This window comes from Lepus europaeus, chromosome 2 (assembly GCF_033115175.1).
Source record: "Lepus europaeus isolate LE1 chromosome 2, mLepTim1.pri, whole genome shotgun sequence".
NCBI lineage: Eukaryota > Metazoa > Chordata > Mammalia > Lagomorpha > Leporidae > Lepus > Lepus europaeus.
Genome location: NC_084828.1, coordinates 56652424 through 56724512, shown reverse-complemented (window position 1 = coordinate 56724512; position 72089 = coordinate 56652424).

The window sequence follows — 72089 nt, the reverse complement described above, 5'->3', positions numbered from 1 at the left end:
AAGGAAACATAACAACGGATTCCACAGATAAAAAGAACCATCAGAAATTACTACAAAGAGCAGTATGCCAACAAATTGAAAAACACAGAAGAAATGGATGCATACTTGGGCACCACAATCTACCAAAATCGAGCTATGAAGACACAGAAAACCTAAACAGACCAATAACCAAGACAGAACTCAAACCAGTAATAAAGACCCTCCCAAAAAAAAAGAAGCCCAGGACTGGACAGCTTCACTACCAAATTCTACCAGACATTTAAAGAACTAATTCCAGTTCTTCTCAAGCTATTCAAAACAATTGAAATGAAAGGAATCTTCTAAAACTCCTTCCATGAAGCCAGTATCACCCTAATCCCTAGACCTGAAAAAGAAACCACAGAGAAAGATAATTACAACCAATTTCCCTGATGAACATAGATGCAAAATCCTCAACAAAATACTAGCCAATAAAATCTAATAACACATCAAAAAGATCATTCATTTGGACCAAATAGGATTTAGCTCTGATATGCAGGGATGGTTTAACATTCCCAAGTCAGTGTGATATATCACATTAACAAACTGAAGAACAAAAACCATATGTTTATCTCAATAGATGCAGAGAAAGCATGTGATAAAATACAACATCCTTGGGGCCGGCGCCGTGGCTCATTTGGTTAATCCTCCGCCTACGGTGCCCACATCCCATATGGGTGCCAGGTTCTAGTCCCAGTGGCTCCTTTTCCAGTCCAGTTCTCTGCTGTGGCCCAGGAGGGCAGTGGAGGATGGCCCAAGTGCTTGGGCCCTGAACCCGCATGGGAGACCAGGAGAAGCACCTGGCTCCTGGCTTTGGATCGGCCTAGCTCCAGCTGTAGCAGCCATTTAGGGAGTGAACCAACAGAAGGAAGACCTTTCTCTCTGTCTCTCTCTCTCACTGTCTAACTCTATCTGTCAAATAAATAAATAAATATTTAAAAATAAAATAAAAGAAAATACAACATCATTACATGATGAAAACCTTAAGCAAATTGGGTATAAAAGGGACATTCCTCAACATAATCAAGACAATTTATGACAAACCCACAGTCAGCATCTTACTGAATGGTTAAACATTGGAGGCCTCCCCACTAAGATCCAGAACCAGACAAGGATGCCCACTCTCACCATCACTATTCAACATACTTCAAAGTTTTAGCCAGAGCCATTAGGCAAGAAAAGGAAATCAAAGGGATACAAATTGGGAAGGAAAAAATCAGATTATACCTATTTGCAGATGACATAATTTTATATACAGGGTTTTCAAAATACTCCATTGAGAGACTATTGGAACTCATAAAACAATTTGGTAAAGTGGGTAACTCTGCAAGACATTGGCATAGGCAAAGACTTCTTGGGAAAAACCCCAGAAGCACAGGCAATGAAAGTCACAACAAATGAGATTACATAAAACTGAGATGCTTCTGCACTGCAAAAGAAATAGCAAAATGAAGAGGCAGCCAACAGAATGGGAGAAAATATTTGCAAACTATGCAACTCATAAAACATTAATATCCAGAATATATAGAGCTCAAGAAATTCAACAACAGCAAATCAAACAATCCAGTTAAGAAATGGGCAAAGGACTCCAACAGGCATTTTTCAAGAGAGGAAATTCAAATGGCCAACAGACACCTGAGAAATGATCGGGATCACTAGTAGTCAGGAAAATGGTAAGATTTCATCTCTCCCCCGTTAGAATGGCTTTGATACAGAAATCAACAAACAACAAATGTTGGTGAGGATGTGGGAAAAGGTACATTAATCCACTGTTACATGTGGCAATGTAAACTGGTACAGCCACTATCAAAGACAGTATGGAGTTATCTCAGAAATCTAAATATAGACCTATAATATGATCCACCCATCCCATTCCTGGGAATTTCCCACAGGAAATGAAATCAGGATATGACAGAGTTATCCATACCCCCATGTTCACTGCAGCTCAATTCACAATATCTAAGATATGGAATCAACCCAGATGTCCATCAACTGAAGACCAGATAAAGAAATTATCATATATATACACGATGGAATACTATACAGTGGTCAAAACAAATGAAGTCCTGTCATTTGCAATAAAATTGATGCAACTTGAAAACATTATACTTAGTGAAATAAGCAGCTCCAATGTTCTCCCTGATCTGTGATAACTAACAGAGTACCTAAAAGGTAAACTATAGAAGTGAAATTGACACTTTGAGATGTGAAGATTTTCAATTGTCCTTGTCTCAACTGTTGAGAACAGGTTTTTTTCCATACCATTTGTTGAACTCTTTACTTAGTATAGAGTTAATCTTATGTGTATAAAGTTAATTGAAAGTAGGTCTCAGGACAAAATAAGAATGAGAATAGGAGAGGGAGGAAAAAGAAGGGTGGGAGGGTGGATATGGTAGAAAGGATCACTATGTTCCTGAAGTTGTATTTATGAAATGTATGAAGTTTGTACATCTTAAATAAGAGGTTTCAGGGTGGGGGGATGTAAAAACAACCAAAATAATATAAAACTAATTGTAGCTGCTTAGCTTTTCACTGGTCTATCATGCAACCAGCGTGGAATTCTCAGAGCTATGACTACACACAAACTGACTTTAGGAGTAGGCACGGAGTGGAAGAAATAATTCTCATCTTACACAGCAGTACTGAATTCCTACCCCCCCAGCAAGAACAAGAACTGGGTAAGAAAATACAAATGTCTGTTGTTTGGTGAAGAGTCTACTCCACTCAAAAAAGCACATGTGGAAACCGTGGGAAATGAAAGTACCCTGCCAACCCCAGCTGGACCCAACTTAACCTCTCCTAGACACTTCCTCCTATAGGTTCTGGAGTTCCCCAGGCATGTCTTCCTCATAAGTCACTGCTTCCTGTCTATCATTACCTAAATGTTTTACATCAGAGAAGGCCAAGTGTCTCGAGGCAAGGAATCTCCAAAATTGAGTTGTGGTTAATTAGCTACAGAGTATATGTGACCATGCATTTCAGGTTCCTGGATTACAAAGACAGAGGGGTGATTAATTCAGTTCAGTATGATATGTATTTTTTAAGCAGCTACTGTGTCCAAGAATATAATAGAACCCAATACACTTAGTAAGTACTGAGAAGGTTTTCACAGCACTAGTAAGGCACACTGTCACTGCATCACATCTTTGTGCAGTATATATAATACATTTCTATATTTAATATCTATTTCTCATTTTCTTCTACAATATCTACTGTCATTTCTTTCAAAAGAGACTTGGTCATTAACAATTACTGCCATAACAATCTTCCCTCTGAACTAAAAAATAACAACAATTAGAATTTATTGAGTGCTTACTATGCCAGGAGTCACAGCAAGTGTTATATGCAAAATGTTTTCATACTTGGGAGCCTCACAACAGCCTTCTGAGATTTATACTCTTTGCTGTTGCTGTTATAGGTGTAATTCACAGATAATTAACACATATACTTACAGTATGCCATTTAATAACTTTCAATGACATATACCCTTGTGAAACCATCACCACAATCCAGATAATGAATATATCCATCACCCCTCAAAAGTTTCTTCCTGATCTTTGATAATCCTTCCCTTCAGTTCACCCTGTTCTGTACCTCCTCTCCATCGCCAAGCAAATACTACGCTGTCATCATAGATAGTTTTCTGGAATTTTTAGAAATGGAATAATATAGTATATACAATTTTCTCTGGTGTCCTTATTCAGTATAATTATTCTAAGAGTTTTCCATGTTGTGTCTATCAACAGGTTGAGTCCTTATTTGTTAGTAGCATCCCATTGTATGGATATACCATGATTTCTTTATTCATTCACCTGTGATATTTGGCTTATTTCTGAGCTTTGGCTATTACACCTAAAGCTGCTACAGACATTCAAATACAAATTTTTGATAAGGATAACTTTCATTTCTCTTAAATAAATATCTAGGGCTAGAATAACTGGGTTGCTTGTAGGTGTATAATAAACAATTTAAAAACTATAGTAATTACCACAAAATGAGCAGTTTAAATCAAAACAAACATTTCTTACAGTTCTATAGGTCAAAGGCTAAAGTTAAAATATTGAGCAGGCTGTGTTCTTTCTGGAAGCTTCAGAGGAGAGTCCCTTTCACTCCATTAACTTCCAGGCCACCTGCATTCCTTGGCTCATGAACTCTTCCTCAGGCTTGCTTCTATTATTACATCTCCTGTATGGACTCTGGACTTCCTTCATAGGAAGGGCCCTAAAGATTGTATTTGGTGTCACTTGGATAACCAGGATTAACTCCTGGTTTTCCAAGATCTTTGACTTAATCACATGTGTATATATTACTATGAAACTAATAAGGTTCCAGGGATTAGGATGTACATATCTTTGAGAAGCCATTATTCAACCTATCCCATTGTCTTGTAGGGAGTTTATATTGTTTTATGTTCCTTTCAGCAGTCTGTTCACGCACATCCTCCCTAACATTTGTTATGGTCAGTGATTTTTTTTTTTTACAGGCAGAGTGGATAGTGAGAGAGAGAGACAGAGAGAAAGGTCTTCCTTTTTGCCATTGGTTCACCCTCCAATGGCCGCTGCGGCTGGCACATCACGCTGATCCGAAGCCAGGAGCCAGGTGCTTCTCCTGGTCTCCCATGTGGGTGCAGGGCCCAAGGACTTGGGCCATCCTCCACTGCCTTCCCAGGCCACAGCAGAGAGCTGGCCTGGAAGAGGGGCAACCGGGATAGAATCCGGCGCCCCAACCGGGACTAGAAGCCGGTGTGCCGGCGCCACAAAATGGAGGATTAGCCTGTTAAGCCACGGCGCCAACCATGGTCAGTGATTTTAATTTGTGTTTCTGAGATAATGAATGTTACTGAATATCTTTTCAGGATTCATTTGCCTTCTATATGCCTTATTGGTGCAGAGCCAGTTCAAATATTTTTACTGTATTTTAATCAGGTTTTGTGTTTGTGGTGGATTTTGAAAGTACTTTACGTATTCTCAGTACAGTTTTAGTTTACAAATATTTTTTGCTTAATTGTGGTTTACTTATTCTCTTAACAGTGTCTTTCAAAAAAATTTATGTTGATTAAGTCAGATTTTTTTCTCTTATAGATTGAGCTTTTGGGACCATGTTTAGAAATTCTCTGCCTAGCACACACAAAAAAAATTAAAAAGCTATTCCTTGCTCAAACATTACAAGAATCAATATCATCTAAAGTAATCTACAGAGTCAATGCAATTCCTATCAAAATACCAACAACATTCTTTACAGAATTAGAAAAAAAATCCTAAAATTCATATGGAATCCAAAAAGACCCAAAATAGTCAAAGCAATCCTGAAGGGAAAAATATCAAGTGAGAGGCATCATAATACTAGACTTTAAAGCTTATGCAAAGCTATAGTAATTAAACAGTATGGTACTGGCATAAAAACCAACACAGAGAACAAAGAAATAGAATAGAGAACCCAGAAATTAATCCACATACACAGAGCCAATTGCTTTTAGACAAGTACCCAGACCATTCACTGGAATAAGGATTCATAATTCTCACCTTAAACAAAAATCAAATCACCTTGGATCAAAGACCTAAATTTAACACCTGAAACTATGAATTTGCTGAAAAAAAATGTAGTAGAAATATTGTAAGATACTGGTGTAGGTGACAACTTTTGGATAAGATCCCCAGGCAAAAGAAAATAAAACTAAGCAAATGAAATTATATCAAACTCAGAAGTTTCTGCACAGCAAAGTAAGAAATCAATAGAGAAGAGACATCCAAAAGAATGAGAAAAAATATTTGCAAGATATGTGACAAAGTACTAATATCCATAATATATATGTAACATAAAAACTCAACAAGAAAACAAGCAATCCACTTAGGATATGGGCAAATTACCTTAATAGACAGTTGTCAAAAGAAGAAATACAAATGGTCAACAAGTATTTGGAAAAAATGCCCAACATCAAAAATCATCAGGGAAATATAAATCAAAACCATAATGAGATATCATAACGAGACATCACCTCATCCCTGCCAGAATGGCTAAAATCCAAAACACAGAGAGTAACAAAAGCTGGAGAGATTGTGCAGAAAAGGGAACACTTATATATTGTTAGTAGGAATGTAAATTAGTGCAGCCACTCTGGAAAACAGTATACAGATTTCCTGAAAAACTAGAAGTAGACACGCCAGATGATCCAGCAATCCCACTACTGAATGCATACCCAAAAGAAAGGAGCACTTTAGCACTTTCTGCATTTTACGCCACTTTACACTTTGCAGCACTGGTCATGGCAGCCTAAATATGAAATCAACCAAGGTGCCCATCATCAGGTGAATGGATAAAGAAAATATGGTATATATTATTCAGCTATAAAAAATAATGAAATTCAGGGCCAGCACTGTGGCACAGCAGGTTAAAGCCCCGACCTGCTGGCCGGCGCCGTGGCTCAACAGGCTAATCCTCCGCCTTGCGGCGCCGGCACACCGGGTTCTAGTCCTGGTCGGGGCACCAATCCTGTCCCGGTTGCCCCTCTTCCAGGCCAGCTCTCTGCTGTGGCCAGGGAGTGCAGTGGAGGATGGCCCAAGTGTTTGGGCTCTGCACCCCAGGGGAGACCAGGATAAGCACCTGGCTCCTGCCATCAGAACAGCGCGGTGCGCCGGCCGCAGCGCGCTACCGCGGCGGCCATTGGAGGGTGAACCAACGGCAAAAGGAAGACCTTTCTCTCTCTCTCTCACTGTCCACTCTGCCTGTCAAAAAAAAAAAAAAAAAAAAAAGCCCCGACCTGTTATGCTAGCATCCCATATGGGCACTGGTTTGAGTCTCAGCTGCTCCACTTCCAATTCAGCTCTCTGCTGTGACCTGGGAAAGCAGCAGAAGATGGCCCAAGTTCTTGGACCCCTCATCCATGTGGGAGACCCAAAGAAGTTCCTGACTCCTGGCTTCAGATTGGCTCAGCTCTGGCCATTGTGGCTATTTGGGGAGTGGACTAGAGGAGGGAAGACCTCTCTTTCTCTCTGTTTCTGCCTCTCTGTAACTCTGCCTTTCAAATGAATAAATAAATCTTTATTTTAAAAAAATGAAATTCTACTATTTGTTGCAAAAAGGATATAACTAGAGGAGGACATCATATTGAGTGAAATAAGCCAGAGAGAGAAAGATATGTCTTTTTTTTTTTTTTTTTGGATGTGGGCAACTTTCACTTTAATTGCAAAAGTTTTCATTTACAGTAAAATAACACAACACAAAATTTGCCACCTTTGAACACAGAAAATATAAAATCCTTTGCAATTTATGTAGCAGAGATAAGGGTCTTCTACAGAGAGCACAACCCCCCTTACTTTCCTAAAGACTGCCTGATGTTTTCAAAGATGGAGAGGCATACTGAGAAAATCACACTACTGGGAGGAACCTTGTGGGGAGGAAGAAGGAAAAGCCTTTATCCATGATGTTAGGTAAATACACAGTAGTCATTCCCTTGATAAAGCAAGCAAGTAGATATTCTCTTTGGGTTAGGCTAGGGTAGAGCACTGAGGAAAAGAGGGACACCAACACCCATGCAGTGCCAACTAAATCAGTTCCAATCCCTAGTATATCCTCCCTTATATGTAGGAGCTAAAATTAAAAGAAAACAAAATAAAAAGACAAACAAAAAGAAATGCCTCTATTTATCAGAATTACTCTGAATAAAGTTTTGTCAAATTTTGTTTTAGACTTTGTCAAACCAATGGTTAAGTATGTTTCACTACTTTGTTTTAATGATCTGTAACTACTCTAAAATTTACTGTATATGCGTGAAATGGTCTTCTTTCCATTCAACTATTGTTTATAGTCCCTGCCTATATTCCCACTAAACTAGGATGTTTTTGCTTTTTACCTATTGAACTCTTATTCTGCGGAGAATTAAGCCCCTGACTGTAATGGAAATTAAAAATATGTTATCTCAGAAACAGGAAGGAAGGAGGGAAAGAAGGAAGGAAAGAAAGAAGGAAAGAAGGGAGGGAGGGAAAGAGAGAGAGAAATGGAAGAGAAGGTGAGAGGAAAGGAAAACCATTATATTCTTAGAATTATATCTCTGAGCTATATTAAATGTTACAAACTATACGAGTAAAAATAAATTTGAAAAAATTTAAAGAAAACTTCTTTGCCTCACCTATAATCAGAAAGATTTTATTTTCATTTTCTGCCAAAAGTTTTTTTTTGTTTTTGTTTGTTTGTTTGTTTGTTTGTTTTGACAGGCAGAGTGGACAGTGAGAGAGAGACAGGGAGAAAGGTCTTCCTTTTTGCCATTGGTTCACCCTCCAATGGCCGCTGAGGCCGGCGCACTGTGGCTGGCACACCATGCTGATCCAAAGCCAGGAGCCAGGTACTTCTCCTGGTCTCCCATGCGGGTGCAGGGCCCAAGGACTTGGGCCATCCTCCACTGCACTCCCGGGCCACAGCAGAGAGCTGGCCTGGAAGAGGGGCAACTGGGACAGAATCCGGCGCCCCAACCGGGACTAGAACCCAGTGTGCCGGCGCCGCAGGTAGAGGATTAGCCTATTGAGCCGCGGTGCCGGCCTTCTGCCAAAAGTTTTATAGTTTTAGTTCTAACAGGTCTGTGGTGCATTTGAATCAGGTTTTATGTATAACGTGAGATATGAATCAAAGTTCTTTGTTTTGCCTATGAATATTTAATGGTTCTAGAACCCTCTGTTGAAAAGCCCATCGTTTCTCCACTGATTTGTGTTTGTATCTTTTGTAACATCATCTATTTTATCTTAATTTCTGATGAGACTTAATCAGCACTGGCTTAGACTAGTATAGCTTTCAATGTTTCCAACAGTTGAACACTTAATGGTCTGGAAAGTAGTACTTGAGAAATTAGCATAAGATAACTCAACAATCCTTTTGTAGTCCTTAATATGCTCAATTATTTTATCTTCTAAAATACCTGTTTACAAATAAGACATTCAGGCACTATTACTAAGTGTTTTGTTTAATAATTTTAAAGACAGGGCCAGCGCTGCGGTGTAGTGGGTAAAGCCGCCACCTGCAGTGTTGGCATCACATATGAGTACTGGTTCGAGTCCTGGCTGCTCCACTTCCAATCCAGCACTCTGCTACGGCCTGGGAAAGCAGTAGAAGATGGGCCAAGTCTTTGAGCCCCTGCACCCATGTGGGAAGACCCAAAGGAGGCTTCTGGTTCCTGGCTTCGCGGATCGGCACAGCTCCAGCCATTGCAGCACACTGGCAAGTGAATCAGCTCCTGCAAATCTCTCCCTCTTTGTCTCTCCTTCTCTCTCTGTGTAATCTGGCTTTCAAATAAATAAATAAATCTTTTTAAAAATAATAATTTTAAAGATTGAAATACTTTTCTGCTGGTTATTATTGGTGGATAGCACAAATCTCCTCTATGAGGAAGTCTCCTGAAGAGCACTCTGTTGAGTTGACCTCCGTCTCTTGCTTCTTCGCCTTCAGCATAGCCTGTTGATAGTCTGTCCATTCTCAAAACAAAGCATCCGGGGGCAGAGCCAAGATGGCGGATAGTGAGGACGTGTGCCTTAGTTTGGGAAAATAAACTTTCATAAAAGTGGAATTACTGTAGCCTCAGGAAAAGACTCAAGAAAAAAACTGCAGAGGAAACGCTTCCGGATCTTGTGGATGAGACACAGAGGACTTACAGGGAACCCACCGCGTGGAAAACCAACCGAGACGAGCCGAGCGGCAGCGGCGGAAGAGGAGCCAGAGCCACAGAATCTCCCCAGCGCGGGAACCCAGGAGGGTAAGACAAAGACCTGAGAAGTCCGAGACATTGGGGGGAGGGGGAACAGAGGCCTCTCCCTTCACTCACCAAGCAAAACAAAGAGCACTGCGATTTTACATATGTAAAGCTCAGCCAAACTCAGTATCTTTAGTGAAACTGGAGAACACATTGAGGGCTGCATAAACCCTGTGTATGGTACCAGGGGTAGATCAAACGAATACTCACAGAGGCCAGATTTCAACTACCCTCAACTCCACTCCCAACTGAGTCAAAAAAAAAAAAAAAAGAGAGAGAGAGAGAGCGAGCCAGCAAGGAGCAAGTAATCTGGGAGAGTCGCTCTTTACACAGCCTTAAACCTCAAGAAACAAGCATAGCTCTCTGGCCACACCCATCACAGCCCCTAAGGCTCCAACAAAGCAGACAGCTCACTTAGAGGCATAGTATAACAAGAGAAAAAAACAAAAACAAAAACACCACAAATTATCTCTAACATGCCAAGCAAGAAACATAGAAGCGGAGGTACCAAGAACAAGGAAGGCACTATGACGCCCCCAAGTGAACAAGACACGCCAATGCAAGATTATGAAGATGAAGAAATAGAGGAAATGCAAGAAGCAGATTTCAAAAAATTGATAAGAACATTAAGAAGTTCTCAAAAACAAATTCTTGAACTACAGAAATCCTTAATGGACAAGATAGAAAATCTCTCCCGTGAAAATGAAATATTAAGGAGGAATCAAAATGAAATGAAAAAACTAGTGGAACAGGAATTTGCGATAGTGACAAAAAACCACAATGAAATGAAGAACTCAATAGATCAAATGGCAAACACATTAGAGAGCCTTAAAAACAGAATGGGTGAAGCAGAAGAGAGAATATCGGAATTAGAAGACAGAGAACAGGAAAGGAAACAGTCAAATCAAAGAAAAGAAGAAGAAATCAGAAATCTAAAAAATACTGTCAGGAATCTACAGGATACTATTAAAAAACCCAACATTCGGGTTCTAGGAGTTCCTGAAGGCATGGAAAGGGAGAAAGGATTAGAAGGCCTTTTTAGTGAGATACTAGCAGAAAATTTCCCAAGTTTGGAGAAGGACAGAGACATCCTAGTACAGGAAGCTCATAGAACCCCTAATAAACATGATCAAAAGAGATCCACACCACGACACGTCGTAATCAAACTCACCACAGTGAAACACAAAGAAAAGATCCTAAAATGTGCAAGAGAGAAACGCCAGATTACTCTCAGAGGATCTCCAATTAGACTTACAGCTGATTTCTCATCAGAAACCCTACAAGCCAGGAGAGAATGGCGAGATATAGCCCAGGTACTAAGAGAGAAAAACTGCCAGCCCAGAATATTATATCCTGCAAAGCTCTCATTTGTGAATGAAGGTGAAATTAAGACCTTTCACAGCAAACAGAAATTGAAAGAATTTGTCGCCACTCGTCCAGCCCTGCAAAAGATGCTTAAAGATGTGTTACATACAGAAACACAGAAACACGGTCACCAACATGAAAGAAGGTAAAGGAAGGAAACCTCACAGCAAAAGATCACAGGAATCTCAAACCAGATACTAGAAAATATCTTTGGCAAATGACAGGGCAAAGTTACTCCTTCTCAATAGTCACATTGAATGTTAATGGCTTGAACTGTCCAGTTAAAAGACACCAATTGGCTGATTGGGTTAAGGAACAAAACCCATCCTTTTGCTGCTTACAAGAAACCCATCTATCCAACAATGATCCATACAAGCTGAGAGTGAAAGGCTGGAAAAAGATATAACACGCCAACAGAAATGAAAAGAGAGCGGGCGTAGCCATCTTAATATCGGACAACATAAACTTTACCACAAAAACTGTTAGGAGAGACAAAGAGGGGCACTATTTAATGATTAAGGGATCCATTCAACAGGAAGATATAACGATTATCAACGTATATGCACCTAATTACAGGGCACCAGCTTATTTAAAAGACTTGTTAAGGGACTTAAAGGGAGACTTAGACCCCAATACAATAGTACTGGGGGACTTCAATACTCCACTCTCAGAGATAGACAGATCAACAGGACAGAAGATCAACAAGGAGACAGTAGATTTAAATGACACTATAGCCCAAATGGATCTAACAGATATCTACAGAACATTTCATCCTACATCTAAGGACTTTACATTCTTCTCAGCAGTACATGGAACCCTCTCTAGGATTGACCACATACTAGGCCATAAAGCAAGTCTCAGCAAATTCAAAAGAATTAGAATCATACCATGCAGCTTCTCAGACCACAAAGGAATGAAATTGGAAATTGGCAACTCAGGAATCCCTAGAGCACGTGCAAACACATGGAGATTGAACAACATGCTCCTGAATGAACAATGGGTCATAGAAGAAATTAAAAGAGAAATCAAAAATTTTCTGGAAGTAAATGAGGATAACAGCACAACATACCAAAACCTATGGGATACAACAAAAGCAGTGTTAAGAGGAAAGTTTATATCAATAGGTGCCTACATCAAGAAATTGGAAAGGCACCAAATAGATGAGCTTTCAAGTCATCTCAAGGATCTAGAAAATCTGCAGCAAACCAAACCCAAACCCAGTAGGAGAAGAGAAATAATTAAAATCAGAGAAGAAATCAACAGGATTGAATCCAAAAAAACATTACAAAAAATCAGCCAAACAAGGAGCTGGTTTTTTGAAAACATAAACAAAATTGACACCCCATTGGCCCAACTAACTAAAAAAAGAAGAGAAAAGACCCAAATCAATAGGATCAGAGATGAAATGGGAAACGTAACAACAGACGCCACAGAAATAAAAAGAATCATCAGAAATTACTACAAGGACTTGTATGCCAGCAAACAGGGAAATCTATCAGAAATGGACAGATTCTTGGACACATACAACCTCCCTAAATTGAGCCAGGAAGACATAGAAAACCTAAACAGACCAATAACTGACACAGAAATTGAAACAGTAATAAAGGCCCTCCCAACAAAGAAAAGCCCAGGACCAGATGGATACACTGCTGAGTTCTACCAGATACTTAGAGAAGAACTAACTCCAATTCTTCTCAAACTATTCAAAACACTCGAAAAAGAGGGAATCCTCCCAAATTCTTTCTATGAAGCCACCATCACCTTAATTCCTAAGCCAGAAAGAGACGCAACATTGAAAGAGAATTACAGACCAATATCCCTGATGAACATAGATGCAAAAATCCTCAATAAAATTCTGGCCAATAGAATGCAACAACACATCAGAAAGATCATCCACCCAGACCAAGTGGGATTCATCCCCGGTATGCAGGGATGGTTCAACATTCGCAAAACAATCAACGTAATACACTACATTAACAGACTGCAGAAGAAAAACCATATGATTCTCTCAATAGACGCAGAGAAAGCATTTGATAAAATACAACACCCTTTCATGATGAAAACTCTAAGCAAACTGGGTATGGAAGGAACATTCCTTAATACAATCAAAGCAATATATGAAAAACCCACGGCCAACATCCTATTGAATGGGGAAAAGTTGGAAGCATTTCCACTGAAATCTGGTACCAGACAGGGATGCCCTCTCTCACCACTGCTATTCAATATAGTTCTGGAAGTTCTGGCCAGAGCTATTAGGCAAGAAAAAGAAATTAAAGGGATACAAATCGGGAAGGACGAACTCAAACTATCCCTCTTTGCAGATGATATGATTCTTTATTTAGGGGACCCAAAGAACTCTACTAAGAGACTGCTGGAACTCATCGAAGAGTTTGGCAAAGTAGCAGGATATAAAATCAATGCACAAAAATCAACAGCCTTTGTATACACAGGCAATGCCACGGCTGAGGAAGAACTTCTAAAATCAATCCCATTCACAATAGCTACAAAAACAATCAAATACCTTGGAATAAACTTAACCAAAGACGTTAAAGATCTCTCCGATGAAAACTACAAAACCTTCCAGAAAGAAATAGAAGAGGATACCAAAAAATGGAGAAATCTTCCATGCTCATGGATTGGAAAAATCAATATCATCAAAATGTCTATTCTCCCAAAAGCAATTTATACATTCAATGCAATACCCATCAAGATCCCGAAGACCTTCTTCTCAGATCTAGAAAAAATGATGCTGAAATTCATATGGAGACACAGAAGTCCTCGAATAGCCAAAGCAATCCTGTACAACAAAAACAAAGCCAGACACATCACAATACCAGATCTCAGGACATACTACAGGGCAGTTGTTATCAAAACAGCATGGTACTGGTACAGAAACAGATGGATAGACCAATGGAACAGAATAGAAACACCAGAAATCAATCCAAACATCTACAGCCAACTTATATTTGACCAAAGATCCAAATCTAATCCCTGGAATAAGGACAGTCTATTCAATAAATGGTGCTGGGAAAATTGGATTTCCACATGCAGAAGCTTGAAGCAAGACCCATACCTATCACCTTACACAAAAATTCACTCAACATGGATTAAAGACTTAAATCTACGACCCGAAACCATCAAATTATTAGAGAGCATTGGAGAAACCCTGCAAGATATAGGCACAGACAAAGACTTCCTGGAAAATACTCCAACAGCACAGGCAGTCAAAACCAAAATTAACATTTGGGATTGCATCAAATTGAGAAGTTTCTGTACTTCAAAAGAAACAGTCAGGAAAGTGAAGAGGCAACCAACAGAATGGGAAAAAATATTCGCAAACTATACTACAGATAAAGGATTGATAACCAGAATCTACAAAGAAATCAAGAAAATCCACAACAACAAAACAAACAACCCACTTAAGAGATGGGCCAAGGACCTCACTAGACATTTTTCGAAAGAGGAAATCCAAATGGCCAACAGACACATGAAAAAATGTTCAAGATCACTAGCAATCAGAGAAATGCAAATCAAAACCATAATGAGGTTCCATCTCACCCCGGTGAGAATGGCTCACATTCAGAAATCTACCAACAACAGATGCTGGAGAGGATGTGGGGGAAAAGGGACACTAACCCACTGTTGGTGGGAATGCAAACTGGTTAAGCCACTATGGAAGTCTGTCTGGAGATTCCTCAGAAACCTGAACATAACCCTACCATACAACCCAGCCATCCCACTCCTTGGAATTTACCCAAAGGAAATTAATTTGGCAAATAAAAAAGCCATCTGCACATTAATGTTTATTGCAGCTCAATTCACAATAGCTAAGACCTGGAACCAACCCAAATGCCCATCAACAGTAGACTGGATAAAGAAATTATGGGACATGTACTCCATAGAATACTATACAGCAGTAAGAAACAACGAAACCCAGTCATTTGCAACAAGATGGAGCAATCTGGAAAACATCATGCTGAGTGAATTAAGCCAGTCCCAAAGAGAAAAATATCATTTGTTTTCCCTGATCGGTGACAACTGAGCGCCAAAGGGGAAACCTGTTAAGTGAAATGGACACTATAAGAAACAATGAACTGATCAGCTCCTGTCCTGACTTTAGATGTACAATGTAATACTTTATCCTTTTTAGTATTTGTTGTTGTTGTTGTTGTTCTAGTACTATTGGTTGAACTCAGTAATTAACACACAATTATTCTTAGGTGTTTAAATTTTAACTGAAAAGTGATCCCTGTTAAATCTAAGAGTGGAAAAAGAGAGGGAGGAGATGAACAATTTGGAACATGCTCAATCCGCCTGGCCGCAAATGGTGGAGTTAGAAATGTGCTAGGGGATTCCAACACAATTCCATCAAGATGGCATGTACCAATGCCATCGCACTAGTCCAAGTGATCAATTTCAGCTCACAATTGATAGCTCTGATAGGTCTAAGAGTCAAAGAGATCACACAAACAAGACAAGTATCTGCTAATACTAACTGATAGAATCAAAAAGGGAGAGAAAGATCCAACATGGGAAGTGGGATACACAGCAGACTCATAGGATGGCAGATGTCCTAAACAACACTCTGGCCTCAGAATCAGCCCTCAAGGCATTCAGATCTGGCTCAAGAGCCCATGAGAGTATAGCAGGCATGGAAAGCCAAGATATCATGGAGAAAAAAAAAAAAAAAGACCTAAATGAATGATCTCTGTGAGTGAGATCCCAGTGGAAAGAACGGGGCCATCAAAGAAGGAGGTACCCTTCTCCGAAGGGAGGAGAGAACTTCCACTTTGACTATGACCCTATCGGAATAAGATCAAAGTCAGCGAACTCTAAAGGCTTCCATAGCCCTGGCAACTCATGACTAGAGCCTAGGGAGATTACTGACGCCATGAACAGGAGTGTCAAATTGTTAAGTCAGCAACAGGAGTCACTGTGTACTTACACCCCATGTGGGATCTGTCCCTAATGTGTCATCTAAAGCCAAGTGAGGGTATGACTGGTACTGAAACAGTATTTTTATACTTTGCGTTTCTGTGTGGGCACAGACTGATGAGGTCTTTGCTAATTATATACTGAAGTGATCTTCTGTATATAAAGAGAATTGGAAATGAAAAAAAAAAAAAACAACCTGGTGTTAAAATGGAAATGGCATAGAAAATTAATTAATTTGAAAAAAAAAATTATGTAGGATCTCTGTCTTTAATGTGCTGTACATTGCTATTTAATGCTATAATTAGTAATCCAATGGTAGTTTTTTCACTTGATGTTGCTATATGGGCAAAATGTTGAAATCTTTACCTAATATATACTAAACTGATCTTCTGTATACAAAGAGAATTGAAAATGAATCTTTACATGAATGGAAGGGGAAAGGGAGCGGGAAAGGGGAGGGTTGCGGGCGGGAGGGAAGCTATGGGAGGGGGGAAGCCATTGTAACCCATAAGCTATACTTTGGAAATTTATATTCATTAAATAAAAGTTTAATAAAAAAAAAAAAACAAAGCATCCACAACAGAAAACCAAAAAGGATAAGAGGCATCTTCTTCCTTTGCTAAAATGTTGCCCTACATCTCTACTTCCTCTCATCCCCAAACTTCTTTTTTTTCTTTTTAGAAAACTTATTTAATAAATACAAATTTCATAAGTACAACTTTTGGATTATAGTAGTTTTTGCCCACTAACCTCCCTCCCACCCACAAACCATCCCCTCTCTTACCCCCTCTCCCATTCCATTCTGCACTGATTCATTTTTAATTATCTTTATATACAGACGATCAACTTAGTCTATACTAAGTAAAGATTTCAACAGATTGGACCCAAACAGACACACAAAGTATAAAGAATTGTTTGAGGCCAGCGCCGCGGCTTAATAGGCTAATCCTCCGCCTTGCGGCGCCGGCACACCGGGTTCTAGTCCCAGTTGGGGCGCCGGATTCTGTCCCAGTTGCCCCTCTTCCAGGCCAGCTCTCTGCTGTGGCCCAGGAGTGCAGTGGAGGATGGCCCAAGTGCTTGGGCCCTGCACCCGCATGGGAGACCAGGAGAAGCACCTGGCTCCTGCCTTTGGATCAGCATGGTGCGCCGGCCACAGCGCGCCAGCCGTGGCAGCCATTGGAGGGTGAACCAATGGCAAAAAGGAAGACCTTTCTCTCTGTCTCTCTCTCTCACTGTCCACTCTGCCTGTCAAAAAAAAATTGTTTGAATACTAGTTTTACCATAAGTTCTCACAGTACAACACATTAAGGACAGAGATCCTACATGGGGAACAAGTGCACAGTGACTCCTGTTGTTGATTTAACAATTGGCACTCATTTATTACATCATCAATCACCCAAGGCTCTTGTCATGAGCTGCCAAGGATATGGAAGCCTCTTGAGTTCACAAACTCTGGCCTTATTTAGACAAGGCCATATTCAAAGTGGAAGTTCTCTCCTCCCTTCAGAGAAAGGTACCTCCTTCTTTCTTTGATGGCCCATTCTTTCCACTGGGATCTCACTCACAGAGATCTTTCATTTAGGTCATTTTCTTTTTTTTTGCCACATTGTCTTGGCTTTCCATGTCTGCAAAACTCTCATGGGCTTTTTAGCTAGATCCAAATGCCTTAAGCGCTGAATCTGAGGCCAGAGTGCTGTTTAGGGCATTTGCCATTCTATGAGTCTGCTGCATATCCTGCTTCCCATGTTGGATCGTTCTCTCCTTTTTAATTCCATCAATTATTATTAGCAGACACTGGTCTTATTTATGTGATCCCTTTAACACTTAGTCCTATCTCTTTGATCAATTATGAACTGAAACTGATCACTTTAACTAGTAAGATGGCATTGGTACCTGCCATCTTAATGGAATTTGGAGTCCCATGCCACGTTTCTAGTTCTACCATTAGGGGTAAGTCTGAGTGAGCACGTACCGAACTGTACATCTCCTCCCTCTCTTATTCCCACTCTTAATTTTAACATGGACCACTTTTCAGTTAATTTTAAATGCCCAAGAATAATTGTGTGTTAATAAAAGAGTTCAACCAATGGCATTAAGTAGAATAAAATAGTAAGTTGTTCCTTGACAGTCAGGACAAGGGCTGATCAAGTCACTGTTTCTCATAGTGTCCATTTCACTTAACAGGTTTCCTTTTAGGTGCTCAGTTAGTTGTCACAGATCAGGGAGAACATATGATATTTGCCCCTCTGGGGCTGGCTTAATTCACTCAGCATGATGTTTTCCAGATTCCTCCATCTTGTTGCAAATGACCGGATTTCACTGTTTTTGACTGCTGTATAGTATTCTATAGAGTACATGTCCCATTATTTCTTTATCTAGTCTACTGTTGATGGGCATTTAGGTTGATTCCATGCCTTAGCTATTGTGAATTGAGCTGCAATAAACATTGAGGTGCAAACAGCTCTTTTATTTGCCAGTTTAATTTCCCTTGCTCCAGAGTCAGCGAACTCAAAATGCTTCGATAGCCTTGGCAACTCATGACAAGAACCTAGGGAGATTACTGACACCATAAACAAGAGTGTCAATTTGTTAAGTCAACAACAGGAGTCACTGTGCACTTACTCCTCAAGTAGGATCTCTGTCCTTAATGTGTTGCACAATGTAAATTAATGCAATAATTAGTACTCAAACAGTATTTTACACTTTGTGTGTCTTAGTGGGTGCAAACTGTTGAAACCTTTACTTAATTTATACTAAATTGATCTTCTGTATATAAAGATAATCAGAAATGAATCGATGCAAATGGAATGGGAGAGGGAGTGGGAGATGGAAGGGTTGCGGGTGGGAGGGAAGTTATGGGGGGGGGAGCCATTATAATCCATAAATTGTACTTTGCAAATTTATATTTATTAAATAAAAGTTTTTAAAAAAAGAAAAAAATTCCATTGCTCATCCCTAAACTTCTAAAAATACTTGCAGTCTCTGCTCCCTCCTTCCCCACTCACTGTTGAATTCTTCTGGTCTGGGAGGCAGGCATTTGGTGCAGTGGTTAAGGCGTCACTTGGGTCACCATATCCCGTATCAGAATGCCTGGTTCAATTCCTCACTCTTCCAATTCAACATCCTGTTAAGGCACACCCTGGGAGGTAGCAGGTGATGGCATAAATACATGGGTCCCTGTCACTCAGGTGCAAGACACAGATGGAGTTCCAGACTCCTGGCTTCTGCCTGGTCCAGCCTTGGCTCTTGTGAACATTTCAAGAGGGAATGAGCAGATGGAAAATCTTTCTCTTTCTTTCTCTCTCTTTTTCATATAAATAAAAATTAATTAATTAAATTTCTGTAATCTGGCTCTTGATCTCAACTAATTTCCTGAACATCAGACGTCATTTTCTGATCATGTGGTAAAGGACAAATTCTCTTCCTTTTCAAGTCTATGACATTTAATATAACAGATCACCCCGTGCTGAAAGGTTTTTTGCTAGCATTTTTGACATGAAGTTCTTTTATTGTTCCCACTACATCTACTTACCATACTCCTCTTTCTGCTTCTGAGCTCTAAACTCAGATTTTCCCCAAGGATAAGCCTTTGGAGCTCTTTTCTGTTCCTGTTTATGCTCTCTCCTTTGACAATCCATCCACCATATGGCTCCCAACTCTTTATGTAGCCTTCTAGATTGTGCTAAATTTAGATGCACATTTTCTATTGCATCTGGCAGCATCTACACCAACATTTCCCTGCAACTCCTCCCACTCACTATGTCAGTGATTGAATTTAAAACCATCCTTTCCAAATTAATTATTTTCAGTATTCTGCAGTTTATCTTATGACATACTCTTCTACCCAATCACTCAGAATCAAAGTCTTTTTCACCCTCATGTCATAATCTGTTGCTCAGTTCAGTTTATCAAACCTAGGCCTTATATTGAAAAGTGTCTTAGGGGCTGGCACTGTGGTGCAGCGGGTTAAAGCCCTGGCCTGAAGCGTCGGCATCCCATATGAGCACCGGTTCTAGTCCTGGCTTCTCCTCTTCTGATCCAGCTCTCTTCTATGGCCTGAGATAGCAGTAGAAGATGGCACAAGTCCTTGGGCCCCTGCACCCACATGGGAGACCCGGAAGAAGCTGCTGGCTCCTGGCTTCAGATTGGCGCAGCTCTGGCCATTGCAGCCATCTGGGAAGTGAACCAGCAGATAGAAGACCTCTCTCTCTGTCTCTACCTCTCTCTGTAACTCTTTCAAATAAATAAAATAATAAATCTTTAAAAAAAGAAAAGTGTCTTCTCCCCTTAATTCAAATTATCTTTGCATTCCCCATTCTCTGAAGCATATTCCCATTTAAGCTAATCTAATCTAGAAGTAAGGCTTTCATCACATATAATTCAGTGCTCAAATGCCTTTGATTTGCTAATATGTGAATATATATGTCAGACTGTCTTTCTACATTTATTTCCTAAAACACCCATCATATACCAAAGACCTAAACCAAACTGAACCACTCTCTATCCCCAAAAAGCCAGTGCTTCTCTACCCCAGGCCCCTGGCTTGTTTGTTTTTTTCCGGAATTCTGTTCTCCATGTTTTTATCCTATTCTTTCATCAAAAGTAGCTAAAAAGTCACTTTCTTAACTAAATTTTCCTGTTATCCCCAAACCTAGACATAGGTTGTCAATACTTTGAATTCCATAAGTTTTTATAATGGCAATTATTTCTAATTATTTACTTTATATCACAGCAATTTTCATGTCTTTTCTCTGTATGATTTCACAAAAGTAAAGGGAGCTAGGAATTTTTATTTATAAATGTATCAAACTACATCAAAGAATCCCACCATTACCAATACCATAGGAAGAGTAACAGGTTTTTTAGATTTTTTTCTGAATATAATTACAGTAAATGATAACTGAGATTCCCCCCCTCAGTCCCAAACCCTAAAGTAACCACAAACTATGAGATAATGCTTCCAAATTATTTTTCTGTCCTTTTGGAGAAGAGGAAGAAGAATGGATAAGGGATTTTCTCTGTTGGATTCTTTATGACCTCAGAATCAGAAGCTTAAGATATTAATTATATTACTGTTGAATTAAACTGCTGACACCATTTTTTGATGCTCATCAACTTCCTCTCTCCCTTCATCATTTCCTCTTCAGATGTTGTTTCCTATTAATGTCAATACTTTCTTTCATATAATAGTTACATTTTTAAAGACAGCCAAATGAGCCTGCCCAGAAAGCTGACAAAGCTATCAAGTGGAAAATCAACTGTGGCAGCAATGGTAAGTTTCATATTCAATATCCTCCTTCCTTAGAGAACGGATGAAGAATCTTCTCTGAACAGCAGTCTCATTGGTTTTAATGTCTACTAAGAAGAAAACAGATAACAGGGAAATTACACAGAGAATCAGAATGCCCTACTGGATTGTTCACATGGGACTAGGTGATTCTTTGAGAAACAGATCCAGAAAAAAATCTAGAATTAGTGGAATAAGATTCCTTACATTTTGGCACATGTTCACATTCTATAGCACTATGTAAGGTCTTACATAGAACGGGAAACATTACAAGTCCCTTTTCCTCTGCTAGAAAAGATTCTGAGACTGAAACTAGGTTATTTAGAAAGGAAATTTGTTTATTATGCTCCTGGAGGGTTTCATTCTTTTCCTAATTTTATGTAAGGTATACAAATCCCATGCATTTCATATATACAGATTGAGGAGCATAGTGATTCTTCACACCCTCCTTCTACCCTTCTTCTTCCTCTCTCTTCTATTCCCACTCTTAATTTTTATAAAGATCTATTTTCAGTTTACTTTATACTCATAATTAAACCTACACTAAGTAAAGAATTCAAAAAATAGGTATGAGGGAAAAAAAAATGTTCCTCCACAGTAAACATTCATAGAATCTCAAATTATCAATTTCACTCCTATACATTACATTTTAAATACTCTATTAGTTACCACAGATCAGGGACAACATATGATATTTGTCTTTTGGGAACTGGCCTATTTCACTAAGTATAATGACACTCTGTAGTCTGCAGGCATAACATGGCAAAAGGAGTGAGACAGAGACTGGTTTTTGTAATAGACCTATTCTGAAGATAACACACTAATCCATTAATCCACTAATGTCAAAGCTCTCATGACCTAATCCTCTCTTTAAAGTCCTACCTGATCCCAGCTCTTAATACCTTACAATAGGACTAAATTTCAGCTTGAGTTTTGTCAAGTATGTTCAAACAAACCTGAGCTCCACCTTTTCCTCATGTAAGCTCAGAGTGTGCATCCTCCATTTGGCAGATTTGTGTATTCCTAGTTTGGACCATGACATACCAGTGGTTACTGTCAGTTTCCAAGGATTAAGCTTTGAGCCACTGAGAGCATGCCCTTTGAGACATGAATGGCTACAGTAACATACAAGTGCTGTTATGACATTGTCTCCATGTTACTACATTTGCCAGGGTTAGGAATTACAGGCTGGTCTCTGGAAAGAAAATTAACCAAAACAGGGAAAAGTTGGTTTTGTGGTTTATTCAGTCCTGAAGAACAGTAAGTTATACTATATCAGGTACTTAAAAGAAAACTAGGAACATACACACATACATACATACATTTGCATGTTTGGCTCAGTGGCTATGTCACCACTTGGGACACCTTTATCCCATATCAGAGTGCCTGGTTTGGGTCCTAGCTATTCCACTTCCAATCCAGTTTCCTGCTAATGAACATCCTAGCAGGCAGATGATGACTCGAGTACTTAGGTCCCTGTCACCTATGTGGGAAACCCTGATTAAGTTCTTCTAGGCTGGCTTTAGCCTGGCCCAGGCCTACCTATTGGAGACATTTGGGGAGTGAACCAACAAACTAAGATATCTCTCTCCCCTTCTTTTCTTCTTTCTCTGTCTCTATTTCTCTATTGCTCTGCCTTTCAGATAATATGTAAATAAATATGCATCAAATAATTCCACAAGAAAAGAAAAAGAGAAGTGGCAACACATTTCAGATTACTGGATCTGCGAGATAATAGAACTGGCAAAAAGGCAGCAGCTAACTCAACATAAGCTGCCGGGGTTTTGAGTTCATCTTCCTGCAGTGAGTTGACAGAAGACAATCTAGTCTTAGGACAAAGAAGTAGCAGATACAGAAAAGAGAAATGTAAAACTCAGAGATATACAATGTCTAATATAGAAAGATCATTAAATTGCACAACTCTTATCAAACTGAAAAATTCAGGCTATTATCCTTTCTTCAACTCACAAAAGATAGGTTTTTGTTAGAAAAATTAACCTGGGAGATCTAAACTTAAGAGTACAAGGGGCCTAGTACAAGGGGCTGCCTTTGTTCTTAATGTGGGTGCTGCTTGTGTCATCAGATGAAAAAAATTTCATTGATCTGTACACTTATAAGCATTTCTTAACATATATACTGTATTTTAATAAAATGTTTAAGAATTAAAAACATTAAACTTTAACTTAAAATCAGCAATGTCAGAAGTGGAAAAAATACAAGATAAAGAGACATACTTTAAAAATAGAGACAAATTTAAATACAATACAATCCCATCAAGGTGGCAGGTACCAATGCCATCTCACTGGTCCAAGTGAACAACTTCAGTTCACAATTGATCACACTGATAGGTGTAAGAGTCAAAGGGATCACACAAACAAGACTAGTGTCTGCTAATACTAACTGATAGAATAAAAAAGGGAGAGAACGATCCAACATGGGATTTTGTTGGCTTAGAAAGACCCCTGTACCTGACCAAAGTTGATTAACCAGAAAAATACAAGGATGAACTTCCACTGTGGAGTATGTTTCTCTATTCATGTATCCTAGTTCTATGTGATTAATGTATGTTAAAGTACCTTTCATTTTTTTACTAAAAAAAAATCTTCATTTTATTTGGGGGGGAGAAGGGGCTTCCATTCACTGATTCACTCCCAAAATGCCCACAACAGCCAGAGTTTGGCCAAGCCCAAGCAAGAGTCTAAAACTCAATCTGGGTTTCCCACGTTGGTACTAGGGACTCAAGCCTTTGAGCCATCATCCACTATGTACCAAATGTACAATAGCAGAAAATAAGATAAAAAGTAGGCCAGCGCCGTGGCTCAATAGGCTAATCCTCCGCCTGCAGCACCGGCACACCAGGTTCTAGTCCCAGTCGGGGCGCCGGATTCTGTCCCGGTTGCTCCCCTTCCATTCCAGCTCTCTGCTGTGGCCCGGGAGTGCAGTGGAGGATGGCCCAGGTCCTTGGGCCCTGCACCCGCATGGGAGACCAGGAGAAGCACCTAGCTCCTGGCTTCGGATCAGTGTGGTGCACCGGCCGCAGCACGCCGGCCGCAGCGGCCATTGGAGGGTGAACCAACGGAAAAAGGAAGACCTTTCTCTCTGTCTCTCTCTCTCACTGTCCACTGTGCCTGTCAAAAAAAAAAAGACAAAAAGTAGAGTCAAGACACAAACCAGATACTCCAATATGGGATTCAGGTATTCCAAGCAGCAACTTAATTACTGTACCAAACGCCTGTCCATAGATTACCTTTTTTATTAAAAGATGCATAAATGAAATTTGGTGGGGTGGAAAGTTATACTTTATATTTTTAAATGCATCATGATCCAGCATTATTTGGCCCTGAAAAACAAGGTTAGTTTACTATATTAGAACAATGTAACTCACCACATTACAGAGTAGAGAAGAAAAACGATAACAAGAAAAAGCAAACAGTGGACCAAACTGAAAATCTATTCCTGATTAAATTTTTAACTTCTCCAAGAAAACCTGGGAATAGAATGGAAATCTTTCTAGCTAATAAAGACATGAATGAAAAATCTACAGCTAATGCTTTTATAAGGTGAAATATTAAATGTTTTCTTCTTAAGATTGGGAACAATATAAAGACATCTTCTCTCATTATTTCTATTCAATATTGTGTTTGAGAACCTATGTGGTGCAATTATTTTTTTAAAAAAAGACATAGTTTTTGGGAAATAAGTCAATCTTCTTCTGTAATGTCATGAGAGCAAATTTAAAATCCCTTAGGGATATAAAAAGCAAAGACTACTTAAAGCTCGAAGTAAATTCAGCAATGTTACAGACTGCAAAGTCAACCCAAAACCACGACTATATGTACTGAAAATTAGCAATGGGAAAATGATTTTAAATGCCATTTAAAATAGCTTCCCAAAATATGAAATACTTAGGAATAAGTTTAATTATGTGTAAGCTTTCTACACTTAAAACTTACAAAACTTTGCTAAAAGAAGCTAAAGAATATGTCTTCCACAGGTACCAATACCATCTTACTAGTTAAAGTGATCAGTTTTTAAGTTCATAGCTGATCAAAAAAATAGAATTAAGTGTCAAAGGGATCACATGAATAAGACCAAGTAAGTTAATATATACTAAATTGATCTTCTGTATATAAAGATAATTGAAAATGAATCTTGATGTGAATGGAATGGGTGGGAGAGGGAGTGGGAGATGGGAGGGTTACGGGTGGGAGGGAAGTTATGGGGGCAGGGAGCCATTATAATCCACAAGCTGTACTTTGGAAATTTATATTTACTAAATAAAAGTTTAAAAAAAAAAGACTGGCCGGCACCGCAGCTCACTAGGCTAATCCTCCGCCTTGCAGCACCGGCACACCGGGTTCTAGTCCCGGTCGGGGCACCGATCCTGTCCCGGTTGCCCCTCTTCCAGGCCAGCTCTCTGCTGTGGCCAGGGAGTGCAGTGGAGGATGGCCCAAGTCCTTGGGCCCTGCACCCCATGGGAGACCAGGAGAAGCACCTGGCTCCTGCCATCGGATCAGCGCGGTATGCCGGCCACAGCGTGCCTACCGCGGTGGCCATTGGAGGGTGAACCAACGGCAAAAGGAAGACCTTTCTCTCTGTCTCTCTCTCACTGTCCACTCTGCCTGTCAAAAAAAAAAAAAAAAGGCCAAGTAAGTGTCTGCTAATAATAATATATAGAATTAAAAAGGCCACACAGCAGACTCATAGAATGACAAATGTCCTAAACAGCTCTGGCCTCAGAAGGCATTCGGATCTGGCCAAAAAGTTCATGAGAGCATTTCAGACATGGAAAGCCAAGAGACTGTGGCAAAAAATGACCTAAATGAAAGATCTCTGTGAGTGAGGTCCCAGCGGAAAAAACAGGCCATCAAAGAAGGAGGTACCTTTCTCTGAAGGGAGGAGAGAACTTCCACTTTGATTATGGCCTTGTCTAATAAGGTCAGAGTTTGTGAACTCAAGAGGTTTCCACAGCCTTGGCAGCTCATGACAAGAGCCTCGAGTGATCATGGACATAATAAATGAGAGTGTCAATTGTTAAATCAACAACAGGAGTCACTGTGCACTTGTTCCCCATGTAGGACCTCTGACCTTAATGTGTTGTACTATGAGAATTAATGGTAAAACTAGTCCTCAAACAGTGCTTTATACTTTGTGTGTCTTAGTGGGTGCAAACTGTTGAAATCTTTACTTAGTATAATGTTGATCTTCTGTATATAAAGATAATTAATAATGAATCTTAATGCAGAATGGGATGGGATGGGAGTAGGAGGTGGGATGGTTTGGGGCTGGGAGGGCAGGTATGAGAAGAAGAACCACTACAATCCAAAAGTTATACTTATGAAATTATTATACTTATAAGTATAATAATTTTCTATATAAAAAAAGAATATGTCTTCCAAAAGAGAGGGAAGGACACATGTAGTTCACAGATCAGAAAACTTACGTAAGAGTATTCACAGCAACTAAATTAAAACAAAAAAAAATCATGAAAATAGACCAGATATTTATCAACAGGAGTAAACCGTGATATATTCATACAGTAGCATACTACTCAGCCACCAAATGGAGTGAACCACCTATACAGATACACACAAGTGTGAAATGAATCTCAAAAGCATTATGCTAAATGAAAAGTAGCCACATACACACGTACACACAGACCTCAACAATGAACACAATATGCTTGTATTTATATAAAATTGTAGAATAACTGAAATTCCTCTATGGCATCAGAAACCAAAACAGTGGTTAATTTGGGAGTGTAGAGGGGATTGAAAGAGACATGAGTTTCTGTCTGGGGCAATGAAAATAGTCTCTATCTGGATAGGGTTGGGTACATAGGTGTATGCATTCGCCAAATTTTATTAAACTTTACACACGGAAATCATACTTCAGACTAATCTTTGGTGTTAAAATCCAGGGTTATATATCTGGTTTCTCTTCAAATCATTTAAATCTTTTGCCTTTTACTAAAGAACTCAGGGTGGTGGCGAACTTTGAGGAGGAAGAAGGGGACATTGCTGGATAAGGATGTGAGGTAGGCTTACGATTTCAAGTAAGGCTACCCAAGTGTGTTTTTACTATGATAATTCATCTGTCTATGATCTTTTTTGTGCACGCCTCTGTATGTATTGTTTACTTCAATAAAGTCTCAGGGAAAGCCTCAGCCAAACTTGGGGAAATCTGAAGCTGATTGTCCCAAGCTTAGATGAGAGGGCTTTGTACTTGAGTGATAACCCCCTAGGAAGGAATTATGCTCCTGAGGTAAACCTTCCACTGAGGCATTTCCCCCAGAGTGGGCTGAAAGCTGATGGATATTAGTTGGCAGCCCAGAAACCAATAACAGCTTCCTTTCTGAAGGAAGATTTTAAGTGACTCATCACTTAAAAATGTCCACTACTGACTTGGCATTGTGGCATAGAGGGTAAAGCTGCCACCTGCAGTGCCAGCATCCCACATGGGCAGCAGTTCCAGTCCTAGCTGCTCCAATCCCAATCCAGCTCCCTGCTAATTCTCCTGGGAAAGAAGTGGTTGATGGTCCAAGTCCCTGGGCCCCCACACCCATGTGGGAGACCTGTAAAAAGCTCCTGGCCGTTACAGCCATTTGGGGAGTGAATTAGTAAATAGAAAATCAATTCTCTCCCCCCCCCTTGGTCCCTCCATAACTCTGCATTTCAAATAAATAAATAAGTCTTTTTAAAAAAAGAAGTATTCACCACACATTTTGTTCCTGGATCCCAAACAGAAACTGCTAAATTCAAATAATAAAAATTGAAAAATTGGAAAAAAAAAAAAAACAGAAACAATACACTGAGAAAGAAGCCCAGTAGAAAGGCTAGGAAATTTCTCATGAATAACATTGGTTCCATCAGCTGCTACATTTTAGGATAATTTATTTAGACATGAAGCTTTGGCTATTTATTTTTATCAAAAATAATCAGTGTGTCTATGATTCAAACTTCCTCTAAATGTTTTCACTTCTATACATTCATATTCTCTAAAGCCATTTGATCAAAAATGAAACAATCTTTAGCTTTAGTTCAATTAGCTTTAGCTAGTTCAATCCCAACAATATCTTTAGCTAGTTCAATCCCAACAAAAGCTCAAACATGGTCTTCTTAGGGTACTTTACAAACAAACCTCAAAATATTTGTAAAAATAATGAAATATTTTTAAGAAAGAAGTACACTACCATATTTCAAAAGGTTCATGGATAATGCAACTAAAAGATGAGTTTTGTTAGTACAAAATAATTTTGAAATCCATGCATAGTTTTTTTTCATAATGCACATTTTCTATGAATTTTTCAAGTCCCCTCATAAACAGTGAGGTGGGAGGCAGAAGCAGTGGACAATGACTTACTATGTATCAAAGTATAAAATAATGTTAAAGAAACTCAGGAAGTATGATCCTGGCCCCAAATTAGGCAAATAGATCAGCAGACCAAAACAGAGATTCCAAATGAAAAATGCTTTCAATAAGTAGCAAAATGAAGTAATATCCCATAAATGTTACTGGACAACTAATTGGCAAATGAGTTGTTTCCTAATCTTATCAGAAAAAAAAAGAATTTCAAAGATTTCCCACTTACTAATACTGGATAACAATAGATATTAGCTATATACATTTACCTGTGCATTCCTCAGAACATCAAAGAATAGGAGACAAATTCTTCAAATATTCAGAGGCCTGTCATATCAACAAAACTTTTAAGGATTTAGTGGACAAGAATAGGCCAGAAAATTATCTCCAAGGTAAAGGACCAATTATTGTACTTTCTGCCTCCCACTGAGAAGAAATACAACACATAACAGACTTGTTCAAGTTCAGGAGGTAGCATACTCCTTACCTAGGATATTTCTTCTAGGGATACAAGAAAGGTTTCCAGCTATGAGCAGAGCCCAGAGCAGGAAAGAGCTATGGAACCAGCCTAGGTTCTGGTGCAAATGGCCCTGCCTCTTGAATCATATACCCAGCAGTCACTATTACATGGGAGGCATCATTACTAGGAAAAGGTGTTGCAAGTAGTTTATGACAAGCCCTAGTGAGAGAACAAGATCAGGTTTCCTGCAGTGGAATATTATTCAGCTTATGAATAACAAATTCTGCTTTTCTACTAAACTGTAGTAATGATAGAGAATTTGATCTTGAGACATTAAGTGGTAGAAATATTGATCATGAGCTGTCAGACCCACAAAATCTTAAGGTCAGATGGGCCCAATAGTAGGCCATGATAATGCACAAGTGGCACATTTGAGATAGAGCATGAGCCTAACCAGAGGGCAGAATGAGAGAAGGCACTGCAACATTTCCAGGCCACTATGCAAGCTGCTCTGTCACTTGGGCCAGCAAACCTAATTGTGCTCAAACTGGGAGTGGCAGATAGGAATGCTGTTGAACACCTTTCACAGGTCCTTGAGATTTTAGAGCAAAGGCCTGCCATCCTCAATGGATAAATACTCTTTTGAAAAACAGCTCTTGGCCTGATACTGGACCATACTGAGACTGACTCATGTGCCACCATGAACCTGAGCTTCCCATCATAAACTATCTGCTATCTAACCCATAAAGTCATAAATTTAGGCATGCACAGCAGTATGTTATTATCAAATGGAAGAGGTATATCTGTGATAAGGCACAGAGAGGCCTTGAAAAAGTGACCTAAGTAGCCATGGCCCCCATTAGTGCTATACTACCATCTCTCTCCCGGCCTCCACCTACGATTTCATGAGTTTCACCTATGATCAGTTAACAGAAAACTTGTGCCTGGTTTGCAGATGGTTCTACACAATATGCAAGTACCACCCAAAAGTGGACAGCTGCAGCAATAGAGCCCTTTTTGAAGGATAAAGTTGAAGGGAAATTTTCCCAGTGTGCAGGGATTTGAGCAATGCACTTCTTATTCATTACATAGAAGGAAAAATGGCCAGACATTTGAATATGTACAAACTCATGGGCTGTGGATTATGATTTGTCCCAGTGGTCAGGGACTTGGAAAGAGTATGATTGTAAAATGGGTGAACATGAAATTTGGGTAGGTATGTGGATAGATTTCTCTGAATAGGAAAAACAAGTGAAGATACTTGTGTCCCATTTGAATGCTTATCAAACAGTTATTTCAGCAAAAAAGGGTTCCATAATCAAGTGAATAACATGAACTGTTCTGTGGATACTAGTTAGCCTCTTTCCCAAGCCACCCCTGTTCACTGCCCAATTGGCTCATGAACAAAATGGTCATGGCAGCAGGGTTGGTTCAGCAATACGAACTCTCACTTTTTACTAGCTAAGGCTGATCTGGCTATGGCTCTTCTGACTGCCCAATCTACCAGCAGCAAAGAACAATTCTGAGTTCCCAATATGGCACTGTTTCATGGAATGATCAGCCAGCTACTTGGTAGCAAGTTGATTAAGTTCAATCACTTCCATCAACAAAGGCACAGCATTGTTCTTTCTGGAATAAACACTTGGTCTGTATATGGAACACAATGCTTCTGCCAAAACTATTATTACAGACTTAAAGAGTGTCACAGTACTCCACACAGCATTGCTTCCAATCAAACCATTTCACAATCAAAGAAGTATAACAACAGGCCCAGAATTATGGAATTCACTGGTTTTGCCATGTTCTCCAAGGCATAATGAACCATCAGACATATAAGTATAGAAACTTCCTTGAAACTGAAATCTTCTGGCTTATATACCCAACATGATGCCATATCAATCAAAAAATGTTGCTCAACTGTGTTTTTCCTGAATCCTTGGACCAAGAAAACAAAAGCAAAGAAAATTGTTTTGGAGTAGGTTATTAGATACAATAAAGACCAACTACTCAGTTGGGAGCAACATGATTTCATTAGGTCCCTTCTACTTTGAAAAAGCAGCAGTTCATTTTGAAAGTGATATGCAAATATTCCAGATAGGGGTTTGTCTCTCCATTTTGGAAGCCTGAGGACTTAGACAGTGTTTGACCTACTGACCCAACATTTCACATAACATCACTTCATACCAACAGAACCACAGCAAAAAAAGTACAGAAGTTGGCACATGACTCCACTAGTCATACCACATATGGCACCAAGCAGGCTCAGCTAAAATGTCATATCCAAGGCCATACTTTGCAAATATGAGAGTGCCATCTTTTGGAAAACAGTACTTCAATTTATTGACATTTATATGGTTCTAATCCCTAACAGGTAAAATACATGCGCTGAAGGACAAAGAAGAGGGAACAGAAGTGGTCACATTTACCATTACTCCTGGTGACCTACTTGAGAAACTTCCCTGACTTGTTGGAGAAGCTTCCCATTGTTGCAACTCAGAGCTCTGCAGATTTAAAGGTCTCAGTTCCCAAAGGGGAAACACTTCCACAAGAAGACACAACAAAATTTTCACTAAGCCATGCAGTACCTCTGCCTCCTGAGCTCTTGAGTAAGAAGGAATCATCTGATGTGGTCTGCCTCAAGAAGGCACATGACTTTGGTGAGGGACTCTCTCCAGCAATCCTGATAAGGGCCACCAGCTAAGGGCTGAGAAATTAGACTTTCTGTCCTACAGGAGAATATGGGCAATGCTTCCTAATGGTTTCTATCCACTTCACCCTCTCTTTGGAAAAGGTAATGAAGGGGCCTTCTATTTCATATGTAGATATTTGTATTCAACCTCATTAAAATTCTTGATAGTTATAAAAGTAAAAGGTAGTTTGCTCTGAGCCTTCATTATAGAGATTGAAAGCCTTGGTGAAAAGCAAGTACTTTCAACTGACCAATGGAACTGATTAATGAGTTCAGAATCAGGCTCAGTTGCATAAACACAAGCTTGTTGAAAATGCAACATTTTGGTTTAGTAGAGATGAAAGTCCTTGTAATAAACAGTGCCAGATTAATTGAATCTTCACAGTATGATCGTTAACTTTATATGACAATCTGGGCTATAGATGTCAGATAGTTGCATCTGTGGGTGTGTCTGTCGTGGTATCACTGAAAAAGCTGTGTATCTGAATTGGTAGACTGAGTAAAGAAGATGGATCTCCCCTAAGTGGAGGAGCATCATACAATTAGCTGAGGGCCAGAACAGAAGAAGCAGAAAGGCAAATTGCTTCTCTATCCTAGAGCTGGAATTTTCATCATATGCTGCCCTTGCACATCAGCATTCCTGGTTCTCCAGCTGTCAGGCTTACACCATAATTTATACCCCAGACCTGGACTAGAACTGCACTGCTGGCTTTCTTGGGCCTCCAAGTTGAAGATGCTGATCATGAGACTTCTCTACCTGCACAATTGCATGAGGCAATTCCTTAGAATAAATCTCTATATGTCTACTATACATTCTACTGCTTCTGTTTCTGATGAATACCCTAATGTGCACATGGATTTTAACTCCTTTAGTAAAAATTAATACAAGATAGGCTGTGCTTATGAATGTAAAAAGATAAGATTCTAAAAGACACAAATTGTTAAATATTTACCAGCACATGGCTATCCCACTTTCCCACCTATTAACTTTTCATCCCTGCCCTTTCTTGCTCAGCACATGAATATTTAGAAAACTGATGCCACCAGTAGGAAATAATCACACTTCCTTTCAAATCAATACACCTACCTGTACTTATGCCCACATTATCTCTTTTCACTCTTATTTATTTATTATAAACACTTTTATTTAGTAAATATAATTTTCCAAAGTACAGTTTATGGATTACAATGGCTTTCCCCCCCCCATAACTTCCCTCCCACTCACAGCCCTCCCATCTCCCACTCCCTCTCCCATTCCATTCACATCAAATTCATTTTCAATTCTCTTTATATACAGAAGATCAATTTAGTATATATTAAGTAAAGATTTCATCAGTTTGCACCCACACAGAAACACAAAGTGTAAAAATACTGTTTCAGGAACGGGGCCATCAAAGAAGGAGGTACCTTTCTCTGAAGGGAGGAGAGAACTTCCACTTCAACTATGACCCTATTGGAATAAGATCAAAGTCAGCAAACCCTAAAGGCTTCCATAGCCTTGGCAACTCATGACTAGAGCCTAGGGAGATTACTGACGCCATAAACAAGAGTGTCAAATTGTTAAGTCAACAACAGGAGTCACTGTGTACTTACATCCCATGTGGGATCTGTCCTTAATGTGTTGTCTAATTTGAAGTGATGCTATAACTAGTACTAAAACAGTATTTTTACACTTTGTGTTTCTGTGTGGGTGCAAACTGATGAAATCTTTACTTAGTATATACTGAATCGATCTTCTATATACAAAGATAATTGAAAATGAAAAAAAAAAACCCGGTGTTAAATTGGAAATTGCATAGAAAATTAATTTTTTTAAAAATATCATGTAGGATCTCTGTCTTTAATGTGCTGTACACTCTTATTTAATGCTATAACTAGTACTCCAACAGTATTTTTCACTTTGTGTTGCTATGTGAGGGCAAACTGTTGAAATCTTTACTTAATATATACTAAACTGATCTTCTGTATATAAAGAGAATTGAATGGAAGGGGAGAGGGAGCGGGAAAGGGGAGGGTTGTGGGTGGGAGGGAAGTTATGGGGGGGGGGAAGCCATTGTAATCCATAAGTTGTACTTTGGAAATTTATATTCATTAAATAAAAGTTTAAAAAAAAAAGTGGAAGTTCTCTCCTCCCTTCAGAGAAAGGTACCTCCTCCTTTGATGGCCCGTTCTTTTCACTCTTATGAAAATAAAAGCTCTACTTCTATCCTATCAATGGGAAAACAAAAAAAGCAAAAAACAAAATCCACTTTTGTTCTGAATCTTCCCTCTGTGCCTCAGTTTACTCAACTCTAAGAAGTCAGGGTAGGGGGCAGTGTTGTGGTATAGAAGTCTAACCCATCACCTGCAATGCTGGCACCCCATATGGGCTCCAGTTCAAGTCCCAGCTGCTCCAGTTTCTTTTTCATTTTTTACAGGTAGAGTTTACAGACAGTGAGAGAGAGAAAGACAGAGAGAAAGGTCTTCCTTCCATTGGTTCATTCTCCAAATGGCCGCAACGGCCGGAGCTATGCCAATCCGAAGCCAGGAGCCAGGAATTTCTTCCTGGTCTCCCATGTGGGTGCAGGGGCCCAAGGACTTGGGCCATCTTGTACTGCTTTTCCAGGTCACAGCAGAGAGCTGCAATGAAAGAGGAGCAACTGGGACTAGAACCCAGCACCCATATGGGATGCCAGCACCACAGATGGAGGATAAACCTAGTGCCCCTTCACCCATGTGGGAGACCCGGAAGAAGCTTCTGGCTCCTGACTTCGGATCGGCACAACTCCAGCCGTTGCAGCCTACTGGGGAGTAAAAGGAAGACACCTCTCTCTCTCTCTCTCACTCTAACTCTCCTTCTCTCTGTGTAACTCTGACTTTCAAATAAATAATAAATAAATCTTAAAAAAATAAACATAGATGCAAAGATTCTCAAATAAATGCCAGCAGATTGAATCCAAAACCACATCAAAAAGATCATACATCATGGTCAAATGTGATTTATCCCAAAAATGCAAGAGTGGTTCAACAATAACAAATCAACAAACATCATAAATCACATCAATAGAATGAAAAACAAAAACCAGATGATCATCTTGAAAGATGATGAGAAAGCATTTGATAAAATTCGACATCCCTTCATGATTAAAAACTCTCCACAAATTAGGGATAGAAGGAACATTCCTCAAAATTAGAAAGGCTAAATATGACAAGCCAACAGCCAATATCACACTGAATGGGGATCTCTAAAAGCATTTCTCTCAGATCAGGAAAAAGATAAGGATGTCCACTTTCACCACTCTTATTCAGTACAGTACTGGAAGTTTCAGTAAGAGAAACTGGAGAGGAGTAATAAATAAAAGGCATCAAAATTGGAAAAGAGAGTCAAATTATCTGTGTTTGCAGATGACATGATGTTATACATGGAAAAACCTAAATATTCGTCTGTCGGGGCCACTGGCCACTGGCCCGACATGAGATGCAGCAGGCTGAGGCTGTCCCTTATCTAATCCTGTTTCCAAGACTTTTCGTCCCATATTCCTGCAGGCAGGATGTGACTTCTGATGAAGGTTTATGATGTTCTTTGCTCTATCTGCAGAGCTTGTACCCTGATCATTGCTACTTTGTAAACTTGCTCTATTCCTGAGCTATGCATGATTGCACACAATGAATGTTATCTGTATGGGGTCTGGGGTATATATCCTTGTCTTTCTGTGTGCTCGGGGCTGGAGACTGAAGGGTTTCCTTAGGGAGACTGCCTCCAGTCCCTCATCGCTGGGCCCCCTACTTTGGCTTGGAATGCGATGAGGCAATAAACGTGGTGATGAATTGACTGAGTGCTGCGTGTCTCCATGTGGTTTGTCGGGTGGCCTCCGACACTCGTCCAAAAAGCTGTTAAAATTGGTAAACCAATTCCATTGCAAGTTACAAAATAAGCATATAAAAAACAGTAGTTTTTTTTTTACTTTTTTTTTTTTTGATAGGCAGAGTTAGACAGTGAGTGAGAGAGACAGAGAGAAAGGTCTTCCTTCTGTTGGTTCACCCCCCAAATGGCCACTAAGGCCCAATGCTGCACCAATCTGAAGCCAGAAGCCAGGTGCTTCTCCTGGTCTCCCATGCGGGTGCAGGGCCCAAGCACTTGGGCCATCCTCCACTGCCTTCCCGGGCCACAGCAGAGAGCTGGACTGGAAGAGGAGCAACTGAGACAGAATCCGGCACTCCAACCAGGACTAGAACCCGGGGTGCCGGTGCCACAGGCAGAGGATTAGCCAAGTAAGCCACAGCGCAGGTCAAAAAACAGTAGCTTTTATGTTAATGAAGTCACTGAAAAAGAAATCCCATTCACAATAGCTACCAAAAAAATCAAATATTTAGGAATAAATTTAATTAAATAGGTGAAAGATCTCTACAATGAAAATTATCAAACACTGATGAAAGAAATCAATGAGGACATTAAAAAAATAGAGATATTCCTTGCTCATGTACTGGAAGGATCAATATCATTAAAGTGTCTATACTACCAAGACAATAAACAAATTCAATGCAATCCCTATCAAAATACCAAATACATTCTTTTTTGTTGTTGTTCTTTTTTCTTTTTTTTTTTTTTTTTTTTTTTTTTGACAGGCAGAGTGAACAGTGAGAGAGAGAGATAGAAGAAAGGTCTTCCTTTGCCGTTGGTTCACCCTCCAATGGCCGCCGCGGCTGGCGCACAGCGACCAGCGCACCACGCTGATCTGAAGGCAGGAGCCAGGTGCTTCTCCCAGTCTCCCATGGGGTGCAGGGCCCAAGGACTTGGGCCATCCTTCACTGCACTCTGGCCACAGCAGAGAGCTGGCCTGGAAGAGGGGCAACCGGGACAGAATCCGATGCCCCGTCCAGGACTAAAACCCAGTGTGCTGGTGCCGCAAGGCGGAGGATCAGCCTATTGAGCCACAGCGCCGGCCCCCAAATACATTCTTTACAGAATTAGAAAAAGCAATCCTAAATTCATATGCAATTACAAAAGATTCCAAATAGCCAAAGTGATCCTGAGCAAGAAAAATCAAGCTGGAGGCATTACAATACCTGACATAAATACTACAAAGCTGTAGTAATTAAAGAAGCTTGGTACTGGCATAAAAACTGATATAAAGATGGAATAGAACCAGAAATTAATCCACATACATAAAGCCAACCTATTTTTGACAAAAGCTCATATAATACAGTGCAGTATGGATAATCTCTTTAACAAATGGTTCTGGCAAAACTGGATATATATCTGTGCAGAAGAATGAAATTAGATCCATACCTCTCAAGATAAGCAAAAATCAACTCAAAACAAATTAAAGACCTATATTTAAGACCCAAGACTATGAAGGGGATGAAAGAAAATATAAGAACAAAACTCCTAGACATTGGTGTAGGGAATGTCTTCTTGAACAAGACCCCCAAAGCATAGGCAATAAAAGCAAGACTAAACAAATGGGACAATATCAAACTCAAGCTTTTGCAAAGCAAAGAAAATGATCAATAGAGTGAAGAGACATCCAACAGAATGGGATAAAATATTTGCAAGCCACCCATCCAATAAAGGATTAATATCCTGAATATATCAGTAACTTAAAAAACTCAACAAAAAACAACCAATCCAGTTGAGAAATGGACAAAGGACTTCAATAGTTCTCAAAAGAAGAAATACAAATGGCCAACAAATATATGAAAAAATGCTCAATAGCACTAGCCATCAGGGAAATGCAAATCAAAACTACAAAGAGATATCACCTCACCTCAGAATGGCTAAAATCCAAAACACAGAGGTAACAAATGCTGACCAGGATGTGGAGAAAGGGGAACACTTATACACTACTGGTGGAAAGGTAAATTAGTGCAGCCACTGTGGTAAACTGTGTGGAGATTTCTTAAACTAGAAATAGACTTGTTATATGATCTAGCAATCCCACTACTGGGTATATATTCAAAAGACTAGAAAGTACCGTATCAAAGAGATACTTGCACCACCATGTTTATACTATCCTGTTCAAAATAGCCAAAAATTTAGAAGCAACTGTTCACAATAGCCAAAATTTAGAACCAACCAAAGTGCCCAACATCAGATGAATGAAGAAAATGTTTTATATATTTATATATATATATATACATACATATATATATGCACATACAATGGAATACTCTTAAGCTATAAAAAAAAAAAAGAATGAAATTCTACCATTTGCAGCAAAATGAATGGAGAACACCATGTTGAGTGAAATAAGCTGGACCCAGAAAGACAAATACCACATTTTCCCTTAGATGTGGGATCTAAAATTTAAAAGCAAAAAAGAAATTAGGGGCTGGCGCTGTGGCACAGTAGGTTAATCCTCTGCCTGTGGTCCCAGCATTCCATATGGGTGCCAGTTCTAGTCCCAGCTGTTCCTCTTCCAATCCAGCTCTCTGCTATGGCCTGGGAAAGCAGTGGAAGATGACCCAAGTGCTTGGGCCCCTGCACCCAGGTTGGAGACAAGGAAGAAGTTCCTGGCTCTTGGCTTTGGATCAGTGCAGCTCCAGCTGTTGTGGCCATTTAGGGAGTGAACCAGTGGATGGAAGACCTTTCTCTTTGTCTCTACCTCTCAAATAAATAAATAAAATCTTTTAAAAAATAAAGAAAAAAATGTTGTATGTATCAGTATTGTTGCAAATATAGTTTTGTAAAACTTGTTTTATATCTTTTGCCAAATCAATGGTTAAATCTGCCTTCCTCCACAAGCCACCATGAAATTGTGGTCACGTGTGTGTGTGTGTGTGTGTGTGTGGTTTTTTACCAGTGACTCTCCCAGCACTTAGAGAAATGTCTGCTACATGTTAGCCATTTAAAATATATGTATGAACATATAATCCACTAATGAACATATCTGTTTTAATCTGAATTCCCCTACACCGTGTCAATGAAGCTGCTCAATGCTTGCAAATCCAACAGACCTCTTTTTAACACTTTTTTATTTTACTTTTTCTTTATTTTACAATTTCTTTAACATTTTGCCACCTTCACTTCAAGTGCAGGCATTATATACATACACAATAGACCTCTCTTGACATGTTATTTTATTTTCCCATTGGTCCACAAACTATCATCTATTGCCTTTCATGAGACTATTGATTCCTGATTTTTCTCCACTCCTGCTGTGTTTTCTTCTGTTACATATTCTTTGCATGCTCCTCTCCTTTGGATGGCTACAGATTGACTGCTCCAGGGCTATACCCTGGGCATGCTCTCTCTCTAGATGACTCATTCGATCTGTGCCAAACTTGACATGCTGCTTCAGTATGGAAATTGTTGTGAACAAATCAGTTGCAGTGTGGGAAAGAATATTGACTTTCCATGCCAAACAGAATTCTTAGACACTTGAGACTTTAGGTGAAATGATTTCTTCATGTGTAAGGTGAAAGAAAGGGAAATCCCATATTAAATTCATAGCATTGCCCTTGAGGGTTTGGGGTACTCTAGAGCTCTAGTTACCTGCCCTTCTAGTCTGCATATTTCTTCCTGCCCAGGCTTGCCACCTGATCTTCTCCTCATCTGTCACTTGGCCACTGCCAGCACCTTCATTCTCACAGTACACCCTCTCTGTGTACCTCCTATCTGTAATACAGATCATGTACTCTCTGCACGCACACACAGGTGGGGTATGGTAACTAGGTAACCATGTGTAAGAAAGAAAAAGCAGCTAACATCTGTATCATTCCTCTAAGTCACTTCATTATCTCTAACAACATTCATCTGCCATTTCTGCATGCTGTCCCCTCATAACCACTGTGCCCTTCCTTCAAAGGTTAGTCAAAGGAACTGGACTTGCCACAGAAACAGACCATGACAGAAACAGAAACAGGAGGCCAACAGAAAATAGCTTCAGTGCATCCATTTCTCATCTTCTTTTTCTGGCTAATTTAAGCATTGTTGAATTTGTGTAAATCAGGACCACATTTTGAGAAGGATGTCACCTTAAAACACAAGAAGAGGATTAAAGATCATCCTCCAGATAAAAATATTTAATTATGTGTTTACAGGCAGAAATTTACAACTTAAGGCTGCCAAACATTTGTTTGGTAATAGATGTATTTTCCCTTTGTCTGATACCATCCCTCTATTAGTATAGTTAACAAGTAAACAAAGAGAAAAAAAGACTTTCAGGGAATTAATCTAGTTATTCCCGGTCCAGGCACTTATCTCTGCAGATGTATCTCTCATAATTAAGAAACAGATCATTGATGAGATACGTCTTTGCCAAGACAACCTACCAATGCCCTTAGGATTTATAATCTAGAAGATAATAAGTGGTAATAAAATTTATGACCTAATTGTTATTTTATTTACTGCATTGTTCCTGTTCTATACAGAAGTAATGTTATTTGCAAATTCTGGATGTATCTATCCCACCTCCTGAAAATAAGCATATAGTTCAAAGAATAGATTCATTTCCTCTCTCCTATTTTACCACTTAACCTTAGGAATGATTATGGGTTTTTTTCCAGAGATAATTCAGCACCATGCTGTACTTGGTTCCAAAGAGAAAACCATGAAGCTAAGTCATCTACCCTCTCAGAGAGCAAAAAATAAGACGTAACAATCGAGCACAGATTTAACTAATTTGAGGAAGATCAAAACTGGATGAGGGAGTGGCAATGTGGTAGAGGGCTGTGAGTTCTAAATGCATGAGTGAAAAACAACAAAGAGAAGCAAATCCAGCTACTCCACACATTGGAGTTGCCTGTTTTAAAGTCAGTTTCCCCCAGGTCTATAAGCTCCTCTTTGAAAGAATTAAATCTGGCTGCCTCACTAGGCTGATCCTCTGCCTGCGGCGCTGGCACACCTAGTTCTAGTCCCAGTCGGGGAGCGGGATTCTGTCCCAGTTGCTCCTCTTCCAGTCCAGCTCTCTGCTGTGGCCCGGGAGTACAGTGGAGGATGGCCCAAGTGCTTGGGCCCTGCACCCGCATGGGAGACCAGGAGAAGAACCTGGCTCCTGGCTTCGGAGCGGCCATTTGGGGGTGAATCAATGGAAAAAGGAAGACTGTTCTCTCTGTCTCTCTCTCACTGTCCACTCTGCCTGTCAAAAAAATAAAAAAGAAAGAATTAAATCTGTCTTCATTCAGGTTTTTAAACTGATAAAACTGCATATCTATTGAGGATTTATGTTTTATAATATATATAGAATGTGGAATGCTTAAGTTGAGTTAATTAATATGTATTATTGCATATATTTTTGGTAATGACACAACATTAATTCTGTTAGCAATTTTTAAGAATACATCATTATTAACTATAGTTATCATGTGTACTATAGACCTCTTTCAGAACTCAAGAATATTTACTAGATCTATCGACTTAATTCAAGCTTTAAAAGCAGGTTGTATGTTCAATATTTTTTTTAAAAAAAAACTAATCTAAGTTCTATTATTATTTATACAAATTTACTAAGCAAACTAGTGATAGACCAAAAAAAATGAGTGCTAGCATAATGCAATACGATGTTAGTTTTCTCTTGCTGTCATAACTAATGACTACAAATTTCATATCTTAAAGCAACACAAATTGATTATCTTAATACTCTAGAGGCCTAATGTTCAAAACGGGTCTCACTGGACCAAAATCAAGGTGTCTATAGGACTGAACTCCTTTCTGGAAGCAATGGAAAATCTGTTTTCCTTCCTTTTCCAGGTTTCAAAGGCAATCCACATTACTTGGCTCATGGTTGCCTTCCTCCATCTTCAAAGCCAGTAACAAAGGGTCAAACACTTCTTACATTGCATCTTTCAGACCATTATTCCACCATCTCATCTCTCTCTGACTGAGCTAAGAATGGTTCTCTTTCAAGAATTCACATTATTAGATTGGATTCACCCAGCCAATCCAGGATAATTTTCTCATCTCCAGGTCCTTAACATTAATCACATTTTCAAAGCCCCTTCTGATTTGTAATGTGACATATTTACCGCTTCCAGAGATTAAGATGTGGACATCCCATTCTGTCTACCACAAATGCTTTTCCAACAAGTACCACTGAGCTACACCAGAAAAATATCTTCATTACCTCATAGACCATCCTGTTCCCCTGCTACAAGTTCAATATCAGCCATGCTGAGCTTGGAAGGGAAATGCCTCCACAGCCAGGTCACCAAATATCACCTTAGGGCAAGCCCCCAAATGCCCCCTCTTCTTACAAGGCTTGATCTGGCTTTAGTCATGTCTTTCACAGGGATCACCTGACTGACTGCTTTCACTCAGGTGTGTCAATCTGACGCATTTTCCTGTTTCAGAGAGACAAATTAACCATGTAGAACCATACACTTACTAAAATATATTGAAAACTGAAAAAGAAAAATGTAAATTAGCCTTCAGAAGAAATTTTTTCAGTTCATGCTTCATCAGAATGGTGTCTTCCCACAGCTAAAGGTCATTCATCACTCTAGCTTTTATTAGAAAGTCTTTCTTTTCAATTTAGTGATGATTACTTTTCTGACTTCCGCATTTTGGTTTTCTCTTCTCCCACCACTCAGAATGAACTTGTGGCCTTTCTGCTCTGTCTCCTGCAGATAGCGTTTCTCCCATTCCCCACATTCCCAAGACTGATTTATCTTCTCTTAAATCTGGTCTTCCTCGGCTTCTGTCTCTCCACAGCTTCTGTTCTTGAGGGACTGTGTTCAGACAAGCCCTGGCTAGCTGAGTTACCAGTACAGTTCCAACACCACAGTGTCAGCAGTCAACAGGATCCACAGTGCGTACGAGCAGAGCATTTCCCAAATGGCTACATGCATCACTTGAGATGTTATTGTTTATTTTAAGAAATTCTTTTTCTGATTCTTTGAGGTTTGAATATAGGAAGAATAAAATATTTCTCCAAGATATTTTGCTCATATACAAGCTCTGCTGCAATTCAGCCTCTGAAACTGAGCCTTCAAGACCCATGAGCAATTAAGCTGATACTTCCAGGAAAAAGGAGGATGTGCAGTTCCTGAAAGGTACAGAGACAGAAAGATCTCCCATCCTCCTCAAATCCCTGCCACAGTCAGAACAGGGCCAGGTCAAGGCCAGGAGCCCAGAACTAAACCTGGGTCTCCTGTGTGGGAGGCAGGGACCCAACTACTTCATCCATCCCTTGCTGCCTCCCAGGGCACAGTTTACAGGAAGCTGGAATCAAGAGTGGAGCCAAGACTCAAACCCAGGCATTCTGATACAGTATGTAGGTATCCTAAGCTGTGTCTTAACTGTGTACCCCAGAATATTAACTTCAATCATGATATTTGTTTTACTGATTTCCCCAGAAATCAGCACATAAAATGCCACCAGTTGGAAACTTCCATTTACTAGCATTGGGAAATATTTGAAATAGAGAACAAATCTTCGTACCAGAAAGTTTGATAATAAAGTTTTACTAAGGCATTTAATTAAATTGCAAATTATCACAGAAAATAAAATAGTAACTGGTAATCTGTACATGGATGCTAACACTTTCAGCACAACGTAAGTACATAAAACACTCTCGTTAGCTACAACTAGTGATTCATTCTTCCTTTCCCTGGAAAACATACGAGACCCAGGCACCCCCATGTTCAGTCTTCCAGCATTCCTGAAACATCATTGCAAATTACATCTTCAGTCCCCATCCACACTCATCTTAGCCACATCTTTGCCAGACAGCTGGCCTGCTCTTTCCACAGAAGATCCAGAACACACACTAATCCTTGGAGGGGGACAAGAAAACCTTCCCTATACCCCACAGCTACTCCACTCTTTCATTTCTACTAATGTTGATTCTGACTTACATTACTCATATCTGGATCTTTTCTCTTCCCAGATACTATAAGGGCACAGGCCGCCTGCATATCATGTTTCCTCTCCATTGGGGTCCTCATCACCTACCTCCCTTTCACCATAACTAAAAGTAGTAGGTCTGACGCCCTGGCCTGCAGTGCCAGCATCCCATATGGGCACCAGTTCAAGTCCCGGATGCTCCACTTCCAATCCAGCTCTCCGCTATGGCCTGGGAAAGCAGTAGAAGATAGCCCAAGTCCTTGGGCTACTGCATCCATGTGGGAGACACAGAAGAAGCTCCTGGTTCCTGGCTTCTGATCAATGCAGCTCCAGCCATTGTGGCCAATTGCGGAGTGAGCGGATGGAAGACCTCTCTCTCTCTCTCTCTCTGCCTCACTTCTCTCTGTGTAATTCTGAATTTCAAGTATATCTTTAAAAAAAAGTAGTGTAACTTACAATTCCTTTCCTGACTATTCACGGCTTTATTTCTCCTCCCCCCACAAATCAACCAATAGTGTGCATTTCTCCTATGCTATTTTCAGTGACTTTCTTTTTGTCTTGTCTCAAGGCTTTTTCTTTGATTCCAATCACATCTCCCACTTTCATAGATGTGAGTTTACACAAAAGGAATTATTGTAGCATTACACAGTAAATAGTGAGTGGCACAAAATCCATCCTGAGAAATAGAAGAGTGTAATTGCTGTAAATGCTGCTAGTTATGCAGAAGCATAAACACATAGAATGCTATTTACCTTTCCTTCTGAGTAATGACAGGGGCAACTTCAATCATTGTTTTGTAATAACAAACATCATTGGTTTGCAATAACAAGAATTAATATTTCATATAATAAAATAAGGCAATGCCTTTAAGTTCCACTGAAATATGGAGCTAAGAAAGCTATAAAACTTGTTAATTAAAGCAATTATCTCCATCTTTTTTTCATTCAGGGATTCCTGGCTTGAAGCTTTTAGCATGAATCATAAAATCAAAACAAATTTTAAAATAAAAGCAAACTGTTCACTACTATAAAATGTCTAGGTGATAGATGATTGATAACCTTATAGTACTTTCCACTGTGGTTCTCAACAATACAGTTCTGGGTATTGTTACTGGGCTCTCAACAAAGTACTCTTTACTAGAAGGCTGAAGTAATGAATTCATGGTGTGGGAAGAAAGTAATAAAACAGATTTGCATAGATTTCATGTGAAAGCTCATCCATGACTTCAAAGGCAGATCACACATGTTGTTTCTTGAATGAGTTCCCAGTACTTGGAAAAGACATACATAACTGCAGGTAGATCAAGGTAAAACCCTGTAATGATGACACATCCCCATTCTGTTTGGCTTCATTTTTCTTCTGCCTGTCATAGCTCCCAACCTTCCTGTCAGAACTCATTCTTGTTGAAACTATTGTTCATAGTCAAAGCATCTGTAAGGAAAAATATAAACTAAGAGAAAGTTAATGCTTTTCATTCATTCATCTTGAGGATGGCTCTAAATTCAGTCCTTTCATCTCTACAAACACCTCACTCATTCACTGATCGGCAACTTTCCTAGCTTGCCTTCGAGAAATTTCTCCTACTCTAACTTAGCAATCTGTCTCAATGATGAATTGAATACCAAGGCACAAAATCAGCAAAAATTCAGTTTTTTGTAGGGTAACATCATCCTTTTTTCAGCTTCACAAACCCTCCAACATTAAAGAAGCAGCAGAGACAAAATTGCAATTTACAGACTTGAGGATTCTATAACTTAATGATTGGCATTGCTCTGGAGAGAGGAAAGTCTAGAAACAGTGTTCAGTTCTGCATCATCCCTGCTCTTGGGAGAACATGGGAATCCATTTGTCCAGACATTTAAGGATCTGCATTTGTCCTATGTGATGGACAAATTCTGTCAGAATTCCATGTTCAAACAAGAGAATCCTACATTAAGATTAAAAACTCCATGTCAGGGCAGGCATTTGGCATTAACAGTTGAGTTATCACTTGGGACACCCACATCCCATATCATAGTGCCTCTGTTAAAGTCCAAGCTCTGCTTCCAATTCCAGCTTCCTCATGATGCATACCCTGAGAGGCAGCAGGTGATGGCCCAAGTACTTGGGTTCCTGCTACTCATGTGAGAAACCCAGCCTGAGTTTCCAGTTCCTGGCTTCTGCCTAGGCCAGCCCCATTATGGGCATTTTACTGAAGCAAATCAGTAGATGGGAGTTTCTTTCTCCCTTTCTCTCGCTCTCTCTCTCTCATCAAATAAATAAATAAACGGCCACACTTAAAAGAGTAAGAATGAGTAATGAGGGGTAGGCATTTGGTAAACTGGTTGAGTTACTATTTGAGATGCTTACATCTCATATGAGTATCTGTTTCAAGTTCCAGTTTCTCCATTTCTTTTTTTTTTTTTTTTTTTTTTTGACAGGCAGAGTGGACAGTGAGAGAGAGACAGAGAGAAAGGTCTTCCTTTTGCCGTTGGTTCACCCTCCAATGGCCGCCACGGTAGGCGCGCTGCAGCCGGCGCACCGCGCTGATCCGATGGCAGGAGCCAGGTGCTTCTCCTGGTCTCCCATGGGGTGCAGGGCCCAAGCCCTTGGGCCATCCTCCACTGCACTCCCTGGCCACAGCAGAGAGCTGGCCTGGAAGAGGGGCAACCGGGACAGGATCGGTGCCCCGACCGGGACTAGAACCCGGTGTGCCGGCGCCGCAAGGCGGAGGATTAGCCTGTTGAGCCACGGCGCCGGCCCAGTTTCTCCATTTCTGATTAAGCTTTCTCCTATTGCACATCCTGGGAGGCAGCTATTGATAGCTCAAGTACCTGAGTACCTGCCACCCATATATAAGACCTAAATGGAGTTCCATGCTCCTAGATTAAGCCTGTCACAACTCTGGCTGTTGCAGGCATTTTGGAAGTGAAATCAGTGGGTTGAAGATTTGTCTATCCTTCTGCCCCTTTATGTTTGTCTCTCTGACTTTCAAATAAATTGAAGGTGCCATGGATCACTTGGCTAATCCTCCGCCTGTGGTGCCAGCTTCCCATATGGGTGCCGGGTTCTAGTCCCGGTGGCTCCTCTTCCAGTCCATCCCTCTGCTGTGGCCTGGGAGGGCAGTGGAGAATGGCCCAAGTGCTCGGGCTCCTGTACCCACATGGGAGACCAGGAAGAAGCACCTGGCTCCTGGCTTCGGATCGGCACAGTGCCGGCCATGGCGGCCATTTGGGGAGTGAACCAACGGAAGGAAGACCTTTCTCTCTGTCTCTCTCTCTCTCTCACTGTCTATAACTCTGCCTCTCAAATAAAAAATAAAAAAAAAAGAAAAGAAAAGAAGGCATAATGAGGGCAACAATTTCACATTAGATGATTCCCTTGATGCATCAAACTGTGGCTGGGTTAGGCCTAGACCCACACTAGATGCTTTCATTAAATAACAGAGCATCAGTTTTTATAACATTGATACCACAGTATTTATGGCTTCACCAAGCACCATTTGGATAATACCATGTATTGCTTCTTCCTCAATCAACAATATGCAATAGGTATGCCCCTATCCTGCCCCACAACTTAGCTATGTACTCTCGTAATACAGAAAACATACACAGATGTCTTCTAATATAAGATCTATTAAGTAGGCCATCAAAGAAGGAGGTAACTTTCTCTGAAGGAAGGAGAGAGCTTCTACTTTGACTATGGCCTTGTCTAAATAAGATCGGAGTTTGTGAACTCAAGAGGCTTCCATACATAGCCTTGGCAGCTCATGACAAGAGCCTTGGGTGATTACTGACGTCATAAATAAGTGTCAATTGTTAAATCAACAACAGGAGTCACTGCGCACCTACTCCCCATGTAGAATCTCTGTCTTTAATGTGTTATACTATGCGAATTAACAGTAAAACTACTACTCAAACAGTACTTTATACTTTGTGTATCTGTGTGGGTGCAAAGTGTTGAAACCTTTACTTAGTGTATACTAAGTTTATCTTTTGTATATAAAGATAATTGAAAATGAGTCTTGATGAAGAATGGGATGAGAGAGGGAGTGGGAAATGGAATGGTTGTGGGTGGGAGGGAGGTTATGGGGGGAAAAGCCGCTATAATCTAAAAGTTGTACTTTGGAAATTTATATCTATTAAATAAAAGTTGAAAAAAAAAGAAAAAAGAAATAAAAGAAAAACAAGGTTCGTTAAGATGAAGACAATTTTTTTCACTTTAGGTATGGAGTCACCATCAATCCCAGCTTATCTAAGAAGTAAAAATGAAAATTCTTCAACAGCCTTTCAGCACCAACAAAGACCAATCTTCTCCAGGTCTGGAAAGATACAAGTTGCAGGTTATTAATTGCAGTTTCAAATCATATGGTTGATCACTTAGGATAAAGGTAATTAGTCCTGCAATTAAAGCAGAATTCCCAGTGTTTGACTTGAAAGGGACCAAGGTTCAAAGACTGCTACTAGTTCCATACAGGGAGGTGAAGTGCTCAAGGTATGAAGCCCTGCACTTTCTCATCTTACCACCATCTCTAAAGAACCCCGGTTAGTAGATTGGCCTTTTTGTCCATGAGCTAGTCACCAACTCAGATGCAGCTGGTTTCCCTTCTTCCAGAAGGAAGCTACCCACAGAGCCTGGCACATAGCATCCTTCAAAGATAAAATGATGAAGTTTGCCCCAGGATGCCCATCCCTGTGCCAGGCTAATATTCACACATAAACCATGTATCCAAATAAGCTCTTCACCCCAGTAACGGCATGTCCTTTGAATGTTCCTGACTTCTGTCCTTCAAATCTAGTGCCTCAAATGCCCTTGGATGCCAGATAGAACCTCCTAGATTCTTAGACCTAATCTTGTCTAGTGGGTTATTGTTCATGGAAAACAACCACCCATCTCTGAAGACAAAAGTCACAGACCATTTTCTGATCACTGAATAAAGGGAGGAAAGTGACAGTACAGGCTTAGCCTATATCAATGCAAATAAGCTCCCTAATAACTTTGGGAAGTATTCCACTTCTGAATGAAAGTCAATTTTTAATTATCACACAATATATGATGGAAAAAGCAAAAGGGTTCCACATTCCTGTGTTATTTTCACTGCTACTCCCACATTTCTGTGGTCAGCTAGTAATTTTTGAATGTTACTTTTCAAGGGCAAATATACAGCTCCTAGCAACATCTATGAATTTTATACTTGCAAATATCCTTAATCCTCCATTGGAAAAACTCTTGTTAGAATTACAATAAATTCAAAGGAGAACAATAATTCAGCTAGAGCTCAAAATTATTCAGTTTTTTGTGATGGATAAATCTAGTTCTAAGCCCTTGTCTCTTTTTTTTTTTTTTTTTTTTTTGACAGGCAGAGTCAGACAGAGAGAGAGACAGACAGACAGACAGAGAGAAAGGTCTTCCTTTTTCCATTGGTTCACCCCGCAAATGGCCGCTACGGCCAGCATGCTGCGCCGATCCGAAGCCAGGAGCCAGGTGCTTCCTTTAAGTTACTATTTCACACATTTCACACACACACACACAGCAAGCTCCCATCCATGCATGAGCTTACTCAGAAAATATCCATAAAACGACTGGGGCTGGGTAGGCCAAATCCAGGGGCCTTAAGTACAATCCAGGTCTCCCAGGTAGATGGCAGGCATCCAACTGCTTGAATTGTCACTGCTCTCTCCCAGGGTCTACAATGGCAGGAAGCTGCAGTCAGGAGCCACAGCTGGAAATCAATCCCAGGCACTCCAGTATGGAATATGGACATCTTACCCACTAGACTAAACACCCATCCCATAAGCCCTTCTCTTAAATGCTACTTTGGAAGAAACTTCCTCTCTCTCAGAAAACTATCTTTCATGTACTGACTGGAATTTAAAAGAGTTACAGTGAGGGCTTAGACTTGCCGAGAATGAAGATCCTAATGCAGAAAGAAAATTGAGCATATAAATCAAAACCAAGATTCTTATGATTGCTTCTACAATTATATAAATGTGGCCTAAGAAGAAGCAGGTAGCTGAGGCTCCAGTTTCTTACTTCCCAAAGAAATAGAAGCAAGGAGGATAATGTATGAGATGAGACTCAGAGAGTCACATACAGGAATAGCCGAGGTAGGGCCACCATATATCTCAAGCAATGTTTCCAGCAACATCTGTTGGGTCATACGCTGGTAATCACAAAGAATTTTCCATCTCTTGCAATGTATTTATTTGCACAGAATCCTTTATATCCTCCAACTAAAGAGACAATCTAAGGAATATTAGATCTTCCTATTAGATATTTCATTTTACTGATATCAGCCTTCTGGAATTTCAATTGGTATTTTTAGCAAAGTTATTTATATAAATGGACTTATTTTCAATGTTATCTTTCTGACAATAATACAAAAATATAGCAAAAAAAAATGCATTTACCTGGGAGTCAAGGATTCTGGTTTCCCTAGACCCAAATTCTTACCTAGTTAGGTATATAAGAGTCAAAAGAACCACTTTTTTGTACCTATAAAAAAATGAAGTGGTTGGTTTAGAAAAATCTAAATTCTTACCAATGCTAAAGTTCTTTCATTATTTGTACACTGATTGAGTTCACAAAGCAAATCAAAGTGAAAGCATACACCAAAAGTAATTCTTCAAGTGTTTTTGCTTTCAAGGAATTTGAATTTAATTAATTTATATTCTAGATCATGCAAGACCATGATATCTTTAAGAGCTTCTCTTGGGGGCCCAGCAAGCCTGGCACTGTGGCACAGTGGGTAAAGTCATCACCTGTGGTGTCAACATCCCATTTGGGTGCCAGTTCGAGTTCAGGCTGCTCCACTTCCCACCCAGCTCCCTGCTAATGCATCTGGAAAAGCAGTAGAGGATGTCCCATATAATTGGGACCCCTGCACCCATAAAGGAGACTAAAAAGAAGCTCTTGGCTCCTAGCTTCTGATCAGCCCAACTCCTCCAGCTTAGCAGCCATTTAGGGAGTGAATCAAAAGATGGGAGGATATTCATTCTCTCTCTCTCTCACTCTCTCTCCCTCTCTCTCTCTCTCTCTCTCCCCATTTCTGCCTTTCAAATAAGTATTCTTAAGAAAGAACTTCTCTTGGGCCTAATTTATTTCTATATCCCATGAGGTCAATAGCCACCTGGTAATAGATGACTGTGTGTTGAATGAGTACATAATACATGAATGAACAAACTAGACATACATGAAACGAAGGGCTAAGAAGTATAATACTGATTATAATAGATGAAGTTTGAAAAATGCGAAATTGGAGTCAAAGGGGGACACTGAGCAGCAATGCACACCTGCCTCTACGGTTGTGACAGTTCCAAAGATGATTGAGATGAATGCAGGAGTCTCAGGAAAACTGAGTGATTAGTGACTAATGTAGCTTGGGAGACTGGAGGAAGTTTCCCAATGGCAATGCAACATGACCAGGATGTAAAATGCGATGGAATTTGAACAGTTGAGAAGTGGAAAATTCTACTCAGCCCAAGGTATTATCCAGAAGAGAAATAAATGTAATATGTTGGAAGGATGAAGTGATCAGAATAACCAATAAATAAATAAGATTTCACACTAGAGTCTATCCATTCAATGATTATTTATATGAATAAACATTTACATATGCATATAAATACTACGTATATAGCCTGTGCCCATTATGGTTCTGGGAACTGCAGAGAGAGCAATATCCCTTTATCAATAAGCACAGCCAAAGTGCTGCTGGAAGTACTAACTCTCAGCTGTGATCTCTGCAAGGTCAGTTGTGGGGGCTCAAAGGACATGCCCTCTCCTCAGAAGCATTATCAAACCATAAACAAACCATCACAGTGGAGATGGCATAGATTCCCAAAGAGGAGCTTAGCAGAGAACTGAACAAATACCATTGGATTTGTCAACCAGACCACTGATTATCTTTGAAAGGAAGGTTAATGGTAAAGCCCCATTTCTGTCTCATTTTTCTATATTTTATTTATTCAAAAAAAGGGGGGGGTGTGGCTGGCACTTTGGCACAGCATGTTAAGCCACAGCCTGCAGCGCCAACATCGCAGGCACCAGTTTGCATCCCAGATGCTCCAATCTCAAACCAGCTCCCTGCTAATGTGCCTGGGAAAGCAGCAGAAAACAGCCCAAAGTACTTGAGCTCCTGTACCCATGTGGGAGACCCTAATGAGCTCCTGGCCCCAGGCTGAAGCCCAGCCCAATCCTAGTCATTGCAGCCATTTGGGGAGTGAACCAGTGGATGGAAGATATCTCTCTCTCCCTCTCTCTCTCTCACTCTCTCTCTCCCTCTCTCTCTCTCCCTCTCTCTCCCTCTCCCTCTCCCTTTCCCCTCCCTATCTCTCTCCCTCCCTCCCTCTTCCCTTCAAATAAATAAATAAATATTAAAAAAAAAAAGAAACAGGGGACTGGCATTGTAACAGTTAAGCTGCTGTCTGCAAAGCTGTCATCCCAAATGAGCACTGGGTTCAGTCCTGGCTACTCCAGATCCAGCTCCTTCCTAATACACCTGGGAAAGCAAAGTAAGATGACCCAAGTGCTTGGGCTCCTGCTTCCCACATGGGAGACATGAAATTCCTGGCTTCTGGCTTCGGTCTGGCCCAGCCCTAGCCATTGAGGCCAATTGGGAAATGAACCAGAGGGTGGAAATCTTTCTAGATCATTCTGTCTCTCCTTCTCTCTCTGTAACTCTGCCTTCCAAATAAGTCAATCTTTATTTAAAATAATAATAATAAAAGAGAATGACAAATCCCCCAACCCAAAGTAAATATGAATACCTTGTGCAGCCACTCTTGGACACATTCCAGATGTCAATACTGTAGCTTTAGAGACATCACACTTAAAATGCTAGCACTGACAAGGTTCAGAAGCTAGCTGAGCCTTTGTGGAGCACACAGCTGGCTCAGCTGCACTTTCTTCACCCATAGGTGAATAGTGAGCAGCAGCTATAGCTGGGAAACTCCTTCAGTGAGAAATAGCCCTGTGTGTGCAGGCCATCTGCTGTGGGGTCACACAGTCATTCTTGGTAGGTGGGGGCACTTAGGGGATTTTTTTTTTTAGAAAGAGAGGGGAAAAAAGGAGAGGAGGGGAAAGGAGAGAGGAGGGAAGAGAGGGTAAAGAGGATAGAGAAAGCTCCCATTAAAATATCCACAACAACTAGGACTGGTTCAGGCCAAAACCAGGAGCCAAGAACTTAATCCAGGTCTTCCATATGGGTGTCACGGACCTGACTACTTGAGCCACTACCTGCTGCTTTCCAGAGTTGCATTACCAGGAAGCTGGAGTGAGGAGCAGAACCAGCTATCAAACCCAGGTGCTCTGATATGGGACATGAATGTTAACTGTTGGGTTTGGGGATTTGAAGGGCTAGGTATATTGGCTGGAAGATCAAGTTTAGGTTTTGGAAGATCAAGTTTTAGTTTTCTCAAAAGCCCCAGTGGAGCAATCAGCACTAGGTATCTAGGTCCTGGGACAAGGGCAACACAGATATAGGAAACTTGTGGCCCACAAATAAGATTTGTGACACTGAGATACACAACAGGCAGCATCCTCTGAGGTTCCAGATCATAACTATTTGAGCAATAGACCAAAGCGAAATCTCAGGGGCCAGGGAAGGTGAGAGTCACTCAGGTTAGGACAGAGCCAAGTTGATGTATGACAGAAGCAGAAGTAACAGGGTCGGAGGTACATCTGGAGAGGCTGGAAGACCTCAGAGCAATATCTGCAGCAGCGCTCAAAGCTTTGCCATAGACATCTTGGTATGGTTAAAGGAACCAGCTCATACCTCATACTTCCTCCTGGGTACAAGCACTGAAAATAAATAAATGAAGTCTGTACCTTGATCTTTACACTTTCTCTCTGAAGTGGACATTTTTTTCCTGGCCCATCCCCCCTCATTTCCAAATGTGATGCTCCCCCACTTCTGAGACTTCTTCACCCTGTTCAGCCTTCCTGCCCTGACACTGCTCAGACTATCAAGCCTTCAGTTGATTTCTAAATGCTATTCCTGGCTCACATCTTCCTGTGACGAAACTGAAACTTGTTATGACTAATGACAAGCAGCTGAGTCTGAGATGCTCGTCTCTGGGTCAGGCTCTATCTCTGGGAGGGCAATTGTGGGGGCTAAGAGGGAATGCTGTCTCCCCATAAGCATCAACATCACCACCTCAATGCTAAAGGAAAATGTGGCAGCACTGTTAGAGCACCAGCCCTCGAAACACACTGCACCTCAGCTCCTGTGTGGCATTCAGGTGCTGGCTAGATATACCACCTCCTCGAGTTTGTGGTTTACCTCTGCCTACCTATCTCAGCATATCAAATGCAATTAAGTTATGTCTTGGAAACATCAACCACTCTCACCTCTAGGAAAGCAAATGATCTTAAACTCAGGGAACTTCACCATAAACTCAAGTGTTCAATAACTAGCTAGTGGACTGAGTATTCAAGAATCTAAAAGGTATCCAAAAACATTTTAAGGTGCCAGTATTGTGGTATGGCTGCCACACCAGCATTTCATATGGGTGCTGGTTTGCATCCAGCTGCTCCACTTCTGATCCAGCTCCTTGCTAACAGCCCAGGAAAAGCAGCAGAGGATGGCCCAAATGCTTGGGAGACATGGATGAAGCTCCTGGCTCCTGGTTTCTCCCTGGTCCAGCCCTAGCTGTTGTAGTCATTTAGGAAGTGAACTAGCAGATGGAAGATCTCCCTCTCCCTCTTCTCCCTCTCTCTCTCCCTGTAACTCTTTCAAATAAATAAATCTTTTTTAAAAATTTAGGATAGCTGAGGATTTTTTTTAACTTTTATTTAATGAATATAAATTTCCAAAGTACAACTTATGGATTACAATGGCTTTTTCCCCCCCATAATTTCCCTCCCACCCGCAACCCTCCCCTTTCCCGCTTCCTCTCCCCTTCCATTCACATCAAGATTCATTTTCAATTCTCTTTATATACAGAAGATCAGTTTAGTATATATTAAGTAAAGATTTCTTTTTTTTTTTTTTTTGGGTAAGCAAACAATTTTTTTTCTTTTTTTTTTTTAACTTTTATTTAATGAATATAAATTTCCAGTATACAGCTTATGGATTACAATGGCTTCCCCTTCCCATAATTTCCCTCCCACCCGCAACCCTCCCCTCTCCCGCTCCCTCTCCCCTTCCATTCACATTAAGATTCATTTTCAATTCTATTTATATACAGAAGATCAATTTAGTATAAAGATTTCAACAGTTTGCACCCACATAGAAACACAAAGTGAAACATACTGTTTGAGTACTAGTTATAGCATTAAATCAAAATGTACAGTACATTAAGGACAGAGATCCCACATCAGGAACAAGCGCACAGTGGCTCCTGTTGTTGACCCAACAAATTGACACTCTAGTTTATGGCACCAGTAACCGCCCTAGGCTGTCGTCATGAGTTGCCAAGGCCATGAAAGCCTTCCAAGTTCCCCGACTCTGATCATATTTAGACAAGGTCATAAAAGACAGAGTGAGGATAGTAACCAATGATCCTAAGAGTGGCCTTAACCAGGTCTGAACAATTATACAGCATTAAGTGGGGAAGAGGACCATCAGTACACAGGTTGGGAGTAGAGCCATTGGTGGTAGAGTAGAGGTTATGATTACAAAGGAATGAGAACCCACATAGAAACACAAAGTGTAAAAATACTGTTTGAGTACTAGTTATTAGCTGAGGATTTCTAACAATTAATCTAACTGAACACACATTTTCACATGTCAGATCCAGAATGAATGTGATGCCTGCTCAGCCTAACTTCTGCCTTCTCTTGAATAGTGAGATCGAGACAAAGGCCATGACTGTATGATTGCACTCTGGCCTCACAGCCAGAAGAAAAACCAATAGTTCTGCAACCATAGGGCTTAGCTGCTTGTTCATTAACAGCGTTGCAAATAACAGTTTCTCTGATAATTTTAATTAACAGATTATGATATAAAGTTAACATTTAATTAACACAAATCCAATTGAATAGGTCATATAAATACCTGATCAGCCTTTTGTCAATATGTTTATAGTGTACAAACTAATCATGAAATGAGAAATTCTACCCATGTCCTAGAAGTGTACTGACAATACAAAGACCTCAAGCCAGACAGCTATGCCTGGTAAGAATGTAACCCCATCTGGATATGAATACACAAAAGCATGACCTCAGCAGGATATACTAAATTTCTCCCCATCAGCCCTCCAAACTTTTCCTTCTTACTTACTTACTTCCAATGACCTTGCTTCCTATTTTACCAGGATGGCTAAATTCATCTTAAGATTCTTTATCACTTAATTTCTGTAACTTGATTCTACACCTGTACTCAAATTTAAATCATGAATAGTCTTCCTGTCTCCAGTTCACTCCAATTTTCTACTTCATCCTGATCTACCTTCCTAAATCCCAGTTTCCATCAAGCCACTCCCCTGGTCAAAGGCCTCAGAGAATGCATATGACCCTCAACACAGTCCTACAAAATTTGACTCTAGAAACTTCCAACATAAACATCCCAAGCCTGGATCATTCTTTTGTATATTCCGAACAAAGTCTGTCCTGTCTTCTGTAATAGTCCAAGAATTACTTCTAGAACATAGGAAGTGAGGCAAAGATCACAGACTATTACTTTATTTGCATAAATGCAATCCTAAGGCAACAAGAGTGAAGGAAAAAGAAAAACGAGGCAGGGAAAGACAGCAAGCAATGTGAGATAATGCATAACAACCATGGCCTCAACTTCACAATAGCCTTAAAGAGTCTCAGTCACTGACTTGGAGGCCAACTGCTCAGCTACTCAGAGTGTCTTTAGCAGGCTAATCAGAGAAATGTGTCTCAGACAAGTCTGTTAAAAGTAAGGGAAAGAGTACTTATCTATCCAAATCTTTCCAGATTGTATTATTCTTGCCCCAAGATAACTCTCCTATACTTCTGGGTTACATTTTCTGGACCCTTTGGGAACTGCTTAGGTGGTCACAGACCATGCTTACCAGTGATGAGAGGAGTTAAAGATTCCAGGTACAGAGTTGATAAGTCACTGGTGGTAAAACCTCATGTACCTGCCATGAGATTCTGTCAAGTGTAACAGCTGAGGCAGAATAAATGAGTATAAGAGGTGAGACTCCTTGAGACAGATGACATCAAGAGAATTCAGAGGTATATAAGATATATTCGATATACCTTCTGCCCATCTAGCCAAACCCACTCCATTCATAAAGTCTGTCCACTGATATTTCTGGTCCCTGAATGCCTTGTTTAGCACATGTTTACAAGCTGTAACATTGTGCAGGTTATTTAAGGCAGAGTATGTGTGTATGTGTGTGTGTGTATGTGTGTGTTTCTGTTTAGTCTCCTTGATTAAATTACAAGCTCATAAACGGCAAGTGCCAAGCCTACATTCTGGTGTATACCCTTCTTAACCAGTATACTTTAAATGTATAAAAGACAACCCATCAGTAGTTGTTTAATGAGAGAAAGATCAGAACAGCCTAAAGAACAGGTGATCAGGGAGTTGCTTTAGCCCAAGTGAACACAAGAATAGCTTCTTTTGGCTTCACAGAAATAGAGGCTGAGCTTTTGGAAGAGATCCTCAAAGACATATAAATTCATCTCACCTGTGCTTTTATTTTCTACACAGTGAAAATTATATAGCCTCAAAACCTTCTGTAGAAGTAATTAGCTCTTATTTTTAAAAAGGAAGAAGGGAAATGCTCTCTTCCAACCCAACAAGAAATTAGATAAAACTTACATTTTGGGTTCATCATTCAAATATTTTCCCTTTTTTCCATAAACAAATATCTATTTGAATTCAAAACCATGCAAACGATTAAGATCACAGACTCTGGAGATGGAGTCCCTCATTCAAATCTCAGCTCTGCCATGTGCCAGCTGTGTAAACATGGGAGCGTGACTTAACTTCTCGGTGTCACAGTTTCCTCATAGATAAAACAAAGATAACAGCACTTACTCCAAATGGTTGCTATGAACATTAAATGAGTAGGCATTTGTAATGCATGAAACATGGCCTATATTAAATGTTTGCCTAATACAAAAATAAGATTACAGAGCTTAAAAGGCAAAGAACAAGCAGAATTATATACTGTTGAAAGCTGGAAAAGATTTTGGAAACTAGCCATTCTAGCTATTTTTTTATGTCTTCCTTGATAACTCTAAGTATTTTTATTAGCTCCCTCCCCTGCAATACCACAGTGCTTGGTTTGTATACAAAGCACCCTGTTCTTATTGGTGGAATGTGTGATCACCAACTCTTTGAGGTCAGAGGCTGTAATAGAAAGTAGTACATTGCTAAGGATGTATAAATATGAGATTTGTAGTGAGTAAATAAATAAGGCAAAATGCATGAGGAGGGAGGGTGAGAAAGCTCAGTTTGAAGTTAAAAGGCAAGTGACAAATTAGATAACATCTAGCATGTAATCCAAGAAAAGCATTTATTTTGTTGATTGAAAAATGCATGGGTCCCACCCAACTGGTTGTTTTATTTGCTTCCCCATTCCTCTGTCCCTTCAGCAGGTGTGGTTTATCATTCTGGACTCTTGCCTGTCCTATTCACCCTGTTAGCCTGTTTCTTTCTCTCTGTCCCTAAGAATTCTCCTACCTGAATCCTTAATATATGCTCAATTTCCTAGCTTCAAGACTGCTCCAAAGAGATCACAGAATGGCCCAGGGAAAATCACAAACCTAATATATGCAAGCTTTCATATCAACTAGCTTTTTTTAAGATATATTTATTTATTTGAAAGTCAGAGTTACACAAAGAGAGAAGGAGAGGCAGAGAGAGAGAGAGAGAGGGAGAGGGGGAGACAGAGAGAAAGAGAGAGGAAGAGGGAGAGAAAGAGAGAGAGGTCTTCCATCCGCTGGTTCACTCCCCAAATTGGCTGCAATGGCCAGAGATGAGCCGATCCAAAGCCAGGAGCCAGGAGCTTCTTCTGAGTCTCCCATGCAGGTGCAGGGGCCCAAGGACTTGGACCATTTTACACTGCCATAGCAGAGAGCAGGGTTGGAACTGGGAGCCAGGACTAGAACCGTCACCCAATTGGGATGGCAGCACTATAGGTGGCGGCTTTACCTGCTACAACACAGTGCCAGCCCCAGTCAACTAGCTTTTTGTTAACCCTCCTCAAAGATCCAGAAGTTGGGGCCAGTGCTGGCACTGTGGAGCATCAGGTTAAAGCCCCGATCTGCAATACCAGCATCCAATATGGGTGCCAGTTTGAGTCCTGGCTGCTCCTCTTCCAATCCAGCTCTCTGCTATGGCCTGCGAAAGCAGTAGAAGCATAGCCCAAGTCCTTGGGCTCCTCCACCCGCATGGGAGACCCAGAAGAAGCTTCTGGCTTCTTCAGATCAGCACAGATCCAATCTGGCCATTGTAGCCATCTGGGGAGTGAACCAGCAGATGAAGACCTCTCTCTCTGCCTCTGCCTCTCTGTAACTATGCCTTTCAAATAAATTTAATAAAAAATAAAAAGGACTCAGAAGTTTCTCTTGTCCCAAAGGAGGAAATGTAACTTGGGGTCACAATTTGGCTCCATTACCACTTTCTGCTATATCTCCCCCAATATTCCTCTTCATCATTGCTCATACCTATCCAACTGCTTGTAGATTCAATCATAAAATTATAAATATTACATAAGGATATATAATTTTTATGAAAAGAGATCATTTATTCAACGCAGTCAGAGTTGACTTAATACTTGTGACCATTGAGCCAGACCAGACCCAGAAATAAATCATGGGCTCAAGTTTCATATGGAGGCATTTTAATTCAAGCTTCCTCCCAGGTTTTCCTTGTACATGAATTCTATCCTACTCATTATCTTCCCTGTAGTGATGAGTTTCAATATTTTACTGGGTGGGGATTTGTACAGTGGATTGTGAGAGGATGGAAATTTTCCTTTATCAATCTGACATTTTCTTCATCAAAAGAGTCACTAAGGGGATGTCTTCCAGAGAAGAGCTTTGATCCAGATTGCTGAGGTAAGCACCAATCATGAATTTGTAGCAGAAAATAAATAACTTTCCTTCAAAGAAAAGATGAACATCTTATTGGGGATCATAGAGCAGGCATGGGGGATGAATTTTTAATCTGTTGCTCACTGCACCCAGCATTCACAGGAGTTCTGTCAGTCAAGCTTTTTGACCAGTAATTATTTAAATATGAAGAATAATAGAATGCTAGAGTAGGAAATAACCTTACAATATCATGGTCTAATTCCTTCACTTGTAGTAAAGAAACTTCTCCCAGAGAGGTGATAAGGACATGATCACAAAACTCTTTAAAATAAGAACTAAGACTTGAATCCAGACCTCCTAATTACCCTGGTAATGGATTCTACTACTGTGATACAGAGTGATTAAAATAACAATGGATAGGGGCTAGAGCTGTGGCTTAGTGGGTAAAGCCACCACCTGCAGTGCCAGCATCCCATATGGTCGCCTGTTCAAGTCCCGGCTGCTCCACTTCCCATCCAGCTCTCTGCTATGGCCCGGGAAAACAGTAGAAGATGGCCCAAGTGCTTGGGCCCCTGCACCCACAAGGGAGACCCAGAAGAAGCTCCTGGCTCCTGGCTTTGGATCGGCTTAGCTCCAGCAGTTGCGGTCAATTGGGGAGTGAACCAGCGGATGGAAGACCTCTCTCTCTCTCTCTCTCTCTCTCTCTGTCTCTCCCCTCTCTGTGTAACTTTGACTTTCAAATAAATAAATAAATCTTTAAAAAAATAACATTGGATAAACTATGACATAACAATTCAATATTAAGTACCAGGAATATTTATTGCTTTGTTGAAAGTTCTCTGTTAAATCCAGTGTGTTTGTTAAACTCTCTTTGGGCAATCTGACACATCTCAAGTGCAATTTAATTAATAAGAACAATGACTAATTTATTTATTCTTTCCTTCCCAGGAGTTGCATTTTGTAAACTTATAACAAATTTAATTATTCTACAGAGATAAGGTAAATTTGCATCTTGTATTCCCTGGGCCTACGCTGGGCAGTTAGGATGGTTTGGGATAGTCAGATAAAAAGAGGAGATTCCCAGGCATGAAGATACATGGTGGGGCCAGCGCCGTGGCGCACTAGGTTAATCCTCTGCCACGGCGCCAGCATCCTACATGGGCATCAGTTCTAGTCCTGGCTGCTTCTCTTCCAGTCTCTCTGCTGTGGCCCGGAGAGGCAGTGGAGGATGGCCCAAGTACTTGGGCCCTTGCACCCGCATAGGAGACCAGGAGGAAGCACCTGGCTCCTAGCTTCAGATCAGCGCAGTTCTGGCCGTAGAGGCCATTTTGGGGGTGAACCAATGGAAGGAAGACCTTTCTCTCTGTCTCTCTCACTGTCTGTAACTCTACCTGTCAAATTAAAAAAAAAAAAAAAAAAAAGATACATGGTGACAACCCATTATGTCCCATCAGCCAATATAGAGAACACCTATAAAGACAAAATGAGCAATAAATATAACACTTATGGTAGTTTTGAAATAAATATGCTGTCACTGAAATATTTGCAGAATTGAAAACTTGGGGTTTAAAGATTTAAGTATGCATGCTTCCGGCATTTCCCCAGCCCTTTATCTGGATCCAGGGTCCTCCCTTCCTCCAACCCTGCCCTCTGAGAATTTCTCTGACATATCCAGATTCATTCTGTTTTTTGTGATACAAAATCAGAAAACAATGGCAAAGGAGAGCTAACATGATGGGATGAGGATGGAATGGTTTCTCCAGAGTCAGAGAAAATTAGCATCACAGGGTACAAAAGAAAACAGAAAGCAGAGAAGAGACACACTGTTGTGAGTAGCTCCTTCAAAAGACTACTTCCCCAGAAATATGAATACAGATAAAAAGCTTGAGGTATTTCAGAATTACCATTTGTTCCTGGTCTGCAGCTCCTTAATCACATCCCTCTGAGGTAGCACCATGACATAATTATGAGAAAAATAGATTATTTATTTTATATTTATACTATATTTGTATTGGACTGCCTCTGCTTTTTGAAAAACCATTTTTATTAACACATAAAAGTTCTGGATCTTACAATTGCTTGTAGAAATCACTCCAGCCAAATATAATCTTCAAACTATCCAAGTCCATTGAGATTTTCTAGGAAATTAAATATTACTCATTTATAAAAGAGACACTTTTCACAATTACAATTTTATACTTACTTGTATGGTTATTCATCATATGACTGTCTTTTTTATAGACCAATTGTTCTATCTGCTATTAAGTAGACTCTAACATATGTAAAGAAATATGTTTGAATGAAAAAAACACAAAATATGTAATATATACAAAGTACAACACATGGTAAGTGCTCAAAATGTGATAATGTTTTCATTGCTGCTCTTATACTAACCTTTATAGTCATATACATCTTTTCCCTGGCTACAGAGACAGCAGTGCTTGTCATTAGCGTCCTCGTCATCGGAATATTACTGAAAGAGCATCTAAGCTGAGTCCTAAACTTTCCTGGTGAGCTTTTCAGCATGAAACCGAAGTTCCAACTTGTGCCTGCCTGTCTGCTATCTTCTTGAAGCATCTGTGATACAATTTTAGTTTTGCTAAATTTATTAAATGTTCCCATAAAGAATAAAATAAAACACGTAAGTACATTTTTTATCTAATCACTGGTCTCTTTTGTTTAATCACAACGTAGATGCCATCTTTTCAATGAAGCTTAATTCCATCTCTTTGCCTCCTTTGCCTTGTGCCTTGAAGTTATCCTCTCTGCTTTCCAAGCCACACACTCTGTTTTCTACATTCAGTTCCTTTCTACACTCAGTACTGCATAGTTCCACTGTAGTAACTACCACTGCATCATCATATATGGATGTCTGTGTCCGTTCTAGATTGTAAGTCCCTTGGAACAAGCTCTAGGTATCATTCATCTTTAATCTCCCAAATACCACCACAATCCCTATAGTATACTCAGAAAAGTATTTATGGGACAAACTAGAAAAAAAATGAATTGAATTTTGAGGTCCTACATGAGAAACATGTAGAAAATTAGCTCCAAGATGGCTAGAAAACAGCCTACAGAGAAAGCCAGAAGAAGGCCATATGGGGTAAGACCAGGAAGTGACTGCAGATACTGCAAAGCAGAAGGTTCTGGGTTCATAAATCAATCTCTGCTCTATTTTGGTTTCTACCTCTGTGAACACACAGCTGCTTATGAAAAGACAAAATGGAAAGAATCCCAAACTAGGAATTTAGAGACCTGAATTTAGCCCAGCTCTACCATTAACTGCCCATGTCACTTCCTGTCTCTAAGTCTGTGTTGGAAACAATGATTCATAAGATCCTTCAAACTCTTTCCACACAAGCACAATATCTGGATCCACTGTCATTAACCTCATTCTACAGTACTGTAAATTGACACAAACACTATAGCCAACTCATCTCAAAACCTTACAACAACTGGTTGCCACAGCGTGGGGTAAAACATTGAAGGAAAGGCTCCCTGTCTGGGGCGGGGCCCTGCAGAGGCAACCCCCACCAGGAAGACAAGGGAGTTACAGGGAGAGTTAAGGCTTCACTGTCTTCTGACAACAATAAGAAGTTTCCACACTTGGGAGAGCCAGCTGAGTGCCCCAGAGTTGCCGCCAGCAAAATCACAGCTCCTGGGTTCCCAGTAGACATGCAAGGTTGTCTACCCATGCAAATATCTGGGGACAGAAACTGCTCAGCTCCACCTATGGAAACAGGAGTCATGTCTAGGTCACAATATTTGCTGCAGTCACTGGAGCATCAACTAAATCCAGGACCAAGTCCTGACCTCAGACATAGTTTAGAAACTTCTACATTCAAATAGATTTCTCTGAAACTTTAAGAGAAAATTAAAATGCAGAGTTTATGTACAGATTTCAGAATAAGAAAGCCATTCAAGCTCTCAGAAGACAAGAACCTAGAGATGAATGATAATTTAGGCTAACATTAAACATTTATAACACAAGAAACTTCATCTAAATAGTTAAGTATTTTTTAATTTTTAATTTATTTTCATGTTATTTAAAAGTTGAGGAGATAAAGAAGCAGAGAGAAAGGAAAGAGGGGAGGGAGAGATATGGAGAGAAATTTTCCATCTACTGATTCATTCCCCATATGCTACAACAGCCAGGGCTGAGCCAGGCAAAAGCCAGGAGCCAGCAACTCAATCCAAGTTTTCCACATGTCTGTCTTCTTTCTGTGTTGTCTTTTGTTTCTGTTTTCATTTTGTTTTTCGTTTTTAATTTGAGAGAAGTATTGCAGGGGGATGGGGGGAGTGGAAGGGGGAAGAGAAAGAGAAATAAAGTGAAACACAAGGAGAGCTTGCATCCACTAGTTCATTCCCCAAATGCCTTTAACAGCAGAGGCTGGACTGAGCTGAAGTTGAGACCCAGGAACTCAATCCAGGTCTCCCAACATGGATGACAGGGACCCAGGTACTTCAGCCATCACTTGCTTCCTCACAGAGTCTGAATTGGCAGGAAGCCAAAATTAGGAGCAGAGCCAGAACTCAAACCTAGGTACTCCAACAGAAGATGCAGGAGTCCCAAGTGGCACCTTAATCACTAGAGCAAATGTATACCCAGTGCTGCTCTCCTGATCTAAAAGCTTAGACCACAGCATCTAATGACAAAAGGAAAATCTTTCTTAAAGACATCATCTTTCTTCAAAAATTGCAAAAACTACTATATAAAATGCTTAGAATTTGGAACTCATGGAGCTCTGATCTAATCTGTCAACTCCCCAGGTCAAAAAGAGGTACATTGCACAAACTTCTCAGGTTGATTAGAGTCTGGCCAAAGGTCATCTTAAGACTGAGCATGTCTGCGTGAGAAACTCAAAGACATCAAGAGCTCATGAATCCTTGGTACAACCACTTATTAGCTCTAGCCTGACCTTGAGCAATCACTTCAACCTCTCCCATTTTTCACTTTCCTATTCTGCAAAATAAGGATGACAACAATACCTTCTTTACAGGACTGCTTTGAGGACTAGAAAAATATATATCAAATGCTTGCATAGAGGTCCCAATAAATTACTATTACTACTTCTTTACAACTATTAATTTTCTTCTCTAAAGTACTTTTATTTATCACTGTGTTATGCAAATTAAAGAATTATGTTGGTCATGGTACTATGAAAATAGAAAAATCTAACATTTTATGTCTCTATTGTACTTTAATCCTCCCACTTAATGTTGAAGAGGAATGGAATGAAGAGCGTTCTGTGTTCTTTGTATTCATGATTCATCCATGATACTAGTCTGGGAACTTGGTCAGCTCAACTCTTCCAAGAAGCAGGCACCAAAATGAAATTAGTCATACAGGAGATTTATTGAGAGAAATGCTTTTGAAGGGTTAAGGGGAGAGACAACATGGGCAGGGGGAGACTTCAGACTACAACACAGGCCTGACACTGGGGAAAGGAGAAGAGGCAAGGAGGAGAATTAGGAAGCAGCCATGTCAGACTGCAGTACAGCTTGGAAAATGTCTCAGCCAGACCAGCTTAGGAGTCACCAAGCAATGATCACACATTAGATGAGTCTCACAGTGGGCAGAAATAGCCTGGTTCTAGTACCACTATATGCTCAGTACCAGCTAGGAGGAGCCCAGGAAGACTGTGGCTTCACAGTGGGCAAAGCCACAGATGCTGCAGCTGCAGACTAAGAGCTATCAGCACTCCTCACAAGTTCTCAGGAAAGTTGATTTGAGCAGTGCACCCCCCAAAGTCCATTCATAATTGTTTGCAGATAATCATTATTGGTATCATAATGTATTTTGAAAATTCTCAATCATTGCTTATTGAAAGCTGAAAAGTGAAGGCTTTAGCAATCAGCAGAAGAGCAACACATGTACTCAAAACCAAACAGATTAGATTTTATAAGTCCTGAAGAAGGAAAATGCTTTCCTTCTTCCTTAACTAAATGGCAAATCCTAGGAAATGTTCCTGTGGCAAAGAAAATCTCAACACACAAACAAAATGTGGGGTGGGCTGTGAGGCAACAGCCAGCAGCAACAGGAAGAAGCATGAAGCAGGAGAGGTGTTTTCTTTTTTTTTGAGCCAAATTAAACCTATCATTGGCTTCATTACCCACTTAATTTCACTTGTGTAGTCACACCCACAGGATGAAGTAACAAACAGAGGGTGTGGCCTCAAAGTAGACACAAGATGGCAGATAAAGTGTGTCTGAAGCAGACAACAGAGTAAAGAAAGAGGGAGCTGGGGTGGAGAGGAGATTTTAATCATGGAGGTGCATTTGCCCAAAGCAAGTACCCAGCAACTGTAAATCAGGTCACCACAGCACCCACTGGAGTCTTGGAAAAGATAACTCCAGTTTTCAAAGAATTAAAATAGCTGCAAGTGAGGTAAGAGGAAGAAATGAGTCACAAATCTGGAGTAAAATGAGATCTTTGAGCTAATGACCGCAAATAAAGGAGGGCAGAGAAAGCAGCTGTGTTACTGTCTGGCTCATTTCACATTTCATAAAGGGCAGCAAATCTACTTCAATTTAAAGATTATACATTGAACGCCTGCTCTGCACAGAATGAAAGAAGCAAAGTTGCAAAAACATTCCCATGTCCAACAAACATTGCTAAGCACCTCCTGTGTGTCAGGTATGTGCTAGACTTTGAGGAAATAAAATCATTCTCATCAACTGCCTTGAATCTCTGCTAGAAAAATAAATCCCAAAAAAAAATAAAATAAAATAAAACATGATGCATTGTTTTATCCTGTGATTTTAGAGGCAGGTCTAAGTGCTTTGGGAACACTCTTGGTAGGGCAACCATGTAACACTTTGAGAGCAGAAAGGGTATTATCAATAATCATACTGAGACATAAGCATAAACTAGACTGTTCAGGAAAAGCCAAAATGAACATCATCCTTTTATAAAGAATAAAACTGGGGGGGGGGAAGCATTAGAAGAAAAATGTCAAAAGCACTGGAATGAAGAAGACAAGTTTTTAAAAGAGGAAAGGGATGAGGAAAGACGGATAAGGTGGAGTAAAAAGAGAAATAAAGCAAAGGAGCTCTCATAACTTTGAAATCAAAGGATTTCAGAAATTAAGCAACTAATATGTTCAGAGAAGCTAAAAGCAATGAATGTGAGAAAAAAATTCCAACATTTTTTTTTTTTAGTAACTACCATGCATTAAGCACTCTGTTGTATAAAATGTACTATCTTACTTAATCCCACCTAGTAGACCAGTGTTATCCTCAGTTTACGGATGAAGACATTAAAGCTCAGGAAGATGAAGTGACAGAGTTTAGATTTGAACTTTCTATTTGTGAATGATAAAGTCTATATATCATCAGTAACGTTAGCAGAATTAGTACCTGGGGCTTCTAACTTCCAGATCAATTGTAGATAGCACTACACAGAAAAACTATGCTTATACTGGGTTGAATAGCACCACCCCAAACTTCACATCCCCCTGAAACCTCAGAATATGAGCTTATTTGGTAGTGGGGTCTTGTAGATATAATCAAGTTGAGATTATACTGGATTAGGGTGGACTCTAACCCAATGGCTGGTGTCCTCATAAAAGAGAAATCTGAAAACATACAGAGGAGAATGCCACATGAAGAGAGACAAACCAGAAAGAATGTCCTGTTAAGATGTAGGCAGAGACTGGAAATGATATATCTACAAGCCAAGAAATGCTGAGAATTTCTGGCAACCAATGTGAGCTGGGAAGAGACTAGGAAATAGTTTCCCCTCAAGGCTTGGAAAGGAACATGGCCCTGCTAACATCTTTATTTCAGACCCCGAGCCTCCAGAACTGCAAGACAACAAATTTTTGTTGTTGTAAGCCACCAGTTTTATGGTACTTTTTTATGACAGCCCTCGTAAACTACCACAGAACTAGAGAAAGAAGGAACAGGAGATAGCAACATGGGTGGAGATTGGAGAAAAGTTGTAAGGAGGTCAGTGGCAAAGAACCAAAGGCTGAAATTCTAAAGGAAACAACTGGAGCAAAGGAAAAGGTGATGTCACTAAAACCCCCAAAGTCAAAAATAGTTTCTTTGGTTCCATGATGATACCTGCCTTGATCTCCAGCCTCATTATTCCCACCACTGCTCCCTCCTGCATTTAAGGGCTTTCTAAGATTATTGGTCATTTATCCCTAAGTCAAAAAAAACATAAATGAAAACCAGGAAAGAGTTGACATGAACTGCTGAGAGCTAGGAAATCCACACCACTGTGTATGTCAGATATGAACCATGAGTCACAGCTTCAACTAATAAAAATGATTTTGATAAGTCAAGGGTAGATATTGGTAATCTCTAATCTCAACTAAGACGATGTGCTAATATTAAGCTCATGGAGAGGGAAATGAAATAATGGAAACATTGAGTCAATAGAAAATAAAAAGCTAAGAAGAGGAAAATGGCATAGGGCAAAGGGAAAATATCAAAGGAAAAAACTTAAACCCAAATGTCTCAGTAATCACATCAAAGGAATAAAAGGTAAGAGTCAATTAAAATACGAATGAGAGTTGCTGTGGTATAGTGGGTAAAACAACCACCTGCAGTTCTGGCATCCCATATGGGAACCAGTTGGAGTTCCAGCTCCTCCACTTCCATCCAGCTCTCTGCTATGGCCTGGGAAAGCAATAGAAGATGGCCCAAGTCCTGGGATACCTGCACCCACATAGGACAACTAGAAGAAGCTCCTGGCTTTAGATCAGTGCAGTTCCAGCCATTGCACCCATCTGGGGAGTGAACCAGCTGATGGAAGACCTAGCATGTGTGCTGGCTCACTCCCTCTCCACCCCCGCCCCGTACCCCGCATGTCTGTAACTCTACCTTTCAAATAAATCTTTTTTGGAAAGTAAATGATTATATTAAATAAAGAAAACAAAATATACTGTATACTGCTTACTAGACACACCTAAAAGAATAAGGACAGGCATTTGGTCTAATTGTTAAGACTCTGATTAAGATGTCCCACATCCCAAATCAGAGTGCCTAGACTCGAGCCTCAGCTCCACTCCAAATTCCAGCTCCCTACTAATGCAGACAATAAGAAGTAGCAGATGGCGGCTCAAGTTGTTGGTTCCCTGCCACCTGTGTGGGAACCTGGATTGAGTTCCGGGCTTCCAATTTCAGTCCAGCCCAGCTCCAGCCATTGAAGGCATTTGAGGAGTGAACCAGCAAATGGAAGCTTGTGTCCTCTCCCTTTCCCTCTCCTTTTCCCTCTCCCTCTCCCTCTCCATGCCAAATTATACAGATAAGATTTTAATAAAAATACTATAACATATAGATTAATGAAAATAAATTTGAAATTAGAAAGTTTATTGAACTCAGACAATGCCATGGCTAAGAAAGAACTGCTAAGATCAATCCCATTCACTATAGCTACAAAAAAATTAAATACCTCAGAATAAATTTAACCAAAGATGTCAAAGATCTCTATGATAAAAAATACAAAACATTAAAGAAATAAATAGAAAAAGACACAAAAAAAATGGGAAAATCTCCCATGTTCATGGATTGGGAAAATCAATAACATCAAAACATACATACTGCCGAAAGCAATTTAAGATTCAATGAGATCCAATCAAAATACTTAGGACATTATTCTCAGATCTAGAAAAAATGATGCTAAAGTTCACATGGAAACACAAGGAGACCCTGAATAGCTAAAGCAATCTTATACAACAAAAACAAAGCCAGAGGCATCACAATATCAGATTTCAAGATATACTATGGGGCAGTTATAACCAAAACAGCCTGGTACTGGCAAATAAAATAAAATAACACAAAATACCATACCATAACATAACATAACATAAAAAAATAAAATAAAACCAGGTGGGAAGACAAATGGAACAGAATAGAAACTCTAGAAATCAAGCCACGTATCTACAACCAACTTATCTTTCACAAAGAAGCTAAAATCATTCCCTGGAGAAAGGGCAGTCTCTTCAACAAATGGTGCTGGAAAAACTGGATTTCCACATGCAGAAATATGAAGCAAGACCCCCACTTTACACCTTATACAAAAATCCACTCAAAATAGATCAAAGACCCAAATCTATGGCCTGATACATCAAATTATTAGAGGACATTGGAGAACCCCTGCAAGACACTTGCATAGGCAAAGACTTCTTGGAAAAGACTCCAGGAACACAGGCAATCAAACCAAAATTGACAAATGGGATTACATCAAATTGAGAAGCTTCTGCCCTGCAAAAGAAACACTCAACAATGTGAAGAGGCAACTGACAGAATGGGAGAAAATATATGCAAACCATGTAATCCTGTCATTTGCAACTAAATGGATGCAACTGGAAAACATCATACGTTGTGAAATAAGCCAGTCCCAAAAAGACAAACACCGTATGTTCGTCCTGATTTATGGTAACTAATAGAATTCCTAAAAGGTAGTCCATGGAAGTGAAATTGACACTGAGATGGGATGATTTTGAATACCCCTTGTCTCCAATGTTGAGAAACAGTGTTTTTTTTTTTTTCATACTACTTGTTGAACTCTTTACTTAGTGTAGGCTTAATCTTATGAGTATAAAGTTAACTGAAAATAGATCTTTGTAAAAAATTAGAATGGGAATAGGAGAGGGAGGAGGAAGAAGTGTGAGTGTGGGTGGGAGGGAGGGTTGGGTTTGTATGTATGAAATGCATGAAGTTTGTATACCTTAAATAAAAGGTTTCTAGGTTAAAATACACACACACACACACACACACACACATATATATATATATATATATATATATATATATATACAGAAAAACCTAAAACACTAAACACAAATACAAGGGGGCTTAATATAATTCATGGAAAATGTGCCTTATCTTTAAAAAAAAAAAAGACTATCTCAGAAAGAATTGGTACAATGCCAAACTATGGAGATAAGATTTTAATGAAAACACTATAACCTATAGATCAACAAAAAATAACAATGGAAATTAGAAAAATTTTTAACTCATAATAGTGAAAACATGACAGATTAAAATTTATCATATATAACTAAAGTTGTGCTTACAGGGAAATGTATAGCTTTATATGCATATTTGTAAAAGTATGAAACCAATTATTATCTCAAGAAAATACAATTAGAGCAAATTTTAAAGCCAAGAAAAATAAAGGAAATAATGAAAACAATAAGGATAAGAGCAGAAATTGATTTTTTTTCTTTAAAATCTATAGCAAAAAGGATCAGTAAGGCCAGAAATTGGTCTTGTGAAAGGATTAATAAATTTGTGAAATCCATGAAAAACTAATCTAAAAATAAAGAGAAAACATGTAACCAAAATTAAAGAAAATAGATATATTGTTAAGAATCACGTAGTTAGGGCAGTAGGTAAAGCTACCACCTACACTGCTGGCATCTCATACAGATGCCAGTTTGAAATCCAGCTCCACTTCAGATCCAGCTCTCTGCTATGGCCTGGGAAAACAGTAGACGATGGCCTACGTGCTTGGGCCCATGCACCAGCAAGGGAGACCCAGAAGAAGCTCCCGGCTCCTGGCTCTGGATCAGCCTAGTTCCAGCTGTTGTGGCCATTTAGGGAGTGAACCATCTGATGGAAGATTTCTCTCTGCCTCTGCCTCTCTGTAACTCTGCCTTTCAAATATATAAATAAAAATCTTTTTAAAAAATGTTACTAAGAATACCTTCAGACAATATTATGAACTATTTCATATCAATGCACTTTTAACTTATATAAACTATACAAATTCTTAGAAAATTATACCTATCAAAACTGACAAATGGAGACAGAAAATCTAAATAGTTCCATAACTATTGAGTATTAATTACAACTTTCTCACAAAGAAAATTCAGCATTGATAGTAAGTTCTACCAAACTTTCAAGGAAGAATCATACTACATGAATTCTGTGACAGAAAAATAGTTGTTCTATGTATTTAGCATAACTATCATATAAAACCTAACCAGGACATTACAGGACAGGAAAATTACACTTTAACCTTACTCATAAACCTAATATACAAAAGTACTATACCAAATATTACCAAACCAAGTATAGCTATGTATAGAAAGGATAGTATATCATGAGCAAAGTCAGTTTATTCCAGAATTCAAGCTTAACTTAGTACTTAAAAATCTAACAATTTGTGTTTTTTTTTTTTTTTAAGATTGATCTATTTGAAATGCAAAGTGACAGGGAGCAGGGAGAAACAGAGAAAGAAAGATCTTCCATTTCTGCTGGTTCAATCCCCAAAGGACCAGGTTAGGTCAGGCTAAACAGAGGAACCTGGAACTCCATCTAGTTTGCCCACAAGGGTACCAGGGCCCAAACACTTGGGCTGTCTTCTATTGCCTTCCCAAGTACATTAGCAGGGAGCTAGATCAGAAGCAGAGCATCCAGGACTCAAACTGGGGATCAAATATGGAATGCTGGTGATGAAAAAATGGCTTAACTCATTGTACCACAACACTGGCCCCAACAATTTGGTACTAATAGATTAAAGGAGAAAAATCATATGCTTATCTCAAAGTATGCAGAAAAGTATTAATCAAATTA